Source organism: Anoplophora glabripennis, unplaced genomic scaffold (genome assembly GCF_000390285.2).
Source record: "Anoplophora glabripennis isolate ALB-LARVAE unplaced genomic scaffold, Agla_2.0 scaffold980, whole genome shotgun sequence".
NCBI lineage: Eukaryota > Metazoa > Arthropoda > Insecta > Coleoptera > Cerambycidae > Anoplophora > Anoplophora glabripennis.
This window is the reverse complement of record NW_019417261.1, coordinates 2,964-57,626: the sequence shown is the minus strand read 5'-3', so window position 1 is coordinate 57,626 and position 54,663 is coordinate 2,964. Positions and strand designations below refer to the sequence as shown.

At 33.1% G+C, this 54,663-nt stretch overlaps 2 protein-coding genes across 2 annotated transcripts; one reads left to right on the top strand and one right to left on the bottom strand.

Moving 5' to 3' along the window:
* The first annotated feature begins 4,131 nt into the window (after positions 1-4,131).
* On the top strand, positions 4,132-28,385 carry LOC108911574 (GRB10-interacting GYF protein 2). Its single transcript, XM_018716549.1, has 8 exons — positions 4,132-4,143; positions 5,439-5,644; positions 6,453-6,645; positions 6,706-6,849; positions 11,326-11,467; positions 20,651-20,905; positions 20,963-21,192; positions 28,131-28,385. Exons 1-8 carry the CDS (start codon positions 4,132-4,134, stop codon positions 28,254-28,256), a joined length of 1,308 nt encoding a protein of 435 aa, XP_018572065.1. The 3' UTR covers positions 28,257-28,385.
* Positions 28,386-32,057: 3,672 nt separating this feature from the next.
* Positions 32,058-49,534, bottom strand: LOC108911573 (apoptosis inhibitor 5; the record flags this gene model as incomplete). Its single annotated transcript, XM_018716547.1, has 6 exons — positions 32,058-32,284; positions 36,425-36,590; positions 46,479-46,844; positions 48,680-48,874; positions 48,934-49,131; positions 49,211-49,534. Coding segments are annotated over 6 exons (1,335 nt in total), but the record flags the coding sequence as incomplete, so codon positions are not given.
* Positions 49,535-54,663: the final 5,129 nt, after the last annotated feature.

Genomic DNA, 54,663 nt, shown 5'->3' with positions numbered 1-54,663 from the left:
TGTAAACAGTCCCACACCAGTTTTGAACTTACCTTGTGTGCGGCTAAAGCTTTAATTGCAGCTTGACTATCAGAGAATATATATATGAGTTTACGTCTATAACCTCTACGTACATTCTCTGCCAGACACGCCATTATCGCGAAGATTTCTGCTTGGAATACAGTAGGGAACTCCCCCAGACTGTAGCTTGCACTCCATCTGGGTCTGAGTCCATATATTCCTGCACCCGTCCCTCTGGTCATTTTGGAGCCATCTGTAAACCATACTAGGCTCCACCTTTCCAGTGTATTAAATCTTTCCTCCCACTTGCTTTGATCCTCTATTCGAGTATCAAAATGCTTGTGGATTTGAAATCTTGGAACCATCTTTTCAGATACTTCCCAAAAGTTGGTTCCGACATAGATGTGTCTATGATCCTGTAATGGGAACCACCGCTCCAGTCATTGTTATTCCTGAGCCGATATTCCTGCTAGCCGCACTTCTCTTTCCACCACTATATGCAGCGGTGGTAGATTTAGCATGACTTCTAGTGCAGCTGTCGGGGTCGATGCCATCGCCCCCGTTATACCTAAACAGGCCAATCTCTGAATTCTATTCAGTTTCTCCCTCGCTGTAGTCTGTTGTGATTTTTGCCACCATACCACAGCGCCGTAAAGAATCCTAGGTCTTATTATCGACGTATACAACCAGTATAATATCTTTGGTTTCAGTCCCCAGGTGCTCCCAATAAGGCGACGGCATACACACAATGTCTGCTTTGCCTTACTCACCACTTTTTCCAAGTGCACATTCCAGGTAAGCTTATTATCCAGTATCACTCCTAGATATTTTACTTCCCTGGAAAGTATAATGCTCCTCTCCCCTATTATAGGTGCAGAGAGTCCAATTAAATTCCTTCTCCTGGTGAAGGGTACTACGACCGTTTTGTCAGGGTTTACCGACAGTAACTGACATTTCAAAGCCTATTTCATGAGTTCTGAAACGATAATATTATGTTTCCCGACTATGAGAACGACTAAGTCGTCCGCATAGCCTTGTGTATAAAATCCCTTTCGATTAAGGCCCTCCAGTGCGCCGTCTACCACTAATCCCCATAACAAGGGAGACAGTATGCCTCCCTGGGAGCAGCCCCGGCCTACCATACACCTGGATGTCTCTCCCGAAAGGGTAGCTGTTACTGTCCGGTTTCTCAACATGGTATCTATCCAACGACATAAAGTGTCATCAAGACCCCTGTTGCGAATTGCCGAATTAATAGATTCAAAAGGTGTATTATCAAATGCCCCTTCAATATCTAAAAAAGCTGCCAAAGCTAGATCTTTGTCGTCCATTGCCCTCTCTATCCTAGAGACTAGGCTATGAAGGGCTGTGTCGACTGATCTGCCTGCCTGATAGGCATATTGGTACCTGTGCAGAGGATTTGCCCTCAATACCCCGTCCCTTATATGCCTGTCAACTATTCTCTCCAACGTTTTCAGGAGGAAAGATGTTAAACTTATCGGGCGATATGCCTTTGCCTGGGCATACGATGGACGCCCTGGTTTAGGAATAAACGCCACGTTCGTTGATCTCCATGCCAGCGGTATATAACCAAGTGCAATGCTGGCTCTGAAGACGTGAATTAAAACTGGAGCTAGACAGTCCACCCTCTGCTGTAATAGTACAGGTAGGATTCCATTGGCTGGCGATCCCTGGTAATTTAAATGGGTCAAAAGAACTTATTGCCCATCTTCTTCGTGACTGACTCACCACCGTCTTGGCAACCTCCCAGTTATGTCGTTTCCCTCTGCTGGTGATCCCAGTCATATTCATCTCCGTGGTTTAATATCCGGGAGCCTGGAAAGTGAGTATTTAGAAGTAATTCCAATGTCTCCCTTCCAGTTTTAGTATATTCCCCACTCGGTGCTTTAAGAGACCCGAGTTTCATATTTTCATTCTTACAGAGAAGTCTCTGGAGTTTAGCACACCGTGGGACACTATCAATATCCTCACAGAACTTCCTCCATGAGTCTCTCTTCGCTTTTCTAATTTCTTTATTATACTCAGTGAGGGTTGCTCTATAAGCCTCCCACTCTCCTGTCCGCTTTGCTCTATTGAATAGTTTCCTTGTCTGTCCCTTCAACTGTGTGAGTCCCTTGCTCCACCAAGATACGGTGTGCTTGTCGGACCTCACTTTGATAGGACAGCTGTATTCATATGATCTTGTGACGGCGTTTTGGAGTTCCTCCACAGCCCTCTCAAGATCATATGTGTTCCTTAATTTTGTACAGATTTCCCTAGTCCTGGCCTGTAACTCCGTTCTATAGGAGTCCCAGTCAGTTCTTTTTGGGTCTCTGCAGGTTCTTACTTGCGGATTATAATCCGTTATGATTTCAAAGTGGATATGTCTACGATCCGACATTGACGGCTCATTCGACACATGCCACCTTGCAATATTATTACATACAGGTCCCGATCCCACTGTCATATCGATAACTTCGCTCCTATTTTTTATAACAAAGGTGGGCTCGTTCCTGACATTCAAAATCTCTAGATTATAACTAAAAAGAAAATCTAGTAAAGACTCACCTCGATCGTTGACATTGCTGCTTCCCCACACCGTATGGTGTGAGTTGGCATCACATCCCACAATGAGTTGTTTCTTCTCCTTCTCGCACCAAGTTACCAGGTCCCTCAGTTCCCTGGTTGGAGGAGATTCTTTCTTATCGTAAGGGAGGTACACTGAGCAAATCACCAGTTGTCTCTGCGTTCCCTCCGATACATAAGTCACTTCGGCCACCACCAGGTCATCCGTACAGAACCCTGGAAGAGGAAAAATATTAATACTACTCTTGTAATAAATACAAGCCCTAGGTCTAGTTTGGTGGCCACAATACAGTAAGCCACCATTACTTACCTGCAATCCTCTGATCCGGGATCCATGTACCCAAGGCTCCTGGATCAAAGCTAAATCCGCATTTGCGCGCGCCACACTGGCACAGAGAGCAGCAGATGCCGCTCTACTGTGCTGAATGTTCGCTTGTATTACCTGGAATTTGACCAGATAATACAGATTTTGGTCCCTCCTGATCTTCATCAGAAGGTCCCAAATCTACCCTGCCCTTCTCCAGGTTCCTAAAAAGGACCCTGGTGAAGTTCAGAAATGGTCTGAAGCCCTCCTTCTGAAGTACCTTCACACTCATCTCATCTACTGAGAGGACTAGGATCTGGCCCTTCTCCTCAACCTTGCGGTTGATTAGCCTCCAGGCCCCTGTCCTCAATTCTCCGTTCTGGTTTTCCAGACGGCGCATGATGGTTTCCGGTTCATCAGGATGACCCGGAATCCATACGATGAACTTAGTGAACTTAGGTAGGTCCCTAGGCTCAACAGCGCTGAGTCTAGCCCCCTCCCAAGGCACCAAGCTCGCCGTAATTATTTTTAGCCATTGCATTGCATTCCTCGTTGAAGGCGGTGATCGCTAGCATTCCCCCCCCCCCCCTCGACGACACTCCAGGAAGCGCGGTCGTGTACCCTCGCCCGCGATCCCGTCAATGGCCCCCAGAAGCGCTGACTGGACAAGTCCTATCTGGTCCTCATCCATTCGGACTTCCGGGTATCCATGGGGGATCACCACTGCTTGGATCCCTGACAACGCCTCCCTGTCAGTCTTGCCACGCTGTCCCGTGGCCTTAGGCCTCTTAGAAACAGGCCGAACGGAAATCGGCTCACTACCGTCTGACCGTCCACGTTTCTTTCCGAGTCCACTTGGCCCCGGTTCAGCTGCCTGCGGAGTTGGAGTGGTACTCGAGCCAGGTTCTGTCACCGGCCCCTGTCCTTTTCCCTGCCTCTGCCTTCCGCAGTTTTTTAAGTTTGCGCTTTTGCGCACCAGACAATTGTTTCCTACCTTCTAGGTTCAGTCTGTCGACTCCCCTAGATATAGCAGTCACTGGTGTTTGTTTCCCAGTGGCTGTTTTATTTTCCGCCCGGCCAGCACTTACTGCTTCCCCGGCAGATGTAGATGGTCCCCTTTCGGGTTCCTGTTTTTTAGATTCTTGGTCCATAAAGGTCCCTTGGATTCACTGTAACTACTTAAGCTCCTCCACCAACGACAAGGTCATACAGCTCCCAGGAGGCGTTGTATCACTAGAATTATGAGCGGAAAAGTGAAATTTTTGAAATTTATTTGCTTTGATTCATTGGTAGAACTGATTCATACGTCAAAAAACTTGACAAAGTCTGTAGCAGTGTGAAACCACACTGTTTACCAATAAATTCGTGAATTAATTCATGAGGAACATCGTCAATTTATTCATCAATAAATTGTCAATGTAAAACAGCTATAAGAGGTTCTTAGGGTATAAAAAAGATTATGGACTTCAGTCGGGAAAAAATTTAATGCATAAACACCAATTAGTATGTAAAAATGAACTACAAGTGACCTGGATTTTTTTTTATAAGTCAGGGAAAACCTGGAAATGTTAGGGAATTCTTTATTACTTTTGAACTATAAACCCTGTACAGTCAACCTACAAAATCAGTACCTACTAACACTTTGTTAGTCATTATAATATGGGTGGCACGATAATGTAGATATTTAAAAAATGAAAGGGTTTGGGTTCATTTAATCAAAATTCTACAAGATGCCCAAAAACTTCCAAATCGTATTACCTATCAGATAAAAAATAATTGTCATTATTGCCTGAAAGAGGGAAAAGTTATGAACGAATGTTATCACCGTACATCAATTTTGTATGGGTTGCAGGTTTTAAAAAACACTCTTTATAACACCAAAATGTGTAGATTGAAAGAAAAAGTCCACACCCCAAAAATAATCAAAATTGATTAATACGTATTCGAGTTATTTACAAAATTCAAAAAATTTTCATGAACCTTGAAGGCATCTAGCGGCCAAACGAAGCGATTTCGGATATAGGTGAATTAGCCTAAATCTGCCTATTTTGAGTCCACGAATTTGTGGTCCTTCATTGTATACGTTATTCTGGGACACCCTGTATATCCGTTTTAATCTGACACTACTAACAAGTAACCATGACCTATTAAAAGTTTATAATTTACAGATTCCTTAAAGCAATTAATATTAAAGATAAGAATTAGTCGGTGCTACCAATATGCAAGTTAAAAGTTTACTAACTTATAAATTTATATGTAATATACATATAATATAAAAACTGTTTTATGTTATATCCGAATTTATAAAAATTCTAATATGTTTTCTTAAAATTTTCTTATAATATTGATATTTGATAATGAGATACTCTCAAAATCGATAATTGTGACATATCAAGAATTTCTTTAAAACTTTTCGTCGGTAATTTAAAGTTCCCAACTACTGAATGAGGAATACATAGAAGGGATATTTAAAAAAAAAAATGTTTAAATTCTAAATCTTGGGAGGTCATAGGTGAATCCATTGTGAATATCAGATTCATTTTATTAGGAGGCAGAAAAAAAAGCGGCAGAAGAAAAGAAGAGAAAAGAAGAGGAAAGGGTGAAAAAGGAATTAGAAAAGGCCAAGAAAGAAGCAGAAGAAAAAAGGTTAAGGGAATTGGAAGAGAAGAGGAGATTAAAGGAACAGAGGAAAGCAGAAGAGGAAGCAAGAAAAAAAATTGAAGAGAACAAGAAGCTGGAAGAGGAGAAATTAAGGTATTTTTCATTTTGTTATCAGATTTCATATTTGTTATACAAGTTTAAATTCCTCTATTTCTAATTATTTATTTACTAATATGCTGAGATTGAATTAAAAAAATGACATATTTTTAAATAGCCCTGAAGATATTTTAAGTATATCGAAGAAATTTGTGTTGCTGGTTTTACTAATTAAAGTAAAAAAATGAGACTATTAAACAAGTTTTGAAAAGTCAGAAAAAATGTCGTTTGAAATTTGTCTATAGTACACACCATAATGAATAGCTTATAGATCTGGAGTTGGACCCTGATATTTTGATTCAAATTATTACCATTTGAAAATTATTAAATAGATCATATTTTCCACAAAATTTAAAGAGTATTCTAAATAATGTGCAATACCGCAACCGAATACATAACTATAACATCATCATTTGACAAATTTTACAGTGTAATCAAGCTTAAAAAATATATGTAGTGTCCAGCTAAAAAAAAAAAACATTCTTGGTGGCCATGCTTTATTATTAAAATCCAGCGTTTTTGATCCCCTCCAACTTCATAAGAACATTTCTTTCGTATCTCGATTAATAACTGAATTGTAACTTTAATGTAAGTTTGTGCATGCATTCCAATCTAAAACACTATACTATAGTAAACAGTAAAAATGTAAATAGTATGTTTAAAATGTAGGCTACCATATGATATATTTCTTGATTTTATTATTATTTTTTTAATATTTGCAGTCATTGACTACTAGGTTTATACCTTGTATATTTCAATTTCGTAATATTTTACCAATAAAAATATATATATATTTAAAAAACAGGAAAGAAGCAAAAGAGCTGGAAGCGAGGAAGCAAGCCGAGGAACGAAGAATACAGCAAGAACAAATTCGTACCGCCAAGGCAGCTCCTTGGTCTCAGTCCAGTTCAACTCTTGGTATGAGTCTTGCCGACATTCAGAAATCCGAAAGAGAAAAGAGAGCTCAGGAAACAGCTTTACAAATGCAACGTCTGCAGGTATTTTTATTTTTCCTAGTTTAAAGATTCCATATCGATAATTACCAACTACCATTTCAGGAGAAGGAAACTCAACAGCAGCAACAGCAACAGCAAGAAAAACCGACAGGTATACAGCTTAGTTGGGCAAGGAAACCTGTTGAGCCAAGGAAGGTTAAGTCTTTAGCAGAGATTCAGGCTGAGGAACAGGAGCGATTGGCAAAAGTAATTTTTCTTACTGTAATTTGCTACAATATACAGGGTTATTCATGCTGTACGTCACGGAATATTATGGCCAAAATACGAGGCTTTCAAAAAGTTTATCTTTTGGGATATATGGAGGTTATTACGGTTACTTTTTTAAATTATTTTCATATTTATTATGCAGGGTGTCCAAAATATCCTAAAAGTATCAAAGTTGTGTTTTTTTACATATATATTATTGCATTTTTGGATTCTCCGATCAAAATAAGTGTCTGTTTTAATATGGTTTATAATATCTAAACTTTAAGGTCTTTTAAATAATTTGAATTTTATCAAAATGTAACCTAATTTTCTTGTTTCAAATACTTAATAAGTAGGTATATCAGGTATGTAAGCGAAATTTACAGTGAAGTGTAACAAGAGATTATATCTTATATGCCAATCACAATAAACTTGTCATTTTATGCAGGATGTCCAACAATTAAAATTAATCAAATATCAAATAAGAACTTTTAAGTGACTATAACTCGATCAATTTAAATAGAACACCATATTTTTTAACTTACCAGAAAATGTAATTTTTAATTACCTATCGAATGGTATTAGGGTGTTTATAGCCAAGTCTTCGCGTTTTTACAGAATACGCCAAATAATCGTTTTTTGCACCATTTCGTGTATTTTACATAAAATTTCTAAATAACATCAACGGTAACATAAAACAAGCAAAATATTAAAAACATGTTTCAAATGTCGACCATCCATTTCCGAACACTTGAATTGTTTTTTCAATACCACTGCTAACTCTGGACAACATTTGCAAAGTTACAGTTTTAAAAGCATCTCTTATGCATATTTTCATATCTTGTGGATTTGTCAGAGGCGTATTGTAGACAATTTCTCTTATGTATCCCCATAAAGAGAAATCTGGTGGAGTTAAGTACGGGGATCTGGGGGCCAATTTTGAAATCCATTTCTTCCTATCCACTTGTATGGAAAGTTGGCATTTAAAAATTGTCGAACCTCGCAATGATAATGAGGCGGAGCTCCATCCAATTGAAACCACATGGTTGTTCTAACGTTTAAAGGGACTTCTTCCAGTGGCGGTTTTACCATAAGAGCTGCGGAGCTGCAGAACACATAAAATTTTATGTATTTAATCATATTAAGTATCAACAAAATATTTAAAGAATTCAAATGTACTCGTGCTAAAATAAACCTGGGAGCTTATATTATTATTTATTACGACAGTACATGCGTATATGAAGTTATGTGGCTGTAACAACGACAGCCACAGCTGCAGCACAGAAGATAAGTTGTTTTATCTTCTATGGCTGCAGTAAATGCAGTAATATTTCGTTTGTGGTATGTGGTGGTTTATTTCTGCTAGCGGCACTTGTGAATGTTTTCATTTAGGTTAGGGGTCTACGGATATTATAGTTATTAAAATGAATAGCGTTTCGTTTTTACAAAAAACTTTATTTATTTCTCTGCCTTATGAGGATAAACTAAAAATAAAAGAATTAGGTGGGCCAACACCACAATTAAATAATTAAAGTTAGTGGAACAAACCGAAGTAAAAGTTATAAAAGACAATTTAACAATAATGTATACACAAAAACAGAGTGGGTGTGCAGGTGTGATATCAAAAATACACTGTTTTGTTTTCCGTACTTACTTTTCGATGGGGATAAAGCATGGACAATATACAGTGTGAAAGATTTAAGTCATTTAAGTCATTAGGTAAAATAAACATAAGAAGTCAGTTAGATTATGCATATTGGGATAATATACGGAAACACAATGAACAGGTAACGAAAAATCGTTATGTATTATCTAAAATCATAGATTGCAAAAAACTTTGCGGAGCTTTCGAATTAGCACTTCGCGGACACGACGAGACAGAAAATTGGGACAACCCTGATGTGTTTCGTGGACTCATAAATTTTAGTGCAGATCTTGACGACATATTAAAAGAACATCTAGCCACATGGGTATGACTGGGATTTTCTGTGATTGTACCGGGAATTAGCTGTACGGTCCCCGGATTTCGGATTTGCACGTATAATCTCCCGGAATATATGTAATTACATATATATAAAAAAAGATAAAGAAAAAATCATAACACGGAGAGGAAAATTAAAATTCGTTGAATCGTTGGTTAACTTCACAAACGATTTTTTTGTTTATGAGCAATATTCAATAATTTAATAAAATATATGTATTTAGTTTATTCCAATTTATTTATATCGTCAGTAGGTAATTCATGAGTAGATATTTCAAAAAGGTACCAATTTCAAAAATCGTTCTTATGAAAATCTGTATTTTTGTATAAATGGATTGCTCCTTGTAATTCAGAAGTGCTAGGAAAACGCGTGACCTTGAAAATTTTAAAATTTTTCGCCTGCGGCGCCATTTGGAGACTCCGGGCACTTAATATCCCGGAATTCAATTCAACAAATGTAACAACCTTAAGCAGAACACATTCAATCAATGTTCATGCGCCGCCACTGACTTCTTCTAATAATACTGGAAGTTGGTGTAAGAACCTTCATACGATTTAAAGTTCCTTCAAAAAATAGGTTTCAATTAAATATGTATGTATATGTATTGATGCGGATTCGAATCTGAATAGTAGTGAAAGTTGTCTATTCACGAGACCATTTTTATGAAAAGTGCATTCATCACTAAATAACACTTTATCAAAAAAGTTTACTTTTCCTGTCACTATATCTAACACCCACTAGCAAAATTCAGTTCGGTTGTGAAAATAATTTCCATAAAGTTCTTGGCAAAGCTGGACTTTATAAAAATGGAATCTGTATTTTTTGTGAATTCTTGGAATTCAATTCTTGCTTCACTAAGGTTATTATTTTTGGATATATGATTTTGACTAATACTGGGATTTTCGAACTGAACCAAGTACCGTCAAAATATTTTCTTTGTCTTCAGTGACTGTTTTTCTTGTAATGGGTTTTTTGTAACTGACACTTCCACTTTCCTAATACAGGTGTAATCAATCTCTCAAAAACGGCTCGGTTAGGATGATTTCTTTCGGGAATCCTTTGAGCATAAACTCGAGAAACCAATAAACAATTCTTATAACATTTTCCTAGGATAAGAATCATATCAACAGGCTCCTCTTTTAGGTAAATCTTCATTTTGACTAACCAATTTCACAAATCGTGTGTCAAACAATAACGATCTAAACATCCACAACTACAGAAAATAATACCACTCTAGCAAAAACAGACTTTGCAGATTAAACTAATAGATAAATAAAGTATACGACATTGTTAAATACCACAGATATATCGGAATTTTTATGTAAAATACACGAAATGGTGCAAAGAACGATTATTTGGCGTATTCTGTAAAAACGCAAAAACCTAGCTATGAGCACCCTAATACGATTTGTAATTAAAACATTTTTTGGTAAGTTAAAAAATATGGCGTTCTATTTAAATTAATTCATTTAAAAAAAAAACAACTGATACTTTTAGGACACCCTGTATAATATGAAAATAATTTAAAAAACTGTAGTAGACCCCCACATATCTCAAAAGAAAAACTTTTTTAAAGCCTCGTATTTTGACCACAATATTTTGTGCCGTATAGTGTGATGGATATATTAAAATCTCATAAACTTACAAGGAGAAGGTAAGGTAGTTGGATTTTTGTAATTTTTGATATTTATGGTACGTGTAGTTTGGACCATGAATAAGAATTTTCCAAAGTAGTTTGACGCAATGTTCATAAATTACCGAGACAATTGATTTTGAAGTTTTACCTGACAGGTAAATCCACTAGATGTGACACATTCTTCAACTGGGAGCATGGCCTAATTGGTAGCATTCGGGACTGACAGTCACGAGATCGCTGGTTCGAGTCCGTCACGTGACATTTTTTTTTTTTTTTTTTCAAAACGCTCCATATGGTTTTTTATTATTTTTTTCATCTCGAAAATTATGAACAAACGAAATATTATAATAAATACTTATGTATATGTAGGAATATTCTTCAAATATTTCATTAAAATGCACAATTGATTGATAAACAGTATTTATTATGAATTAACAATAGTTTCTTTAAAAAAAAACAATGCTCGCAGTTGAAGAATGTGTCACATCTAGTGGATTTAGCTGTCAGGTAAAACTTCAAAATTGATTATCTCGGTAATTTATGAACTTTGCATCGAACTACTTCGGAAAATTCTTATTCAAGGTCCAAACTACACGTACCATAAATATAAAAAATTACAAAAATCCAACTACCTTACCTTCTCCTTGTTAATAGATATGGTGAAGTTTTATACCATTCTATTAGCAGCATTCGCAGACCAATACAATCAGTGTGGGTTGTGGAGATATTTTGAAACAGGCAATGTTTTTGTGGAAAATTAATTTTTTTTAATATTTAATAGTTTATGACATTAGTGAAATTATAAGTGGATATTATAAATGTATGTAGGTGTTTTGAACGGTTTATTTTATTTTATAGCAAGCTGCCGAAAGCCGTCTGCAGAAAGAAAAGGAAGCACCGCCAGTTATAAATAATGCAAGCAGTATTTGGAATAGCCAGAGTTTGACATGGGCAAGTGCGTCTGCCACTAATTTGCAGTGGTCATCTTTAAATAACAGTGGTAAGTTTGGAACAGTAACAGAAATGAAAATAATGAAAATAGTGTTGACATACGGTCAAAGACATTTAATTCTAATTTTGGTTAACCCTTTCGCTGCTGCATATGAATACACACGGTGGGTGAAAAGTTCCCGCAATTATTTTAGATATTTCAAAAGGCTATAACTATCGTATTATTCAACAAATCAACACATTCCAGAAATAAATCCTACTGCAACGTGAATCCGTCCGTACCAAAGTGCCATGTCGCCCACGGTTTCAGAGTCTTCCGAAGAACCTGTTTTTCGTTTTAGGCAGAGTTACTTTTAACGTTCCTGGTCCAGATCATCACCTAGGCCAAAAAATTATGTGCAGTCCCTCCTGTCTCTTTGAAACGTTTCACAGCATCGCAGACGGTTGTACTCTTGAAATCGGCCATTTGAACGATGTCAGCCGTCTTCATTTCTATCTGGTGTAATTCAGCAACAGTAACATGCACATTTTCACGATGTATCGCGCAAACTCAAAATCAAGCAGTTAAAATAATACTTAACGTGTGTGTGTGTGTGTGTGTGGGCGTGGGCGTGTGCGTGTGCGTGTGTGTGTGTGGGTGCGTGCGTGGGTGGGTGTGTGCGTGTGTGCGTGGGTGCGTGTATGCGTGGGTGCGTGTATGAAGGTGGCCTTATTACCCCCTTGTACACCCTCCTTCATTACTCGAGTACTTTTGTTTAAACCATCCTATTTACTACATGGGTGGCTTGGTGGCAAAGTCTCGTACAGTTTATGTATGATGGCATGGTCTTGAGTTACACAGACTTTTTTTGCTCTGGTCTCATTACTATTTATCGGGGACCACACGCACGCGGAAAATGTTGAGCGACCCAGGTCTCTGGTAGGCTGCCACAGCCACGTCTCTGAGCCTGCCATAGGTCACCCATCCTAATTTCAGCCTGTGTCCGTGATGCTTACCTCGGCAGATCGAAATCCACCGCCCAAGACACTCAGCTAGGTGGTCCCCTTATATTGCATGACTTAGCAACGTATTATTTCAAAGTCACCAATACAGGGTGTCCCACTGGGAACTTCGTCAATCGATATCTAGAAAAGTACAGCTCCGAAAAATTTGAAAATTTGACAGCATGGCAATATCCCTAGGACAAACAACTAAAATATCTAGAACTTTCCAGCATTTCTGGTTATACCGGAAGTCGATACCAACTTCGTTATTTTAAATGGGACACCCTATATAAGTATTACTGCATTTTAGGATTCTACGTGAAATTTGAGTATCAATTTATTAAATATTCCGTATACCTAGGAGTTATAGAATTTGAGATATTAACATTTAAAAAAAAATTTGACAGATACAAGGGTCTGCGGAGATGCTAGTAACTCTTTTCAGGAGCGTGATATCAAGTGGATTTTCGGTACCTGTAAAGGGCATAGGTAACACTAAATTATGGTATATCAACAAATTAAAACATTAATACTAGGTGTTTCATTTTTGCCATTACATTTTAATAACTTTAAACGGCTATAACTTTGTTAATTTAAATGGAACACCCTGTATTTTTTTACTCTGTCGTATGCAGGTTGAAATTTCCTTTCAAGCCATATAAGCATTGTTAGGGTTGCCGTTACTACTTTTAGAGATGTTTGCAATTTTCTACTTTTTGGACAGTTTTTCTCATATCAAACCTGTTGTCAAATTGGCCATGAGCAGAAACACTCCAAAAACAATTGAAATAACTTGATGTTTGTCAAGTTAGTTGTCAAATTATTGTGTCTAAATAGTTTTTGTTGAAAATGTTATTTAAATTTTCAGCAAAAACTACTACATACGTAACAATAATTTGACAACTAACTTGACAAATGTCAGGTTATTTCAATTGTTATTGGAGTATTTTTGGTCAAGTTCGGTGTGAGCATTGAACGAGTGTGGTCGACTAAGCGATAAGCCGGTGCCGATACATATTTACTAACCTATTTGTGTTCAACATCCCCTTTGGTAAGATATCCTTAATTACAGAATATACAATAATTTAATTAAAGCATCAATTTCATTAATAAAATACATATATTGACTAATTCATAAAGTTAAAATACAAAAATGAACTCAGAATCTGGGGGGCCTTCGCCCCCCAATAATCATCCCGTTATTGAAAATAAAAAGAAATTCAAATATCAGACAAATGATTGTGGTCCTTATATAGTGTATATTCAAGCTAATGAGACATTGGAAAAAAACTTAGGAAATCTAAATCATCTAAGCATAGCTAGAGAAATATTTGAACTTAACCTTGAACATATAAAAAAATTTGAAAAAAAGGGCAGGAATAGATTAAGTGTAGAATTTAAAAACTATAAAGCAGCAAATAATTTCTTAGAGAATAATACATTACTAGAAAAAGGATATAATATGTTTATTCCTTCAAACCTTGTATCTTGCAAGGGAATTGTAAAATATGTAGATAAAAATTTCACAATAGATGACCTATACAAATTCTCAAAAACAAATAATCATAAAATTATTGATATAAAAAGAATGAACAGACGAACAATTAATGAAAACGGGGAGACTGTATATGTGCCCACGAGTACAATACTATACACATTTTCTGGTAAATTATTACCAAGAACTGTAGATATTTGTTTTCTGACAATGCCAGTAACAACTTACAAGTTACCCGTAATCCAGTGCTATAACTGTTTCAGATTTGGACACATTCTTAAACAATGCAAAGGGAAAAAAAAATGCAACATTTGCACAAACACTCATGAGGGCTCTTGTGTAGAAAATATGAGATGTCTCAATTGCGCCAGTACGAATCACAATTCAACAGATAAAAATTGTCCGGAATACATTAGACAGTTAGCTATAAGAGAAAAAATGGCAATGGAAAATATATCCTTCTTTGATGCAAACAAAAAAATTCCAAAAACATATCAAAGACAAACAAATTATGTACATCCACGGGACTTCCCAGTTTTAAGTAAAAATTCGGGCATAGTATGTTTAGATGAGATTGATAATAAAAGTAAAAATTTAAGATCATATAGTCAGGTTACACAAAATCCAAAAAAAAGAAAATCCAATGATACACCAGGATTTGATAAAGTAGCACACAATCAGTGTCTAGTAACTCCTTCGGGAAGGAGTAATAGTTACAGTAATTCTCCAATAATCGTAAACACACCCACCGATAGCATAAATCAAGAAAATATGATAGCAGAACTGATTAGTAACATGAGTGAGGAACAAATAAAACAAGTGATAGGCTTTGTAGAACATATTTGCAAACGAAATACCACATATGTGGACAGGGACAAACCAGGGTGCTCAACAGACCCATTTTATTAAATAACAAACAAAAACAAATAATAAAAAATGTATAATAAAAATAATAATAAAGTAGATTTAAAAATTATTAGCTGGAATATTAGAAGCATAAACGCAAATAAACACAATTTAATTTTATTGATAAATGAATATGAGCCAGATGTTATCGCTTTAAATGAAACTTGGCTAAAATCAAATCAAAGCTTTCACATTAAAAAATACAAAATAATCAGAAAGGATAGAACAGACGGGTATGGAGGGGTTGCCTTTGCAATAAAAAAAAATATAGATTTCACAGTGGTAACAGAAAACCATCCTTTCCTTCCTGAAAATACACAAACGATGGCAATAAAAATAAATAATATCACAGTAATTAACATCTATAGCCCCTCAGGCAATAAAATTAACATAGCAACATGGTCTAGATTTGTAAATACATACAATTCCCCAAGAATCATTATGGGCGACCTTAATTCACATAACCCATTGTGGGGAAGTAAAAAAAAAGATTTTAATGGAAATACAATAGAATCAACTCTAGAAACCTTAAACCTAATATTGATGAATGACGGGTCTCCCACTAGATTAACCCCTCCCGGTTCAAATGTAAGTGCAATAGACTTAGTATTATGTTCACCACAAATCGCAATAAAAACAAATTGGAGTGTGATACCAGACTGCGGATCAAGCGATCACTTCCCGATCTTGTGTACAATTCATAAAGCACAAATCCTACATCATTACAACAGTCCACCAAAAAGAAACTTCAAGAAAGCAGATTGGAAAAAATACTATCTTCATATAACAGAAAAAACAGATTCTATCAATAAAAATATTAATTATAACGAATTATATAACATTATTAATAACGCTGCGGAAGAGTGCATTCCAAGAAAAAATAACAAATTTAATAATAATAAGTATCCATCAACCCCGTGGTGGGATGAAGAATGTGCAAAAATTGTTAAGGGTAGGAAAGTAGCGATCAGGGAATTTAGAGAAAATCCGACTGTAACCAATTATATAGCAGTTCAAAAAAGTATAGCGATAGTAAAAAAAGTAATTAAAATTAAAAAAAAAAATAAATTTAGAGAATTTTGCTCAAAACTAAATAGAAATACTTGCACGACAGAAATATGGTCTATGGTAAAAAAATTCTCATATGCATTATCAAACAATAATGATACTAAACTTCCAACAACTGAAATCGCGAACGAAATTTTAAACGAGTTAACTGTCTGCCAGATTGATCCCGGGTTCCAAATAATTGATAACAACGAAAACATTAACAAATTTACATATGCCGAATTTGAAACAAATTTAAAATATAAAAAGGACACTGCGACGGGAGTCGACGAAATTTCATATTCTATGCTAAACAACCTCCCCATAAATGTCAAACTAACATTACTTAATTTATTTAACAAATACCTAGAAGGAGAACACATCCCTCCGGATTGGAAGAAACATACTATAATCCCTTTCCTCAAACCAAATAAACAAGACAACAATCCAAATAACTACAGGTTAATAGCATTATCATCATGTGTTTGCAAAATATGGGAAAGCCTAATAAAAAATAGGATAGAATGGTTTGTTGAAAATAACAACATTTTCGGGGATCTACAAAGCGGTTTCAGATCAGGAAAGAGCGTAGTTGATAATATAAGTTATATAACAACATACATCCAATTAGGGTTTAGCAGAAATATGTTTACGGTAGGGGTATTCCTAGACATAAAAGCAGCATACGACAATGTTAATATTTACAAATTATATAAAAAATTAATAACAATTGGCATTCCCACATACTTGTGTAATTGCGTAATGAATCTCATCTCAAATCGAATTATTCAAATTAAAGATAAAAATGGAAACCTAATAGGAAATAATGTTACTAACATTGGTTTAGCGCAAGGGTCTCCGATAAGCCCTTTATTATTTAATATTTACATTCATGATATTCAGGAAAAACTACCCTCAAATATTAAAATCATATCTTATGCAGATGACATTGTTATTTTATGCAGTGGGTACCAGATAGAAAATTTAATTGAACAAATTAACAAAGCTCTAAGTCAACTCCAGGTTTGGTTTGAAAAACATAATCTCACGATTTCTAGCAACAAAACTCAAGCCGTTATATTTAGAAAAGGAAATTCCAAAAAAATAACAGGCAATACAAAATATAATAATAACAACATCACATGGACAAAGGAGGTAAAATACTTAGGGATAATATTGGATCATAATTTAAATTTTAATAAACATACAACGTATATTATAGATAAAATTAAAAAAAATATGAATATCATGCGTGCATTATGTGGTACCTGGTGGGGCGCAGACCCTAACACTTTGCATAATATATATAAAAGTCTAATTAGAACTCATTTAGATTACGGATGCCAAGCAATCAGTCCCCTAAGCAAAAGTAATAACAACAAAATGAAAAAAATACAATACCAAGCCCTAAGAATAATAACAGGATGTATGAGATCAACCCCGAGAACAGCTTTACTAGCAGAATGCGCAGAAATGTCAATTGATTACAGAAAAATATGGTTAACAATTAAATATTTAACAAAGGTTTATTCAATAATAGATCATCCTATCCAAAATATAATTGAAGACCTTCATGAATATTGTACATTAAAAGTTAATTATTGGAAAAACAGAGAGGAACCAATAATAATTAAAACATACAGGGATTTTTCACAATACTTTAAACAGATTAAAAAATTAGATAATATACCATTTTTTGTATATGAATACGATCATCAAATGCATACTTTAGATTACAAGAATTTAAAACTAAAAAAGGGTGTAGATAACAATAACGAATTCAAATACCTAATAGAACAATCATATTCGGATTATTGTCAAATTTTCACAGATGGATCTCTAGATCCTGTCGAAGAAAAAGTGGGTGTGGGTGTATTCATACCACAAACTAATTACTCCTATCATGATAGCCTCCCCAAATTTACACAAATATGCACAGCAGAAATCGTTGCGATAAATAAAGCTTGTAGTTACTGCCTGATAAACAATATCAAAAAAGCGGTAATTTTCTCCGATTCTCAGGGCGCCTTGGAAAAAATAACTTCTTACAAAAATTATAAAAGAAAAGATTATATCACGATTCTAACAAAAGAAATGATCATTAATTCTAATAATAATGGAACATGTATTGAATTAGCATGGATTCCGGGACATACTAATATTCTAGGTAATGAAAATGCAGATTGGCTAGCAAACTTAGGGAAACATTTTGCAGTCACCAACAACATTCCACTAGATAAAAATGACATTTTGATTGCATGCAAAACATTCCTTAATAATAAATGGCATCATTTTTGGGAAAACGAGTTGAAAAATAAAGGTAAATGGTACTCGGGGGTACAGTATAGGTTCCCCAAAAAACCGTGGTTTCAATCATTCCCATACTTTAACAGAAATCACTGTTCTACAATGATACGTATGCGTACTGGTCATTGTCTCACCGAAGCACATAAATTCAAAATTGGTGTTAATGATAGCCCAGAATGTGAATGTGGCCAAATAGGTGATTTAGATCATATCATTTTTGAATGTGAAATTAACAAAATTCCAAATATTGACATATATTATCTAATTGCCCAAGCGTGTAATACACCAACCCCGATTAATGTAAAACTAATAATGATGAATTTGACTGTAGAAGGATCAATAATTCTAATGAATTTTTTAAATACCAATCAAATAAATTTATAAAGAATAATGGAATATTTGAATTAAGTTAAAAAAATAAAATAAAATAATAATAAATAAATAAAAATAAAAACAATAACAAATAAAAAAACAACATATGAATGGGTCACTGTGTACACAAAGGCATACAAGGATATGTGAATATAACAAAACAGAATATATTAATAACAAAATTGAAAATAAAAAATACAGGCAAAAAAATATATATGTGTATATATGTATATTTATATACACAGGTAGGACAAAAAATACAAAACCCCTCTATTCATATCCTGGGATTCTTAAACCGAGGCAACATTTCAGGTGTGTAATGCTCCGCAGTTGCCCCGGAGCGAGAAGAGTCTTTCCTTTGTTGTGCTATCTGTCTTACTAACCCCTTTCGGCGAAAATCCGAACACAAATCTGAAGAAAGTTAAATCTCCGAGGACATGGGAACTCCCAGACATACCACCCGGTATATCCTCCGAGAATGTGTTATAGAATAAAGTGTGAACCTGGCCAAATACATATAAATGTTAGGCCATCAATTGAGAAGAAGAAGAAGAAGAAGAAGAGTATTTTTGGTCATGGCCAATTTGACAACAGGTCTGCTACGAGAAAAACTGACCAAAAAGTAGAAAATTGCAAACATCTCTAAAAGTAGTAATGGCAACCCTAACAATGCTTATACGGTTTGAAAGGAAATTCTGCATACGACAATAAAAAAATACAGGATGTTCCATTTAAGTTAACAAAATTGTAGCTGTTTGAAGTTATCAAAATAGAACAGCAAAAAAGAAACACCTAGTATTAAATGTTTTAATTTGTTCGTATACCAAAATGTAGTGTTACTTATGTCCTTTACAGGTATCAAAAATCCACTTGACATCACGCTCCTGACAAGAATTACTAGCATCTCCACGGACCCTTGCATCTGTCAAATTTTTTCTTTAAAAATTAATATCTAAAAATCTGTAATTTCTAGGTGTAGGGAATATTTAATAAACTGACCCTCAAATTTCATGTTGAATCCGAAAATGCAATAATATATAGGGTGTCCCATTTAAAGTAACGAAGTTGGTATTGACTTCCGGTATATACGGAAGTGCTGGAGAGTTCTGGATATTTTAGTTGTGTTTGACCCAGGAACATTGCCATGTTCCTGGCGGGACACCATGTATATTTTTTTTTGATGTCAACGTAGACGAAGCCCCAAGAATTTTTAAGAGTTTTGTTGCTTTTAAAAATTAAAATTTAAAATTTAGTTTTTAAATATTAAGTAATATCGGTGCGTAAATATGTTACGAATTACAAGTAAAACTAATGTTTAAAATAATTGTTTTTGCTGTTTTTAAAAAACAAATAATAAAAAATTAATAAAAATACCAATATGAAATATTATTTAAAATCATTTCAAGTTCAGTTGAATTATGTACTATGGTTGGTATATAGACGGGTGCATTTAGGAAGGTTGTAAAAGTTTCTACTAAAAAGTTTAAATTTTTTTTTTTATCTTCGCAATATAAACAAAGGATAAATTAAACATAAAATAACATTATGTTCTATGCAATTGTAAGCATTAAAATTTGTCCAGTTTATAGGTGTGGCAAAACATGAAACTTATTTTTTCTTAGAAACGGTTCTGTAAGATATTTCAATAGTCTAATATTTAGTGTAGGAAACTGCAGGAGTAATTTGGTGTAAAACCTTGAATAATATTTGAGTAACACTCAGTACTAGTTAAGTAATATGTGATAATATTTAAGTATTAAAATAACACAGGCCGACAAAATTTTAACCCATTTTGATGCGCCAATTCGAATCCTAGGTCCTTTCTCAATTGGCTCTGGTTTTCGAGATGTAACCTAAAAGAGCCAAAATCGCGATTTTGTAACATATTCGAGGTTATGTTACTGGAAAGGTAGATTATGCTGTTTTTTTTTTAATAAATGTTAAATTTTTATTACTTCAAAGTGTATTAAATTCCAATCAATAGAGATTTTGTTTGTGACAAAAATAATAGTAGCAAACAGACTGTGCCATCATATAAAAGACTGTAAATATATGCTTATAATTATAATTACTTTGTATGATTTATTTCCTTTCCATTTTTTATTCTTTGTTTTATTTCAGGGGGATTTTGGGATGATTCCTCTCACAAACAAACAGCGAGTAAACCGTCCACAGTATCTAAAAGTAATTCTACAAATTCAGTCAATGCTACTCATAAACAGCAACAGCCGGCTCAGAAGCAGCAAACTAAGAATAAAACAAAGAAAGAAGAGTCGTCTAAGACCAATCACAACAACAACAACAATGCTCCATCTTCAGATGAATTTACCAATTGGTGCTATAAGACTTTATCTAATATAACAACTAGTGTAGATAGTAAGTAAACATAAAAAACGTCTTAGGTAAAAATTGACATGAAATTTATTTTTGCAGTTCCAACTTTTGTAACTTTCTTACGAGACATAGAATCGGCATTAGATGTCAGAGAGTATTGCAAGGAGTATTTAGGTGAGAGTACAGCAACGCAGCAGTTTGCCACTAACTTTTTAGAGAAGAGACGTTCCTTTAAACCTAAGAATAATGCTCATAAAGATGATATGTGTTCTCCGGCTCCTGCTATTACCCCTTCCTTACAACACAGTACTGAATTCCAAGAGGTCAAGGTAAGCTTAATTTTGCAAGTTTAGCGTTAATAACAGTTCATTCCTAGTTTGTCATTTACACTTAGGATGATTTTTTTTTAATTTTTAAATTTCAAGTGTGGAACATTTTCCAAAGCTATCAAATTAGTACATCAATGTGATGTAGTTTTTAAATTTGAACCACTGATTTTTTATTAACAGCAAAAACAAAGACACATAATTTATTCTTATTTTATTAAATAATATATCATATATCTAATTTATCTTAAGAAGGTACATCTGAGTGTCTACTGAGCAGAAAAAATTGGTGAATTTTAGGAATTATTATCTCAAAAACTGTCTGTTCGATTTTATCCAGGTTTGTTTCATACAAAAGTATACATGTTGAAATATGCTGAAAAATTTCTTTATAAATACAGTAAAACGTTGCCGTTCGCGGGGGATAGTTTCCAGAAGGTTCCCATGAAACGCAAATCCATGATGGATAAGTCATTATGTTAGTTTTTAAAACAGAATTAAATATCGGAAACATAATTCAGTTATGTTTACATATATTCCGAAATAAAATCAAAGATACTAGATTTGTTTGTTTCTGTGTGCATTTGAAATTGAAAAAAAACCTTCTGTTTTAATTAAATGTCCTTCAAGCAGGAATACATTGTGCAAACTACATACGAGGGGATACCCAAAAAAAAAATGGAATTATTATTTAAAAGCTATATATTTTCAAATTGTTTACAAAACAACCTTATCCCCTTCAAAATACTCTCCATTACAACTAATACATTTGTTCCACCGGTGCTTCCACTGTTCGAAACATTTTTTGTAGTCATCTTTAGAAATAACTGACAGCTACTCCCTTGTTTCTTTCATGCGTGGAAGAAAAAGTTGCACGGAGTCAGGTCAGGCGAGTAAGGTGCATGGGGCAGCGGAACCATGCCATTTTTAGCCAAAAACTGGTAAAATCTTGGTAAGCATTAACGCCGATAAAAAAAAAATCAAAAAATTATGCAAATTTTTAATACAAATAAGTAGTAAATATCTTTATTTAACATATTTAGTCAACTTAAAATATTTTTTCTCTAAATTAACCGAAAAACGAGGTGTTCCCATATGGGACCTTTAGGCGCGACGTCACTAGAAATGCGCAACAATGAAAAAAGTAAAAAGCAACTTGTTCTTTTAACGAAACCTTAAAATAATGAGTAAATATTATTACCGAGTATGAAGCTTTCGAAAACAGTCAACACATAAGCCGATATTACATTTGCAGCATATTATTCTTCCTCGGCTGCTACAGTTTTCACCGCCACTGTAGGAACCTATCACGTCTCATAGCATCCGATATCATTGGGTTTTTCAGATTGTGAGAATTCTCCCAATAATGTCTTTTTGACGGCAACATGTTTATTTATACCACTCAAAATAAGAATTCCTAAAAATACTCTTAGTTCTTCAGTGGTTATTTGTGGGTCAGAATTTTTTTGTAATGCATACTTTTTAGTTTCTGTTATATTTTGTAATATCTCATAGGAAAAAAATAATTCAAATAGTTCAACACAGCTCATTGTGTTGTAATTTGAATGATCTTCTGTTGAAAATTTACGGTATGCCTCTTGCAAGTCTCCTTTGATAAAATCGGTTGTGACAGGTTTTGCAGTCAATACTAAAGTGGATGTACAGATACTAGGGCTCGGCTCTAAAGCACATGGCACTTCAACTGACTCCTCCATATTATCATAATCAGTTCCTATCTGTCGTTATTCGAATAAACAATTTCTGCTCTAGCGGAAAGTTGTCTAGCAGTTAGATTGTCATCAACTAAACCGCCTTCATCTCATCTGCTGAATCTTGGTCAGTGAGCTCATTGCTCTCTGGGGGCTCAATATATATATCACCAACATTTTCATTATCACAAGCAATATCCAAGGCTTCCTGAAGGGTAATTCCACTAAAAGAGGATTTACAGCTAGATATCAGTTCAACCGAGCTACTGCCTAACGGGTCCATATGGGAACATCAATGTTTACAACAATATTATACATAAACAAATAATCAATTAAATTATTCTCGAATAGGAATATGTTTTTAGATATAATAGTATAATAAAACACTAGAAGCAATAATATAATAAAATATCTAATAATTATTATACTTACACGAAGTTGTAATGTTTTCAACAAACTCGTACGATCAAGTTTTTCACTCGATACAAAAAAATGTCAAATGTAAACAAAGCACCGCATGAACTTTCCTAAGGGCTTCATAAATCATACTGAAGACGTGCAAATAAGCAGATTTACGAAAGCTAGCAAAAAATAGCTCTCAAACCCCACTTTTTATCTTGACGTTTATTGGTTCCATATGGTACTTTTAGGCGCTAATGGGTTAACATTAAAACAGTTTCAGCAGCATTTTTACCGAATATAAATCAAGAACAAAACAGCACTAGCAAAAGCAATCACTGCAGATGAACAGAACATGCCAGGTCGACAACACAGGTGGCATCGAACTGGCAATGAGTTGCACTATACACGCCTAGCGGCAGAAATGGCGCACAAGCTCCGTCCACGGCAATGTTATTTTGGTTTTTTTGGATACCCCCTCGTATATGTTCACTACATATTTTTAATTTCATAGTTCTTTAAGGTTAGCACTCATTTAATTGATTTTAAAACATAAGGCAAATGAGTTTTCGGAAACAAAAACACTTAAGGTTTGATACCGAAAAAAAAAATGGTAAGAAAGTTTCAAAATCATTGAAATCTGTTAATAAATATGCCAAGCCAACTGCCTCGTGTAAAAAATATCAGATCGATTGCCAATATAGTTTTTTTTAAAAATTATATTAAAAATTATGCTCTTATACACAGGCTTTTATGCGAGTTGGGAAAAAACTTTAATCAAACGTGAATATTGCTCTTAAAAATGGTTAGGATCGGGAAAATAAAATTGTAATNATTAAAAAATACAAAATAATCAGAAAGGATAGAACAGACGGGTATGGAGGGGTTGCCTTTGCAATAAAAAAAAATATAGATTTCACAGTGGTAACAGAAAACCATCCTTTCCTTCCTGAAAATACACAAACGATGGCAATAAAAATAAATAATATCACAGTAATTAACATCTATAGCCCCTCAGGCAATAAAATCAACATAGAAACATGGTCTAGATTTGTAAATGCATACAATTCCCCAAGAATCATTATGGGCGACCTTAATTCACATAACCCATTGTGGGGAAGTAAAAAAAAAGGATTTTAATGGAAATACAATAGAATCAACTCTAGAAACATTAAACCTAATACTGTTGAATGACGGGTCTCCCACTAGATTAACCCCTCCCGGTTCAAATGTAAGTGCAATAGACTTAGTATTATGTTCACCACAAATCGCAATAAAAACAAATTGGAGTGTGATACCAGACTGCGGATCAAGCGACCACTTCGCGATCTTGTGTACAATTCATAAAGCACAAATCCTACATCATTACAACAGTCCACCAAAAAGAAACTTCAAGAAAGCAGATTGGAAAAAATACTATCTTCATATAACAGAAAAAACAGATTCTATCAATAAAAATATTAATTATAACGAATTATATAACATTATTAATAACGCTGCGGAAGAGTGCATTCCAAGAAAAAATAACAAATTTAATAATAATAAGTATCCATCAACCCCGTGGTGGGATGAAGAATGTGCAAAAATTGTTAAGGGTAGGAAAGTAGCGATCAGGGAATTTAGAGAAAATCCGACTGTAACCAATTATATAGCAGTTCAAAAAAGTATAGCGATAGTAAAAAAAGTAATTAAAATTAAAAAAAAAATAAATTTAGAGAATTTTGCTCAAAACTAAATAGAAATACTTGCACGACAGAAATATGGTCTATGGTAAAAAAATTCTCATATGCATTATCAAACAATAATGATACTAAACTTCCAACAACTGAAATCGCGAACGAAATTTTAAACGAGTTAACTGTCTGCCAGATTGATCCCGGGTTCCAAATAATTGATAACAACGAAAACATTAACAAATTTACATATGCCGAATTTGAAACAAATTTAAAATATAAAAAGGACACTGCGACGGGAGTCGACGAAATTTCATATTCTATGCTAAACAACCTCCCCATAAATGTCAAACTAACATTACTTAATTTATTTAACAAATACCTAGAAGGAGAACACATCCCTCCGGATTGGAAGAAACATACTATAATCCCTTTCCTCAAACCAAATAAACAAGACAACAATCCAAATAACTACAGGTTAATAGCATTATCATCANATTACTAAACATTTTAAAACAATAAGAATATGCACTTACAATGTAATTATTGAGATAATGGAATGAATATATAACGTTTTGACAAATTTGAACAAACATCTGATCCAATGAAAGGAAATATGGCAACACTGTACGCTGTATTTAACGCTTCAACTGACACGCTATATTTGAATAGCTCGATTATAGACTATAAAATTATTCCAGTTGAAAATATATGTAGTAATAATTAATATTAAATAAATTTTTCGTGATCTAATGTAATATAATAGCAATTTGAAAAAAAAAATGAAAGGTTGTCTTTGCACAACGCACAGTATAGACATTCTGTCATAATCTTCAATTTGACAAGGCGACGTCTCACTATCATACACTGAGCTTCTTGATAGTTATCATATAGATTCTCGTTTTGCACATTTTACTTTTTTCTCATCAATCCACATTCTGTTTCATACACATTTTATATTGCTTTTCACTTTTCAGTCATTACTTTTCCTTTGTATCTTGGATGTTCATACGTGTTTACGGAATATGCGCAAAGCACAGTTGACAGTAATTTATTTATTTATTTATTTATTTATACTGCATACATACAGACAAAGGGACACTCCAATTACATGTATACGGTTGAGAAATGTTAGCTAATATAAAAAACAAGTTAAAAATAATGTATAAACAACCAGACACATGCAAAATACAATGTAAAAAGAGAACAAAGAAAGAAAACAAAAAAATGTCAGTTAAAAATGTACATAAAACACCCAATCGTATACGTATCATAAGTATGAGAGTAGCTTAGTCCGACTAATATTAAAAATATCAATATCGTATATTCTTAACAAATTATTCACCGTACACAGACACTGTTCTAGGAGTGAATTAATATTAAATATTTTAAAAAGTCTATATCTAGTTCGCATTCTCATATCGGGTACATTAATATTAATAGATACCAACAAATCCTCCCAAAATTGTAATTCTGTTTATAATTATTGTCAGTTAATTCACCTTTATATCTGTCAGCAGCAACATCAAAAGTGATAACAATCTCCAAAGGAGGGTGATATTGGTCAATTCCAACGAGAGATGTGTTAGAGTGAGAAACTTTTGCCTCGGTTAAATTAGTCATCACCAAGTCGAGCAAGTTGTTTACCCGATTTAGTACATTGTTGACAATATACAGATCATATGTACATAGGACTATTTGAATAATTTTGGCCTTGTAAGAACCGTTGCCACAGTCATAGCGCATATCGTTTATTTCAGGCACATTAAAATCATCCAAGATGAACAGATTCTCTGAATACAGCTTATTAATGACTCCCCAGGAATCTAAAAACGTTTCATACACTGTTAGATTAGAGCCAGTTGACCCAACTTTTACCACCACGCCATGCCAATGTCAAGGTTGCCAGATTTCATCCATAATTTTACAAGCTATTAATGAATAAATAAACACTTTTATTCAAATAAAAATTTAATTGCTGTGCATTAAACACGAAAAATATTTGCAAACTAATATGTGTTATATAAATTTCATTCGTATATATTTTATTTAGTTCCCTCAAATTAGTTTATGTAAGGTTGGTACTACAATGAACTACCGTGTATAAGCATAGGCTTCCCTCCGCACCGCCTGCCCCGCAAGAGATGTATTGAACCTTCTTAAACACTTACAAACTTAATTTTGTGTCCTTGGTGGTACAGATTCTGGGATAGGCTTCTTCTGGAAAAAGTCTGTCATTGTTTTCTGAATCTGATGGCTAGTAAATTGGTTCCAGCATTCTTTAACAAATATTTCTGGATTTTCTTCCAAACGGTGCAAAATATGAGAAAAATTACGTCAGGTAGTTAGCCTTAAATGTTGCAATAATGCCTTGATCTAGACAGGGACGTGGTATTTGGGGGCAAAAACATGACCTCAATGTTTGTATCAACTTCTAATGTTTGTGGATGCCCAGGGGCATTATCTACTAAAACTAAGGCTTTAAATGCCATGTTTTTTTAACTAAATATTTCTTTACAGTGCCGAAATAGTTTTGGAACACTCTAAGAGGGGGTAGCACACAAAATACACTTCTAAGATAGGTAGGTGATTGAAACTTAAGGAGCTTATGTAAGATCATAAGAAGTGTTTGTGTTTCGAATTTCACTTCAATTGGATGAGTCGTTCAAAAGTTATGACAAAAAAATGGGAAAAAAATTCCTACTTCAACGTCTTCTATCACTGAAACGGTGCGATTTAGGAAATAAGTTTATATCATGAATGAACATTATTTTAACCTGTTATATCGATTCCTGAAGTTATCCAGATTAAATCTGAATCACCCTATATATCGAATTTTTGCATATGTACACCTATGATTGAAATTCGTGACCGTGACCGACAAAGCAAACGTGCTGCGAATGGCAAGGTTTTACTGTATTGTGTCAAATGGAAGCAATCGATCTAGCTGTTTTCCGAATATTTTGGGAACCATCTTTGAATAGTATGTTTTGAGATAATCTGGTTTGAAGTTTGGTAAAGAATTGACACACTCTGGAACTTGAATCCTCATCAGCTTCTCGGTATTTACCGTACATTTGTACATATGCTGTGCTAATATCACTTAGAATTTGTTAGTTATGGTCTTATTAATTTACCCTTTATGTCTTTTACTTTTTAGGGCAAAAATAAGAAGAACAAGAAATCAAAAATGTTGAAGGTGGACTCTCGAATTTTAGGCTTTAACGTAACTTCTGCTCCGGACCGAATCAATGTGGGTGATAGAGATTATGGTGATAATTCTTAAAAATAGTTTATATGTACCAGAAAAAAACAACAGATTGTTATGATTGTACCTAATTATATTATACATAATATGATTTTTAAGACAATTTTTTTAGTTTACTTTGCTTATTTATGTGTAATACATTTTTGTTTTACCAATTTTACTGTTTAAATATTAGTTTTACATAAAACTACACAGCTTTTTTCTTTCCTTATCCAATCACAACTTATATTCTGGGTATGTTTTTTTGTTATACATAAGTATAACATTTATCTATTGCAGAAAATAAATACAGGGTGTTTCTTAAGTTGAGGTCAAAAATCCAGGCCAAATTCTGTGGCCAAAAATAAGGTTGTTTTTTTTGTTATATAAATGTGAGGTCCTAGGAAAGCCATTGTGTGGGTATTATCAATTATTTTCCAAAATAAAATATATCGCCCTGTATAATATTACAAATAAAATAGATCATATGCGCTATTGTATTATCTTCACTTTTTGTTTCTTTACACTTTTTTCTTTTTTGTCTTCCAAACAGATTAACAAAATTGATTTATTTGATCAAGTACACTTTTAAGATACTCGTTACATTACTTAAAATAATAACAAAATAATTAACAATGGAATTACTTTACTATGATTTACTATAACAAATGTCCAGCCAAAATACAAGCTTCAGATCTTGAAATTGCAGCTTGAACGCGTACAAAGACTCCAGGAGTAGTTCTTATCACATCACTATCAGCTAAAATGTGTTAACTAAGTGCTCCTCAGATTCAATATGAACCTTGTAAACTAAGGTCTTGAGAGGTCTTCAAACAAAAAAATCATTAGGCTTTATATCAGTTGATTTAAAAATTCACAAGCAGTCAAACTAAAATGTGTGGCAAACCCGTCTTGCATAAATCACATTCTTTCTGTTAGCGCATAGGGAGCATTGTCAAGTAATTCAGATAAAACATTTTCAAGAAACTGTCTGTAGGAGGCACCGGTAAAAGTCCTTGGTAAAAAGTAAGGCCCAACAAGAAAATTTCCAATAATACCCACCCATACATTCAAACAAAACTGATATTGAAATCGAGATTCCATTATGGCATAAGGGTTTTCATCAGACCAAAAGTATTTATTGTGGAAGTTCATTATACAGGGTGCCTCACGGTGACGGCCCATTAGAATTATTTCAGAGACTACTTCGATTTGAATTTTTAATATTTGGGATACCGGATTTTCGGGCATGCCCTTCTCAACTAAAATAATGGCATCCACGTACTACGCCATCAACTTGCTTATTTTAAATGGAACACCCTATATATTATTGCAATTTTGGATTCTGTGTTATTTTAGGTGGACTTTTATGAAGATTCCCTATTCCTAAAATTAACTGTTTTCGAGATATTTCATTTTTTTCAAAAAAAAATGGAGAAACGGTGATTAGCTTCAAACCATGTGTATTTTATAGTAAGAAAGATAAAGCAACAATATTTATGGGGGGGGATAGCTAGACACCTAAGCTTCCCAATTCCCATCCATAATTTCAAAGCGGCTTAATTGCATATAGGGTGCTAGAAATTTAATGCCGAGTTTAGTTAACTTCAAACCTTCATATGTCGTTTTTTTTAAATGGAACACCCTGTATGTTTTTCTATATTCTGATACACAATTTTATTCTCTTTCGAACAGTATCAGGATTATCTACTACTTTTTATGTAATCACCTAAAATCATGTAATTTCTTGCAAGGATAGCTGTGGAATTTTTAGCAAAACTTCAAAACAAACAACTAAACTATCACATTATTTATTATTTATTCACAGACGTTGCAATGGGATTCTAAGTAGAACATCTACAGTTGTTTTTAATGTGACATCCCAATTTTCCACCAATAAGCAGAATAAAGTTAGGAAGAATTCTAAAAAATCAACTTCATACATAGTAATACACAATTTTAATTATGTATATTGATAATAATAATGCACTAAGATAAAAAAAATGACAAAAAAATCATAAGTGTTCAATATGACCCATCAGTCACCGCTTTTGCTATTTCAGCTGCAGGCAATTCATGGAACGCTCTTCGGATTCGAGCAATCAAATCCTCTTTTAAACAACGAGTGTAGAATAAACTTTTTGCTTTATTACTCCCCAAACATAAAAATTGAGACCTCACTGGCCAATTCCAGGCCCTATCTTCAAACATTTCACTCAGCTGTTGATCGATTTGATTGTGACAGTGAGGTGGAGCCCCGTCTAATTGATACCAACACTTCCTTAGTTGGTCTAAATGTATATCATCTAGAAAATCTGCCACAACCGTTTGCAAAATATTGAGATATCTGTTGGCATTTAAATTTTCTTCATAGATATGGTAAGAAATTTGGTTATCTTTAATTAGACAAAAAAACATTTACGCTATATTTATTTTGAAAGTTTCTTTCCCGGATAACATGAGGATTTTCAGATGACCACAAATGAGTATTGTGTCTATTAAAAATACCTTCTCTCGTAAATTTTGACTCGTCGATGAAAAAATATTTGTAGAATGTATAGCACATAAAATTTGTATGATGTATTACTAAAATAATATTCAAACTAATGTAGTTTTAACAGAAAGTATCATTTATCCATTTAATTTGAAATTCCTGATAGTCTATCATCGGACTGCGGAACTTTCTTTAGAATAAAATGAGGTTTAATTTTTTGTTTTTTTGGCCTCCATAGAGCTGGCAGCTCTAGGCCCACCCTAAGCAAAGGATACATAATACTTATGAGGAACAATAAAGGATCTACACAAATAGCTTAAATATATTCTTTAATTCTATAATTGAGTCAGCAATATCAGAGCGGGCTTAAGGCACCATCGCAATCAAAACTGCCTCTGCACATTACAGACACAATGTCCGGCAAGTGGCAATAGCTTGACTTAACATTTCCAAATGGTGGATATGAAGGCGAGATCACTAGAATGGCCAATACGTTCTCCTGATTTTACACCCTTAGATTTCTTTCTATGTGAATGGTCACACTTCAGATGTTGGAAAACGGAAGAAAACATTCTAATTTACGATTAAGATGCTGTCAAGACGTTTAAGGAACATCTACATTGAAATTAAGTTTTTTGGAGAAAATTACGTCTAGCAAATGAATTAATCTTTATACTGCTAATTTTTGCAATAAATATGAAAACCTAGCATTTTTTAATAGAGAATAAAAAAACATTTCAAATTCGTTACACATACCCTTACTTCCCTTCCCATTTAAAAATTTAGGAGTTGCAACTGTCACTTAAACGGGGTTGAATTTAGGGACGAAATATTTACATTGCAGGATGTCTCACTTCAGAATCCAAAAATGATGTGTCTCGAGATTTTACTTACACACATATATTCACAGTAATTGAGATACTGAATTTATTCCATTGAGCTGTTCCACACTGTATATATCTTATGGGACTAATATAGCCAGTCAACTGAACCACGTTAATACCTGAGGGTCAGGCACATAAACATCCTGTGGCCCATCCAAATAAAGGGGAAAACTTCTTAATGACGGTGGAAACATCGAAATATGCAGCATTGTAGTTTACCGGGAAAAATTATGGCCCCCCCTCTATGGGCCCGCACAATTACAGAGGTTACGTGCCAGCAGAGGAACCCTCGAAAAGTTCCCAGAGAGTGGATATTATTTGTAAACATAATAACTATTAGAATCTGGAAATAAGCAATTAACTTTATTCTTAGTGAAAGATAAAATTTTTATTTTTTCTGCCATTGGATATTTTGGGACACTAAGGAATACAAAAGTCTTTGCTGTCACATTAAATGAGGTGTTGTGTTTTAAAGTCTTTATATTATAATTGAACAAATTTACATTTTCCGAAAATTTTTACAATGAGAAAAAAAATATAAATCCGAATATCAGAAAATTAATAATAAAATTAAAATCAGAAATGATCTGTAAAAACAAACAATCAGTTTCTCCATCCTCCTCTTAAAGATCCTCGCCCTCTTATACTTCTTCCTCCTCTGTTTCCTCTGCCTCTGATAGAAGGCCGATCTGAAACACAAATATTATGTAGAATATGATTATTAGGCCGAAAAGTTTTTAACCCAAATACACGAATATAAAAAGGGCTCACTTGTGGCCTAATTGCCAGGCTGAAGCCGCCCCTTTTTACTACTACTACTTCCCAAAAGGTTTTGGTGTGCTGAATTCGAATCAGGAGTCCAAATTTCTCAATTGGCTGTGGTTTTCGGGATATCCTAACCTAAATGTTGCAAAATTGCGATATTTTGATATATTTGAGGTTGTTACATGGACAAGCATTTTTTTGCTGAAACCATCTTAAAGCATTCTTTAAAAGGCACTTGGATTTGCACCGATATCAATTTTCGTCTTTGAGAAACTGCATGTTGAAATTTAGTAGTTTGACTTATTTCTCGACTTTTGAATATATTCACAACATAGTAATAAAGTACAAAATTCAAACATTTTTTTCAATTGTTTTACAGTCAAATTCCAGAAAATATTATCCACTCATATATTAATTGGTTTTAATATTGATCATTAAATAAATCATAAATCTAAATGAGAAAATTATTTAGGTACTGTGAAAACCATGAAGAGAGAATCGCTAAATATCTGATATAGTTTATTTAATTTGCATGCGCGGTTCCTTGCTACTCGATCGGTGATTGTAAATCACAAATGTTTATAAAACAAAGTATGAGTTCATCGATGGGTGGCATAGGAGCGGGCATTGACTAATAAGCAGTGGTTGTATTCAGGTCGAAAATATTAAAGTTATTTTAATCAGTTTTACCTAAATCTTTAATTTTAAAAGTAAACCAAATATTAGTTTTTAACAGTACCTATTACTACTTATTAAATATCAATATATTTACTATGAATTGACCAACTTTATTTCTATTGTCGTATCTCTATAACTAATAGGTAAGGATAAAATAATGTTTTAAATATAATTTTTTTTACACGAGTTGTTGCATGAGGCCCCTGTAAGAGCAGGGCCCCGGACGCGATTACCCTGCTCGTCATCACCTAAGGCCACCTCTGAAAGTAAGTATATTACTTTAAGACCCCATTAATAGTTTCCGCAAAAATGTACATATCCATGTAACATAACTTCAAATATGTCAAAAACTTGCGATTTTGACACTTTTACATTAGGATATCTCGAAAACCAGATACAATTGAGAAATTTGGACCTCGGATTCGAATTCAGCGCAACAAAATCCTTCGGAAAAGTACATTCTGGTTTTTGGGTTAGAGGGTCGGTCAAATGTTGGCCTGTGATTATTTACAGTTATCTAACAAGTAACACTACCCAACTGTTACACCGATCAGAATGAACGATAGAATTCTCGATAGAATTCTAAAAAATATTGAACCCATATCTTGTTATTTTCTCAAAATTCGCTTTCAAGGGGTAGAAACCACCTCTACAAGACATTAAGAATGGAAATATCCATAAATAAAATAAAAAAATATACATATTTATCAACCAAACTCACTCACCCAAACTAACTAACCCTCCCACTCCAAGCTTACCCCTCTCCTAAACCAATCAACCGCTTTACCCCAACATCAAACTAAACTAGTTAAACCTTTCCATGCAGTAAATTCACCGTATTATTGCAATGAATATGTAAAATAGGGGATATCAGTTGATATGATATCGTGTTTTTCTTCCCGATCAGTGAGAGACCAGGGGACACGCTAATCAAGCACCCCATACAGAAATGGCAAGGGGACTCACGCTAATCAAGCACACCAAATGGGAAAGGCAAGGGACTCACGATAATCAAGCACACGGTACATGAGGGTGAGGGGTTGGTTTACGTGGAGTGTTGCTTTGGGTAAGGGCAAGAGAATCTGGTACGTTTAGGTGGGTTAGGATGGAAAGGTTCAGTTGGGTATTTGATGTTGAGGTAAAGGGGTCGATTAGTTTAGAAGAGGGGTAGGCATGGAGTGGGAGGGTTAGTTGGTTTGGGTGGATAGGGTGAGTGAGTTTGGTTGATAAATATGTTTTTTTTTAATTTATGGAGATTTTCGCTTTTACTATCTTCTAGGGGCGGTTTCTACCCTTTGAAAGCGAATTCCGAGAAAATAATAAAATACAGGTTCAATATTTTTTAGAGTTTTATTGTTGTGCCAAATTTCATTCCGGTTGATGAGTGACTGTTGGGTAGTTACTTGTAAGTGGAATATTTACATTTTTTCTTGGGAAAACATATTCTAATGCTGTCAATGTTTTCTTTGTCTACTAAACTACATGTTTAAAGATTTTGCATCCTTTACTAATTTTCATATTTGTAATAAAACTTTTGTTTGATTGTACATAAATAAATACCTAATTTTATATACAATGGAGCTTCGTTTTACCCTGATGACATTGATATGTATTTCCAGAATATTCTTGTGTAAAAATTGAGGCAGATTTTTTGCAAAAAATACAAAAAAGTTGCTACAAATTGAGACTTGGCTCTTGATTTATAGGTTAATCAATAGAGGTTTTGTTTGTGACAAAAATACTAGTAGCAAACGGACTGTGCCATCATATAAAAGACAGATATACGCTTATATATTTCCTACTCCAATTTACCATTATAGGCAAATGTTAGGCAAAGACTCCCATATTAGCTAATATCAATATTTTATACAGGACATTTTTTATAACACAATCATTTTAAAAAGTTCAAACTGGATTTTCTAAAATTTTTCAAATGGAAAACCCTGTATTTTATTGTTCTATATAGCAACATTTCTGGAAAAATCTAGTTTTTATTATTTTCAGTCACACGAAATGGCTTTGGAAAAAAACTGTCACATTGTGTCAACTTGTCACTTCATAATTTATCATTCCATTTTGAGTTAACTTTATTAGTTAATATTTAATTGTGGTATTCTGTAAAATAATAAAAATTAAGTTTCTTCAGAAATGTTGGTATATCTTAAAAACTAACAATTTTAGATATAGATTGAAGTGAACCGGTATGTGAATAAAATATGCGGACTGAGTCCAGTTTACTACGTGGCGATTTGTGTGTTGCGAACAGTTGGATAGAAGGCGACCGTCAGATTTAGATTTGATTGACGTTTTGTAAACAAAATAGTGTATTCAGTATTATTACTGTATTTCTTTGCATTCTATAAATTATATAATCAAGTTTACGAGTTTAATTCAGTATTTAAGTCAATAAGACTACAAATAGAACAATAAAATACAGTTTGAAATTTCTAAAAATGATTGTATTTTAAAAAATTCCCTGTATAAAATATCAATATTAGCTAATATAGGAGCCTTAGGCTAACATTTGCCTATAACTCAATTATATCTAATAAACTATTATATCAACTAATTATTTTGTTCCAAGTGTTAGTAGCTGAAAGTTAATACATCTTCTATACTCCGCGGTCGAAATTATAAAGAGTGACTAAGACATAATATAAAAACACTATTACCATAATGCGTATAAAATATAAAATGATTTTTATACGGTTCAATATTATTTATCTTTGTGCCGCTTGCTACGCACATCGATAGAATCTATAATCGTCTAGAGACCGAGTTACACTGAACGTCGATCTATATTCTATCTCTGTCTTTTGCACTTGGTAGGGAATAGGGAAATGCTTTTTTAGTGGGTGTAAACGGACTTGGATTAACCCGTCCTGAGAAACGTCATAGCATAAGCGTAGACGAGGGGTCTAATTCCATGGCTATAATAAATTTATAAATTAAAAAAACACAACTGGGACGTTTTAAAATGCTGTAATAATTAAAATGGATCAAAGTGCCGGTTATAGCAAACCGTAAAAAAATATTAGATGTTATGTTTTAATATCTTTTTTCATTATTTTCTATATCTTGTTGCCTTTTACACAGACACGCCAATGGATTTTCATTCCCGGCACGCTTCATCCCCCTTACTAGTCCAAAAGCTAACGATGAATCACAAAATTAAAAATAAACCATTTGCTTTTGACCTTCAGAAATTAATGAATTATCTTATTTTACTTTTCTTGATTATGTGTTAAAGTTGCATAAAGTTAATGTATAAGCAAAATTGTGTGAGCAGATTTTTTCCGTTCGTTTACCAGACAGATAATGTAAGTATATGTTAATACATGTATTGAAAGGTGAAAAAATTGTAATTTTGAAAAACAATGACTTACCATAATTCTGAAAGTTGTTGCTAAATTTCCCACTTGGTGGTGTATACAGTTTTACATTTTCACCACTTTTATTTGACCGAATGTGTTTGGATGACGAACCATTGCTAGAGTCAAATGTTATTGGGACGTGCCTTTTTTGTGGTCCAGTTGGTTTTGCAGGAGATATCTTAAAAAAATAACACATGAATTTCAAATTGTCTAGGTTGAAACTGAACACTTTATTAGAGAAATATAGCTTAACATGTTTCTTTAAACAAAACATAATTTCGGTAGAACACTTTCTCATGATTGGAACAAAGAAACATTGATCGTGTTTCATTGTCTTTTTCTAATAATAATGGCAATTAGACCAAGCAAATTAAATTTTTACTCGAAAAAGTCCTATCCGCTAGATTATTGTAAATTTGTCATTGTAATCTTAAAGAATTCGTAAATATGCCCAGTTATTTTTTCGTCGAGCTACCCCAGTTTAGAAAAAAAATAAGTTTCACAATGAATAGAAGCCGAGATATTGCAAAATTTACAGCGCGCACTTATTTGAACTTTGGATTTAACTTTTCTCGCCCACACGACCGCTTGGACGAGCTTCACCCACCACCACGCCGCCGGCCGCCGGACAGTTTACTTAGCGAGTACCTTCTCTTCAAAGGGCTCGTGAGTCGCTAATTATCCACATGTTTCAATGCAATTCACGGGAAATCGTAGTTTACGTCGTAAACTTTATTTTGCGAAAAATTCAAGTCTTAATATTTATAAACAACTGCGCTACGATTTAAATAAAAAAAATTATCTTGGCTCCTGTTGGTCGTAAAGGGTACTTTTTTTATTTTAAAACTGTATTTTTTGCCAGCTATCCATTGCATCTATTTTCGGTGAGATAGTATAAATAGCAACAATGTTATTCAAATTGTTTATAAGCGAAAAACGCACGGTTTTTTAATGCACAATTTGAGAATGTTAATGTCAAAAAAAACGGTGATATTTTTTAATAGGCCGCTTAATTGCATCTTTAAGATTACAGAGGCGTAAAGTTCATAACTTTAGGAGCCTCCGCTATAAACAAATAGAATTGTGCGAAAACTATTACACCTACAGCGCCCACTTTTGGCACACTTTTAAAGTATGACAAAACCCTCAACTTGTCATAGGTTTTATAAAATTTTAACAATAAATGCGATAGCTACAAACAAATGAAAAAATGAGCACTTTTCTTGTTTTTTTGCAATAACTTTTTTGTTTATTAACCGATTTTAATTTAACTAGTCTCATTTTGTAGATAATTTTACTCCCTATAAGCAGTCTGAGAGTCACTTTTCGCTAAAATTGATGGTTTTCCCTGCAAAGTGAAAAAACTGTTTTCCTCACTTATTTGTTTAAATAGAAAAGTTAGCTAATAAAAGTTTTTGACTCACGAGATGAGAGATGTCTTGTATTATGTTCCTTTAGACAATTTTACAATAATCTAGCGCAAGGGTTGGCAACTGGCGGACCGCGGTCCAGGTCCGGACCGCGGAAGGTAAAATACTGGACCGCCAAAAATTTTTTGAAAATATAAATTACTCAAATAAATTATTAAAAAATTTTATTTACGTTTAAGTGCCAATCTTATCATTTTTTTTAGTATTTTACAATTGTGTGTGTTTTGAGTTTTTAATTAGTAAGCAGATTAAATTTGAGTCCAAATCAAAATAAAAAAAATAAGAAATATGAATTTTTCCTGGACCTCGTTAAAAATTTTCAAAAGTATCCGGACCGCACCTAAAATTACTTGCCGACCCCTGAATTCTAGCGGATAGGACTTTTTTCGAGTTTCTCTTTTATTTTCGCTAATTTTCCTGGTGTAAATATAGCTATATCATAAGCATGTATTATAATATATTTTTATTGTAGTTGAAACTTTATATACAGGGTCGGAAAGTCCCCATGGTTCATCGGAAGTTACGTGAGAGCGATAAAGAAAGTCATAGAAATCCGTGCGATAGAGAAAGATGGCTATAATGAAGGCGTCTAATAGTCACCGCCCATTTCGCCCTTCCACAAATAAGATCCACTTCTTATCAATTTTTTCTTATAACTTTTTTGTTTCTCATTAAATTTGGATAATTTTTGGATAAAAACTATATTAATTGCTATTTCTCTCAGTATAGGTATTCAATTTACTGACGGCTACTATAGAGGTTCAGAGGCAGTGTCCTCCCCAGTCTTAGCCTCCATAAAAGGGGGCAACAAAAAATTTGAAGATAGTAAAACGTTCTAATACGTTACTTAGATATTTGTTTAATCCATAGGCAGTTCATTAGTGTTATTTTAGTGCGTACAAAATATGAGATAAAAATATGAGAATTTGAAAAAACCTTTTAGACAAGCTATTGCTTGTGATAAATTAAATACTTAAATATGATGGCAATATCATAGCATTTGACAGTCTCAACTTCAAATTTTTTTTATATTTTGTGGCATTATTCAAATCACCACCTAATCACACTGCATTACTTCGTTTGATGAGATTCTTAGGAAAATTTTTAGAACTGGTTTAAATTAATTTGATACCTATACAGAAGTGTCAGTTAAAAATAATCTAATTTTGGCAATACTAAACTATTTCCCCAATTAAGATGAAAATTTTAGTAATGTTTTTGTAAGATGATTTCCAAACAGACATAAGTTTTAGGGAATACTTTCCAACGAAATATTCTTCCTCAGAAACTACCAAAGACTAAAGACAAAGAAATTATAATGATTTGCTTGAAATAAAAGACCCTCAAGAAGTATCAGAAGATATGGTAGAGATAAACCAAGTTCTTTCAAGCCCTGAAGGTAAAAAGCACATTGGCAAAGTACTGGTGTACGAGACTATAGGTGTACTATGGGTTATCTGCATCAAGTGGTGCATTTTTTATTTGACTTGAGCATTCCACGTTCAAGTAATATTTATCCAATGGTACCTGCGAGTTTGGAAGCAGTAATTGCTAAACCAAAAACTGAAGAATATTCTTTTCAGAAAAAGCTTATTTAACAGAAATTTATCGACACAAAGCAGGAACAACTCAGTGTTAGTCAAAATATTAAAACTGAAGAACTACCCACAAGCCAAGAAAAAAGAAGATTTGGCAGTTTGTCAAGAAGTTTTTAGTAATATAGAACCACCAACTTCCTATCAAAACCTATTTTATGTGAAAACTGGATAAGCTATTAGGGAAATCTAATCTACCATTCAGACCAAGAATTAAACTTTGAATCTGAAGTATATTTCAGAATTTTTGCTGCCTGCTACATGCCTGCATCTACAAAAACAAGACCACTTCTTTTCGTCTACAGTCCGATGGAATGGTTGGGAGATTCAACAGGATCATTGAAAATGACCTGCTGTCAAAAAGCACATTAACTGGGACATTTACCTGCTGATACATCTTATAGCGAATCAAACAGAATATTGTAAGAAAGATAGATGATTATCTCAGTAGTTTGAAAAATCGGATAAAGTAGGGAGATACAGTGATGGAATGAAGACCTAGTATGAATGAAAAAAGATTTTCTACTGACGATGAGATCCATAGTGCCATGAAACAATGGACCCAAGAGGCGCGGAAGATTTTTTTGTCGAAGGTATCAGAAAGTTCATCCCTCTCGTCTCACAAAGTACATTAAAGTTGAAGGCGACTACATCGAATAATAGTGTTTGATATTCCTTCTGAATATGTATTTTTCATAAATATACTGCCGTTTCGATTTTTAAAAAATTTAGTACTCTTTGTGGATAGAGAAAGATGGCTATAATGAAGGCGTCTAATAGTCACCGCCCATTTCGCCCTTCCACAAATAAGATCCACTTCTTATCAATTTTTTCTTATAACTTTTTTGTTTCTCATTAAATTTGGATAATTTTTGGATAAAAACTATATTAATTGCTATTTCTCTCAGTATAGGTATTCAATTTACTGACGGCTACTATAGAGGTTCAGAGGCAGTGTCCTCCCCAGTCTTAGCCTCCATAAAAGGGGGCAACAAAAAATTTGAAGATAGTAAAACGTTCTAATACGTTACTTAGATATTTGTTTAATCCATAGGCAGTTCATTAGTGTTATTTTAGTGCGTACAAAATATGAGATAAAAATATGAGAATTTGAAAAAACCTTTTAGACAAGCTATTGCTTGTGATAAATTAAATACTTAAATATGATGGCAATATCATAGCATTTGACAGTCTCAACTTCAAATTTTTTTTATATTTTGTGGCATTATTCAAATCACCACCTAATCACACTGCATTACTTCGTTTGATGAGATTCTTAGGAAAATTTTTAGAACTGGTTTAAATTAATTTGATACCTATACAGAAGTGTCAGTTAAAAATAATCTAATTTTGGCAATACTAAACTATTTCCCCAATTAAGATGAAAATTTTAGTAATGTTTTTGTAAGATGATTTCCAAACAGACATAAGTTTTAGGGAATACTTTCCAACGAAATATTCTTCCTCAGAAACTACCAAAGACTAAAGACAAAGAAATTATAATGATTTGCTTGAAATAAAAGACCCTCAAGAAGTATCAGAAGATATGGTAGAGATAAACCAAGTTCTTTCAAGCCCTGAAGGTAAAAAGCACATTGGCAAAGTACTGGTGTACGAGACTATAGGTGTACTATGGGTTATCTGCATCAAGTGGTGCATTTTTTATTTGACTTGAGCATTCCACGTTCAAGTAATATTTATCCAATGGTACCTGCGAGTTTGGAAGCAGTAATTGCTAAACCAAAAACTGAAGAATATTCTTTTCAGAAAAAGCTTATTTAACAGAAATTTATCGACACAAAGCAGGAACAACTCAGTGTTAGTCAAAATATTAAAACTGAAGAACTACCCACAAGCCAAGAAAAAAGAAGATTTGGCAGTTTGTCAAGAAGTTTTTAGTAATATAGAACCACCAACTTCCTATCAAAACCTATTTTATGTGAAAACTGGATAAGCTATTAGGGAAATCTAATCTACCATTCAGACCAAGAATTAAACTTTGAATCTGAAGTATATTTCAGAATTTTTGCTGCCTGCTACATGCCTGCATCTACAAAAACAAGACCACTTCTTTTCGTCTACAGTCCGATGGAATGGTTGGGAGATTCAACAGGATCATTGAAAATGACCTGCTGTCAAAAAGCACATTAACTGGGACATTTACCTGCTGATACATCTTATAGCGAATCAAACAGAATATTGTAAGAAAGATAGATGATTATCTCAGTAGTTTGAAAAATCGGATAAAGTAGGGAGATACAGTGATGGAATGAAGACCTAGTATGAATGAAAAAAGATTTTCTACTGACGATGAGATCCATAGTGCCATGAAACAATGGACCCAAGAGGCGCGGAAGATTTTTTTGTCGAAGGTATCAGAAAGTTCATCCCTCTCGTCTCACAAAGTACATTAAAGTTGAAGGCGACTACATCGAATAATAGTGTTTGATATTCCTTCTGAATATGTATTTTTCATAAATATACTGCCGTTTCGATTTTTAAAAAATTTAGTACTCTTTGTGGATAGAGAAAGATGGCTATAATGAAGGCGTCTAATAGTCACCGCCCATTTCGCCCTTCCACAAATAAGATCCACTTCTTATCAATTTTTTCTTATAACTTTTTTGTTTCTCATTAAATTTGGATAATTTTTGGATAAAAACTATATTAATTGCTATTTCTCTCAGTATAGGTATTCAATTTACTGACGGCTACTATAGAGGTTCAGAGGCAGTGTCCTCCCCAGTCTTAGCCTCCATAAAAGGGGGCAACAAAAAATTTGAAGATAGTAAAACGTTCTAATACGTTACTTAGATATTTGTTTAATCCATAGGCAGTTCATTAGTGTTATTTTAGTGCGTACAAAATATGAGATAAAAATATGAGAATTTGAAAAAACCTTTTAGACAAGCTATTGCTTGTGATAAATTAAATACTTAAATATGATGGCAATATCATAGCATTTGACAGTCTCAACTTCAAATTTTTTTTATATTTTGTGGCATTATTCAAATCACCACCTAATCACACTGCATTACTTCGTTTGATGAGATTCTTAGGAAAATTTTTAGAACTGGTTTAAATTAATTTGATACCTATACAGAAGTGTCAGTTAAAAATAATCTAATTTTGGCAATACTAAACTATTTCCCCAATTAAGATGAAAATTTTAGTAATGTTTTTGTAAGATGATTTCCAAACAGACATAAGTTTTAGGGAATACTTTCCAACGAAATATTCTTCCTCAGAAACTACCAAAGACTAAAGACAAAGAAATTATAATGATTTGCTTGAAATAAAAGACCCTCAAGAAGTATCAGAAGATATGGTAGAGATAAACCAAGTTCTTTCAAGCCCTGAAGGTAAAAAGCACATTGGCAAAGTACTGGTGTACGAGACTATAGGTGTACTATGGGTTATCTGCATCAAGTGGTGCATTTTTTATTTGACTTGAGCATTCCACGTTCAAGTAATATTTATCCAATGGTACCTGCGAGTTTGGAAGCAGTAATTGCTAAACCAAAAACTGAAGAATATTCTTTTCAGAAAAAGCTTATTTAACAGAAATTTATCGACACAAAGCAGGAACAACTCAGTGTTAGTCAAAATNGAGGAAAATTTCGGCAATTATGGATAGAAAGAAGAAACTGTCAAACTATTATTGTTCAGTTCAAGGTTGCTCTTCATGGTCCAAGAAAAATCCAGAAATAAGTTCATCAAACCATTGAAGAAATTTTCAAAATATTATTGCCGATAGATAATACTCCCTGAATATCATGAGGGTTGTTAGTAAGTAAGGGCACTAGTTTGCAGACATAATATAAATTTCTAAATTTAAATTAACTTTGCCCAATTTTCCCATATAGTACCACATGATCAGCCTTAAAAACTGCCTCTCCTTCTGATATACGAGAGTTTTCGTTGGCATATATGTAAATAGGAAATGTATTCTACAACGGATAAGTTCATAGTTATAACTTAATAAAATGTACAGTAAATTGTAATGCTAGAGACAAATAAAATAGACATAAATACTTGCCTTAAAATTTATTTATGAAATATTTGGAACCTATAAAATAACACAAAAGTCAAATAAGACAAATGTTGTTCAAATGAATGTGTAAACGCGAACGGCAATGTGAAAATTACCTTGTTTCGGAGCTTACTGCTTTCGCCGCTTGGTGCGCTTGCATGTTAAAAATTATCGTGGATAGATAGCAACATTGACTACCCAAAATTGTTCATATAGTAAACATCTATTAAACATTGATCATTTGTAATGTTTTTATTACGAAAACCTTTAAATACTATTATCGAGCTAAGACTTCTTACCATACTATCATCATCCTCGCAAAGATCCAAAATAGCGTTTAGGGCCTGATCTTGTAATGCAGGAAAATGTTTAAAGAACTTTGATATAATTTGGGCCGCTAATTTCTTTTCCTTATCATTACCTTTTGTGCCATCTATGCACTCTAAATACAATTTGGAGTGCTGAAAACAAGTAAATATAAAATAGCTAGCAGTAAGTTTACTATAATATAAATTCTATAGGCTTAAAAATTTCATGATTAGTTATGCAAATGTAAAATTTTAATCATAATTTTTTAAAATATTTACATTTACTTTTTTCTAACCTGTGAAATTTTATCCTTAGCGTCTGATAAAACGTTGTATTTTTCATACAACTCTTCAAAACTGTCTCCCATTTTATTCGTTAAAGTCACACTCGATTAAGTAAATTTCTGCTATAAAAAATGTAATACTTAAACCATTGCTTCTATTTTTCTATAAACCGTATATAATACTATATATATATACTATAATAAACTAACCGGCTGCTTAGCGTGAGTGTCAACCATTTTGAATTTATTTTTTTTTTAGCCAATGCACAGGCCACAGAGCACAGACCACCTAGACTGGCCGTATCTAAATTCTAATTCCAATGCACGGGTACCAGTGAATGCAAAATCCAGGGAAGTGGAGTGTGGAAGGCAATCCGATCGCGCGCATCTTTAAGCAGATCCGGATTAAGTAATATTTTTATTACATATTAAACATTATATTGCATCTTATAACAAATATTCAATTTTAAGTTTGTAATTCAGAAAATAGNTCGAAGGTATCAGAAAGTTCATCCCTCTCGTCTCACAAAGTACATTAAAGTTGAAGGCGACTACATCGAATAATAGTGTTTGATATTCCTTCTGAATATGTATTTTTCATAAATATACTGCCGTTTCGATTTTTAAAAAATTTAGTACTCTTTGTGGATATGCCTCATAATGTGTTTGTTTGGTTTAAGTAAATACTTCTAGTTTTCTAATTAACATGCGATAAAATTAAAAATCGCTTGAAATCTTATGAAGTTATCAATATTTTGTGACCAAATTATTAAAATGTGAAGATTGAAAAAGTTTAGGTTACATTTGTTCCTTCAACTACCAAAGGGCCCAAATTAATATTTTTGAAAATATATTCCACATTAAAAAAATTTTCAACTTGATTGCAGAATTGGCATTCAAAATATAGTAGAAACTCTATAATCCGGCACGTCCAGTAGTTCGGCGTTATTTTTTCTGCGTTTATCTACTTGAAGAATACAGTTTATACAGTTATAGTTTGGTTGAAAGATTATTTAACAGAAAAATAAAAACATTACAATATACAGGGTGTCCCAGAATAACGTGTACAACGGAAGACCACAGGTTCGTGGACTCAAAATAGGCAGATTTAGGCTAATTCGCCTATATCCTAAATCGCTTCGTTTGGCCGCTAAATGGCCTCAAAGTTGGTGAGAATTTTTTGAATTTTGTAAATAACACGAATACCTATTAATCGATTTTGATAATTTTTGGGGTGTGAACTTTTGTTTTCGATCTATACATTTTGGTGATAAAACCTACAACTCCTACAAAATTGACGTGTGGTGATAATAACTTTTTGATAGGTGATGCCATTTGGAAGTTTTTGAAACTCTTGTAGAATTTTGATTAAATGAGCGGTTTCCAATCAACTTTGAGGTCATGTAGCGGCCAAACTAAGCGACTTCGGATATAGGTCAACTAGCCTAGATCTGCCTATTTTGAGTCCATGAATCTGCGGTCTTCCGTTGTACACATTATTCTGGGACACCGTCTATACGACGCATGTCAAAAATCTTTATATATGTTTTCTGTTCCATTTTTTGAGACCTTTATGCTTGTAAAAACAAATTTGTGATCCATCGCCAACTTTGTGAGTAATCATAAAAAAAACCGGAAAAGTACCGAAAATTTAGTCATCTAACTTTTTAATTTTAAGAGATAGAGAAAACTTATTTTAATAAAATTTCATGACAAAATTGATATCTTTCACCTGGTATAAACAAATTTTGGAACTATCGTCTGTAAATTAGTGCCTTCTACGCGGGCAAAGAAAAAATTGTCATCGAATCGTATCGCATCAAAGAGGGAAAAAACAAGCAATTATTTTGTGGCCATAGCCTACTTCGATGACAATTTTTTTTTGGCCGTGTAGGGGGCGCAGCAATTTACATATGATAGTTCCAAAATCTGTTTATACCAGATGAAAGATATAAATTTTGCCATGAAATTTTATTAAAATAAGTTTTCTCTATCTCTTAAAATAAAAAAATTAAACGACCTTAAACTTTCGGCACTTTTCCAGTTTTTTTATAATTTCTCACAAAGTTGGCCATGGATCTCAAATTTGTTTTTACGGGCATAAAGGCCTCAAAAAATGCAACAAAAAACATATAAAGATTTTTGACATGCGCCGTATATTAAGTGGGTAGCCCTCTTATAATAAACAGGCTGTATATGCGCATACAAATGTAATATGTATGTATATATGTACCAATCTCTTTGTTAATGAACAATTAAAAGTAACGTTTTTTAATTTAGTACTGTTTACATTATACATATTCTATTAATTCAAATTTTCCAGTACTCCCGCACTATTAGGTTTATAATCATACTGGATTAATGAGATTTTACTGTACTGGCAAATTACTATTTATTCATTCAAAAGTATACTTACTTTGATCTTATTATCGATAGTCTTAAACGACAACTGAATGTTGCACTTATATACAGGTGTTGTATAAAACAAATCCTTAATGAGTGCCGTTATATTGTCAAGCACAGCAGGTGCAATTTTAATTTTATCAACGTCATCCTTTTTCACTTGTATTTTTTCTAAAGATTTTTTGCAGCCTCCAACTCCACGTGAAAAATAGTTCAATCTTGAACGGAAGTCTTTTAATACTAGCGGATCAGCTGTGAGAAAATCGGGACATTGCCGTGCTAATCGGTGAAAGGAATACAACAGACATTCTACAGTGGTGAAGTCTAAATTAGGCATTTTATCTATATCAACATCATCTGGAGGAAGTGGCATGTATTGCTAAATAAAAAAATTAGAAATATAAATAAAACTATCTATCAAATACAGGATGTTTCAGGAAAAATTTACCTAAATTCTAAGTAGTAACAGAGTATTAAAAATAAGAATCTTTTCCTATGAAGTATGGGTCTATCACACTGTTTTCAAGATACAGGGCATTAAATGTAATCACTCTGTGGATTGGGACTCCCTGTATCTTTTCCTTGCAGAAGATTTCCTGGACCTCGTATGTATAAGTTTAAGAATGATAGATAAATGATATGTAGGTTTAATGTACTTGAATGGGTCTTGTCGTTGACCCTATAATGTTACAAACACACAGAAAAGATTATTGTGTAATATAAGTTTGAAGCATACGCAGGCCTTTATTATTTCCGAGATTGAATAATTTCCAAAGTAGTTTACATAGTTATTTTTTTTATGAATTTTAATATTTAAATTAAACAATTGGTTTATTTAAATTTTAAATATAATATATAAGAAATTTGTTATACTGCAAAATAGAAATATTTTAAATCACCTATTTTTGTAAGTTAATATTAAAAATGTGCTGAAAGATTCAAGATTGCTCTGATATTTGACCGATTAGCCAATGCAGGGAACAATTTGTTGAAGATTACAACAATTATAAAAAAAATGAAAATGTTCAAAAGAAGCAGTAATTTTCAATTGAAAATGTCTGTAAATTTTGAAAACTGTCTCATCTTTAGTAAATAGTTTTATTTTTTAATAATCTGTCGTTCGTATAATTTATAGTAAGTTTTTATGAAACGCCCTGTACAATGTGTAAGAACTATAAAACCACTCCAATTTTTTGGAATGCATAATTCGAATGTATTTTTTGTACTTAAAACCAGTGGTTATCCATGGCCTGTGTAATTTGGTTTGAGTGATTTTTTGCCAAAATTACTTTAGGGTTTTTTTCCGCGCAGCCTAAGTCTGCATCACATAAAACACCAATAAATGGATTATTATAATTGGTTCAATAAGTCCATTTGGAATGTTATTTGGCAGTGGTGGCTGGTGCATGGGGGCTCTGGGCCGGCCCCCTCCTAGAAATATTCATAGCTGGATAATTAAATAGATTAGCCTTATGAAACATACTAAAAAGAAAATATTAATTTGTAATGTGCAAAATTCGTTTGAAAAATTTTAAATAAGTGAACTCGTGAACTTACAGCGGTGGTCATGGTTCCCTTTGCGTAGCAGTAAAAGACGGAGTAGGAGTAGCGCATATTTACTATGCAGTTTGGGCTCTGTTTAGTCCGACTGTAATCAAATAGTAGCTATTCACGTTTTTTTTTTCTTAAAATTTTGTTACGTATTGCCTGTTTTTCAAAATATTGTAAAAGTTTGAATTGATTGTAAAGACAGACTAATAATAATGCTATCTATTGAAAAATCGATGGTACGACAAATACCTTTACTTTAATGGAAAAAGTAATTGAAAAGTTTATGTCGACAAAAGCACAATGGATGTTCACTATAAAAAATAATGTTGAACACATTTTCCCTGTATTTCAATAGTACTTAAAATAAAACTGTCCAATTAAGGATATGATTTTTGTTTTAATACTTTGTACCTAAAATCCACCCTCCCTGGTATGGTAGTCAAGAGCCGCCACTGCTATATGCAAAAAAAAAACATTTAAATTGTGCTTTCCAAAAATATTTTAGAGAAGGATAGTTCTTGGAGGCAGAGAATCAATTCCCTTTTTGTGTAAAAAAATACTTGAGGAAAAATGTTTATTGGACGTTAATATTTAACAGTAGATTCTTTTGTCTTTTATTTTTTGATAAAACTAAAACGATTGTGAATGGAAATAACAACATACCTTAAGTTTATCAAAAATTTGCACCACGTGTAACGATGGATTTTCCAATTTTCCACAATGTGCACTGAGCTCTGTCAGTTGTTTTAAAAACTGATATTGCAAGGTGCTGCCATCATTTAGTTTTCCTATTTCATCCCAATGTGGTAGAATTTGATCACAATAATAGATTAAAAACTTTGTTGATTCCACATTAGCCTAAAGCGAAAGTAATATGTAGACATTCTTAAATGATTAAAAAATAAATATGCACTTACATTAAATAAAGGTAATATACATTCAACACACATAATAATACGGTCAGAGGTTCCTTCTTCATGTGGATCAAAATCTCTATCAATTTCTGCCCTCTCCGCCACTAGTTCAACCAACTCCTTTTGCCCAGTTATGGTTTTTGCCAGTTTTGAAGATGTTAAATAAGGCATTACAACCCAAAATTCTGTGGCACTTGCATCCTATAATGTCACGATGAAGTAAGAAACTTTTATAGATAATTAATTAAATTTATAATACTGCTGAAATATTTATACTAACTTGAATAATTTTCTTCCCTTCCTCTAATAATATTTCTTCTATTTCTGAACTTAGCTTTTCTGGAATTTTTATTAATTTCTTATATAAAAATTGAATATTCTTCTCTCTTGAAGTATTCTCTTCAGTTGTATGTATGTGGTTAAAAATAGCTTTAACAGTATTTAGTTCGTCTTCTTTAAATACTTGAATTAATGCGCTGCATGCAGTGTTATAATCTTGGTCTTCTAATTGCAATAGTTGAGCTAAAATATCAGCAACTCTGCATACATGTTCTTTAGCATCTTTGCAAAGAAGAGGCAGTACTTTCATTGCAGAAATTCTTATCTGAAAATTAGGAATAAAAATATTCAAAAAGACATCTATGTTGTATTATAAACATTTCCTCATTTTTAAAATAATTTTGCTTTCAGCTTAAAATGTTTAAATGTGTTCTTTCCTTCTGTAGTCCTGAAGAAAATTTCAAATTAAATTAAAACTTAAAGCTCACTTTAATTTATCTTATGTATATCCAGAAACAATTTATTAAAAATAATTATTTATGGAACTAGTGCAAAAAATGTGTTTTTGCTCAATTTACGTACAATATATTTTACATATAATTGTTTTCAACAGATATTTCATAAGCATTAAAGCATTTTGTTTATCTGTATAGCCAAATTGGGAGCTATGCATATACAGTAGAATCTCGACTATCCGGATCGGCCGGGACCAAACTGGATAATCGAAAACACGGTTAATCGAAATAAAGCTCAAACTCGCCAATTTTGCAAAAAATAAGAACTTTATTACACATAACCTTTTACATACACATGTACAGTACAATAAAAAATAAAAAGGTCGATACATACGTACGTACCTAATTGCATAGGTACAATTAGGTACATTCAACATGTTCAACAAGACATTAATATGTAGAATCTACTTGAATAAATCAGTAAATTTTTGCATATGCACGAACCAAATGCTAGATTGTGTAGGTAATAATACGTACGCGACAAACAAGCAGATTCGTGTTTGTTTTTACTTTTGAGCGCTTTTTTTTGCACCACTTCGAATTATTCGCACACGGATAGCGGATAATTGAGGTTCTACTGCAACAATACATAATTAATTTGAGAATTATGTATCATTTTGGACACTAGTGTTTTAAAAATAAGTAATGTAAAATAATAAATTATATTCCTGTATGTATCACAATATTCAATGTAATTAAAATAAATAAATTGGTGACAACTGATGAAAACTAAATATACGAGGTGGTGTAGTACTGGACCCAGTCTCTTAGGGGATGATCTGTAGGGTCACATACTGAAATTTAATATGTAGAATCTGAAAAAACAAAATAAAAAGCATAACTCAAAGAAAATCCTATCCCCACCTCTAGGGGCGGCCAGGGAGCAACGATAATTGGTCACTACAAAATTTAAATTTTTTATCTGTATTTTTAACGGTGATATGGCCAGGTTCCTGGAACTTATAGTCATCCAAAAAAACAAGTGTAGATTTTCATTTGGGGTACAATTCGGTGGAAATACAAACCAAAAGTTTGTTTGGTGTGTAGAATCCAAAAAATATAAATTGAAGTTCAAAATGTTTGAGTTTATATGCTATGCTACCAGATAAATTATGGTAAGGATGAGGAAGTTTGCAACCTATCAGGATCCAGGCAGCATTAAGATCATACAAATATTACTTATATTAGGTACCCCAGTATAAAATTTTATGTAACACATAGTGTTATTAAATCTGAAAGCATTGAATGCACTTCACACTGGCTGCCATTGTTTAAGGTTCCCTAAAACTGTAAGCAACATCAACAACCAGGCGAACAATGGTATAATTTACTAAAACTAATTTATGAAATATTGTACAGAATTTTTTAAATTGAAAGCTAATAACATATTATTGTACACTCCTCAAAATGTCCTCATACCAATAATAAAGATTAGTTTAAATTCTATATACAAAATTAAAAATTGTAATAGGTTCCTGGCATATTTTAATTTGTATCAGTAAGTTATATGTTGTGTTAAGTAAGTATATTTGTCAATCTAACTTTTAACATTGTTATTAAGTTTCAGATAAAAAAAATTGTTAAAAAATACACTTCAAAATATGTAGCAGGTTTCGGATATGCAATTTTAAGGAAATTGTAGTTTTTAAAAATATGTGTATTAGGACTATTAGAGTTTATCTAATTTTAGAGAGAAAACCTAAATTTTAGGCTAAAGATTCTGAATCCTACCTTCTTAAAAGAAAAAGTTAGAGTTTTATTAAGACATAGTAAGCCATACACACAAAAAAAAAAACGAAAAACAATGTACTGTTTAACTTCCTTAAAAACCATATTTCCTTATTCCCAATATTTAGTTTAATATTTTCAAAATCACCTGAAGACAAAAAAATAAACAAAACTCAACTTTAATACCCCACACCTCTTAATATCAACATTTGGGTTAAAAGTAAATTAGATTAAACATAACATTTTGGAGTTTTACTGTTACTCTGTCCCATATCCCATTATCATTCTGTATTTTTTGTTTTGTCAAGATAAAATTATCCCAACAGCAACTAAATTTATGATAAAAATTAAATATTTAAGTTTACAAATAAAATTAATAGGTGATATTATCTAGCTATTATACAGGGTGGGCCACCAGTAACGCCTCGGTCGCTAGTGACCAAACGGCAAATGTTATAGAAACCTGTTTAGGTGGGTATGTGTAGGTTGATTACGGCTACATTTTAAAAATATTTTGAAATATACAGGGTGTCCAGGAAAAGCGTACCATATCAAAGTTATGTTTTTTTAAATGGAACACCCTGTATTTTACTGCATTTTTGAAAGCACCGTAAAAAAATAGGTGAACTTTATTAAAGGTTCTGCATACCTAGGACTTACAGTTTGTGAGATATTTCAATTTTAGTGAAAATGCAGGCATAGCGTAGAAATTTAATATTAGCAATAAAAAAATAATTTTAAGGAAGCAGCTTTGGAGGGTCTATTTTAGATCCTTGAAGTTATAAATTGTTATATTTGTCGTCACTTAGTATTATACAGGGTGTTCAAAAAACTGCTGAATACTTCTCTCAACTTTAAACAGCAATAACTTGGTTATTTTAAATGGAACACCCAGTATATTTTTACTTTGGGAGTTGGGAAATTTAAAACTCTTTCAAACTGTGTATAGGTTCCCTATACCTATCTCTAACGGTATTGGAGATATTTGTGCCGTTTCGTTTTTTATCGATTTTTTTTTTGTAAGATGTATCCACGTGTCTTTATCGAGGTCTTTACTGAATTGGTTTGAGTTCTTCTTGATGACGTCTCTTTAAATATAAGGAGAAAAATGTGAATGCAATTAGATGGCGCACCTGCACATTTTTCATATTCAGTGAGGAATTATATAAATCGATAAATAAGTAATAAATGAGTAGGTAAGAATGGTCCATGTCAGTGGCTACCACAGGTGTCCAAACCTCTCGTAATAGACTTCTTTGTTTCGGGCTGTATAAATATATATCTTGTACACAGTGTTCCACCTACTACTTGCGATGATATGAAGAAAAGGATTAGATATATCACCCCAAATAACTATTCTAAGGAATGTGAGAATATCATTTGAAGATAGAATAAGATGCTGTATTCAAGAGAAAGGTTATCAATTCGAACATCTATTAAAATTTTTCTTTGTTTCTTCTAAAAGTAAAATTTTCTTTAATAAATATTTTTCTTGTTCATAAATAATTCAGTTACTTACTACAAACATATTTATACAAAATTAATAACTTTTTATAATCATTCTGCTTATAAAATAATATTTTTTATTAGAAAACTTTTTTGAATATTTTCATGATAATGATAAAAGGAACTTTTACTTTTAGAAAAAACAAAGAAAAATTTTAATTGATGTTCGAATTGATAACCATTCTCCTGAATACAGCATCTTATTCTATCTTCAAATGATATTCTCACGCAAATGCATCTCTAATCCTTCCCTCCAATATCATCGCAAGTAATAGGTGGAACATTGTATACAAGATTTTTTATATAGCTCGCAACAAAGAAGTCCATTACGGTGAGGTCTGGACACCTACGTGGCCACTGACATGCACCATTCCTACTTATCCATTTATTACTAAATTTTCGATTTAAATAATTTCTCACTGAATATGAAAAATTTGCAGGTGCGCCATCTAATTGCATCCTCATTTTTCTCAATATATTTAAAGAGACGTCATCAAGAAGAACCCAAACCAATTCAGTAAAGACCTCGATAAAGACACGTGGATACATCATAAAAAAAAAATCGATAAAAAACGAAACGGCACAAATATCTCCAATACCGTTAGAGATAGGTATAGGGAACCTATACACAGTTTGAAAGAGTTTTAAATTTCCCAACTCCCAAAGTAAAAATATACTGGGTGTTCCATTTAAAATAACCAAGTTATTGCTGTTTAAAGTTGAGAGAAGTATTCAGCAGTTTTTTGAACACCCTGTATAATACTAAGTGACGACAAATATAACAATTTATAACTTCAAGGATCTAAAATAGACCCTCCAAAGCTGCTTCCTTAAAATTATTTTTTTATTGCTAATATTAAATTTCTACGCTATGCCTGCATTTTCACTAAAATTGAAATATCTCACAAACTGTAAGTCCTAGGTATGCAGAACCTTTAATAAAGTTCACCTATTTTTTTACGGTGCTTTCAAAAATGCAGTAAAATACAGGGTGTTCCATTTAAAAAAACATAACTTTGATATGGTACGCTTTTCCTGGACACCCTGTATATTTCAAAATATTTTTAAAATGTAGCCGTAATCAACCTACACATACCCACCTAAACAGGTTTCTGTAACATTTGCCGTTTGGTCACTAGCGACCGAGGCGTTACTGGTGGCCCACCCTGTATTTGTGAATTTAAAGACAAACTACAGCCAAAGGTGTGCCACCCATTACAATGGTACGTATTATTTTAAGCAGGTCAATTGTATTTTTTAATAACTTATATTTGATGAAATATAATGAATAGATAATACCATCGGCACCCCCAGGTGTCATGACACAGTTATTATTATTATTAATAATTCGGCTATTAAATATTTAAAATCTTTCACCATCGTAGACACTTTTTCATGGCAATGGTGACCTAATTGTATGTAATTTTAAAAGTAGAATGCTGTATTCGCGAATGCAGCTAAGAGCTCGCCCTCTGGCGATGACAAGTGATACTAGCGAAACAAGGTAAACATTTCTTCTGTGTGTGACATTTCGTTTTGTATTTTATTTAAAACTGTGTTTAGTGTTCGTTTTTTGAACACTGTTATTTTAAGAAAATAGTGTGAGGAAAACTTCAGCAATTATGGATAGAAAGAAGAAACTGTCAAACTATTATTGTTCAGTTCAAGGTTGCTCTTCATGGTCCAAGAAAAATCCAGAATTAAG

What these genes read in the sequence shown, in the direction of transcription:
- LOC108911574 (XM_018716549.1), top strand. An exon ending in CTGGAAGAGGAGAAATTAAG is followed by an intron (nt 5,645 to 6,452) that starts GTATTTTTCATT and finishes TTTAAAAAACAG; the next exon opens with GAAAGAAGCAAAAGAGCTGG. An exon ending in TATAACAACTAGTGTAGATA is followed by an intron (nt 20,906 to 20,962) that starts GTAAGTAAACAT and finishes TTATTTTTGCAG; the next exon opens with TTCCAACTTTTGTAACTTTC.